At 36.1% G+C, this 72,089-nt stretch overlaps 2 protein-coding genes and 1 long non-coding RNA gene across 10 annotated transcripts; 1 reads left to right on the top strand and 2 right to left on the bottom strand.

The window, feature by feature from the left end:
* Nucleotides 1–16,524: 16,524 nt before the first annotated feature.
* Nucleotides 16,525–18,636, bottom strand: LOC113317137. 4 transcript variants are annotated; one of them, XR_003343274.1, is made up of 6 exons: nucleotides 18,076–18,636; nucleotides 17,914–17,975; nucleotides 17,772–17,829; nucleotides 17,600–17,659; nucleotides 16,967–17,445; nucleotides 16,525–16,740 (listed from the first exon to the last, which is right to left on the bottom strand). It is a non-coding gene; the product is annotated as an uncharacterized LOC113317137 (long non-coding RNA). The 4 variants fall into 4 exon arrangements; XR_003343275.1 differs by having other exon boundaries at nucleotides 16,967–17,196; nucleotides 17,284–17,445; nucleotides 17,914–18,635; XR_003343273.1 differs by having other exon boundaries at nucleotides 16,967–17,196; nucleotides 17,300–17,445; nucleotides 17,914–18,632.
* A 1,302-nt stretch (nucleotides 18,637–19,938) lies between these two features.
* Nucleotides 19,939–23,950, top strand: LOC113317135 (tyrosine decarboxylase 1-like). 5 transcript variants are annotated; one of them, XR_003343271.1, is made up of 13 exons: nucleotides 19,943–20,237; nucleotides 20,370–20,532; nucleotides 20,628–20,700; nucleotides 20,841–21,071; nucleotides 21,385–21,548; nucleotides 21,874–22,014; nucleotides 22,146–22,205; nucleotides 22,377–22,541; nucleotides 22,637–22,693; nucleotides 22,792–22,809; nucleotides 23,033–23,156; nucleotides 23,320–23,457; nucleotides 23,579–23,949. XR_003343271.1 is itself a non-coding variant. In XM_026565265.1 (13 exons), the coding sequence occupies exons 1-13, from the start codon at nucleotides 20,020–20,022 to the stop codon at nucleotides 23,696–23,698; spliced, it is 1,719 nt and encodes a 572-aa protein (XP_026421050.1). In that variant the 5' UTR covers nucleotides 19,966–20,019; the 3' UTR covers nucleotides 23,699–23,950. The 5 variants fall into 5 exon arrangements, 3 of the variants coding, with proteins under 3 accessions (XP_026421052.1, XP_026421051.1, XP_026421050.1); XR_003343269.1 differs by having other exon boundaries at nucleotides 19,950–20,237; nucleotides 22,792–22,856; nucleotides 23,384–23,457; XM_026565265.1 differs by having other exon boundaries at nucleotides 19,966–20,237; nucleotides 22,792–22,856; nucleotides 23,579–23,950.
* A 230-nt stretch (nucleotides 23,951–24,180) lies between these two features.
* On the bottom strand, nucleotides 24,181–25,858 carry LOC113317136 (myb-related protein 305-like). The gene is made up of 3 exons (XM_026565268.1): nucleotides 25,603–25,858; nucleotides 24,914–25,043; nucleotides 24,181–24,801 (listed from the first exon to the last, which is right to left on the bottom strand). The coding sequence occupies exons 1-3, from the start codon at nucleotides 25,766–25,768 to the stop codon at nucleotides 24,363–24,365; spliced, it is 735 nt and encodes a 244-aa protein (XP_026421053.1). The 5' UTR covers nucleotides 25,769–25,858; the 3' UTR covers nucleotides 24,181–24,362.
* Between the last annotated feature and the right edge of the window lie 46,231 nt (nucleotides 25,859–72,089).

Raw genomic sequence — 72,089 nt, 5'->3', positions numbered from 1 at the left:
TGCACTATTTTAAATTGATTCATGATTTTTCTTAATTGATTGTGATTTTGTTTGATGACGTATTCTTGGTCTTAGTATTTTTGATACGTCATGCTTGTGATTTACAGTCAATCTTTTATAAAATCTACCTTGGAAAAGAATAAAGAGTTAATATTTATTATGTTATGAGCTATAATTGTCTGGAATTGATAGTTGAACCAGATGAATATGAGAATCGGTGGAATCTTAAGTCTCAGTACCTCTCGATATCGTGACAATCGCGTATATATATATTTTTTTGTTTTTATTTTTAAGTCTTATCAAGTCCGAGTTGAACGAATCTTATTTACCACTTCTACAATCACATCACCAAACATGTTTAACTACTCCCACACACTTAAACTCAACATTGTCCTCAATGTTCCAAACCGAAAATTCTGATTTATGACATAACAGCCCTGAAAAACTCGAAAACTGTACAAATGGGCAGGGAACTAGGAAAGGCATCCTAAACTAAAGTTTTTCTCCAAAGTCTTTTCTATAAGGTATCAAAAGGGCACAATATTTCGATAAACGGTCTGACTTTTATGGCCTCCGGACTGACTAACATGCAATTTGAAAAAGTTCTGGAAAAATACCAAAACTCAAATGGAAAGGCCTATCGCTCCTACTTAACAGACTACGAATTCAGATTTTCTTTTTGGAAAATAAAGGTATGTCTGTCCTATTTAAAAGATGGGGTCAACCATTCAAATCGGACTCCGTATGAAGTCTCGAGAGCTATTTTCGTAACAAGTGTGCAGTCAGAATTTTCTGACGAGAATTCGTCAAACTTTCATTATAGATATAGGACTTGTAAAATCTAAGATGGGAATGAAAGATATGAAAAACTAAGAAAATAAAAACATAAGGGATAGAGATACAAAACCGATGGGTTGCCTCCCATGAAGCGCTTGGTTTAACGTCGTCAGCCCGACGTTATTGTTATCGTCCGTATACCAACAATCTGAAAATTTGATAATCCTTCCAGACAACAATCTGCAATTCAAATAATAGATTCACAAAATCATTAGCACAAAATATAAATATAGAAGCTATCACTTTATTGAAGTTTCCCCCACACTTAGTCCTTTCTACACTCGGAAGTGGATAGCGAACATAAAATTCAGGAACTTCAATGGTTTCTTCTTTGCAAACTTGCATAGTATGAGAATCAAGTATTTCTAAAGGCGGAAGTACTCATGTTAAAAGAGTTCATCACAATAATAAATAGAAGTTTCATGTTTCTAAACCCTAGAACAAAAGTAGTAGAAGAGATCCCCCGATTGATTATCCTAATACCTTTTTATAGGTTTACATTGCTTGGCCTTCACGTACTTAGTTTGATTTAGGAACTCGACCCAAAAATATGATCTAACGACTCCAAAGTGTAAATACACGTTTCCAACTACCTAAGTTTGCGAACCCAGTCCGCAAACTTCAAATTCCAGCAGAAATTTTCGGAATTAAGTCTGCGAACCCGGTATGCGAACCCAGTTCGCGGACTTCACTGTCTTCGGTATTTGATAAAAATTGTTTTGGTCACAACTTCTTCATCCGAACTCGGAATGACCTCATTATTTTTGAATTCTTTTTATCTTTCAATTATCTTAAAAATGATGATGATAAATCCTTAATTTGAATGAGATAATATCAATCTTTGGCCTGTATCTTGATTATGAGTGTTTTGCTCCTTTTCGTCGCACTTCTTCCACTTCTCTTGGACTTTGGCACTTGGATACTTGGAATACTTCTCTTTTTATCTCTTTTCAACACTTTATAGCTCCTTTTTGGATGATTCATCTAATTGAGACAAATAAGAGAAAACCAAAGTGATAATACGAAAATATGCAAGAATAATAGCTAAAGCAAGTATGGAATGGATACTAAAATCATATGAATTATGCACTTATCAAATTTCCCCACACTTAGATTTTGCTAGTCCTCGAGCAAACTAAATAAAACTAATCCTAAATATAACAACTCCATCTCGTCGAGAATACGGTTACTCTTAGCATGAATAACAGGCCTTTAAACCCCTAGGTGTCCCTAGTGGACGAGTTATAGTCTCGGGAAGGCTTACAAGAGGTATACCCACAAAACCTACTCCAATTTATTGCCTTGGAGGAACCACTAAGGATAGACAAAAAGAAAAAAGCCAAATAATTAGCTTGCATATGGTCTTTAGCTACAAACATCCCACATACATTCCAATCATCACACATAAGAAATTACTTACATGTGACATTCAACCTGATTGCAAAACTCTAATAAGATAGTCATCGTACTTGTTGCAACATTTATCACAACACTCGCATACTGAAATCACATGGATAGATAAGAAAATGGAAATGGAAAAGTGAAGTGTGCAAATGTTGACTTAAGTGAAAGATGTTACCCACAATACTTGTATGAATGTCGTCAAAGGATATATATTTATAGCACAATAGTTGAGAGAAGCACCCATTTAACTCGACCACATGATTAGATACTATAAGCGTATGTTCCTTGTCAACAAGTATGTGATAGTTGCCTTGGATCCTGCACTCCACGCTTGCTTAGGCGACGGAGATAGGGACAACGTTTCACACATACTGCTATCAAAGTGTCAAGAATCTCATCAATAGTCTCTTTGACTTGCTATATAATGATGATATGGTTTTTGTTTTCATCGACTATGATTATCGCGATTCCGGACCTATCATTTATTAGTGTCGATAAATGAAGATGAGCTTTATTTATATATAATTTTTTTTTCCGGCTCACTCTTTACTCTTTACGAGTGTAAGACAATTGCCTTATGGGGCTTTTATATAAACTCAACCAATGATTACCTTGCTACAACATCCATGGCAGTATCAGGATCCCACCAAATCACTTTAGAGAAACATATAACTGCAAAAATAAAAATAAAGTGATTCAGTAATGATTAATTGCGAGGATGACTCCTTCAAACGACTACCATAACTTAGTTTCGTATTCAATTATGAACGTATATGTTTAAGGATTGAAATAAATGGAACTTAATTTATAGCCGTAAGAACTGTTTCAACCTTAAAAGGTTTAGAGTGTCATCCTAATTAGCTCATAATTAACTCCAAAAGATGAAGTCTCAAGAATGCAAGAAATCAAAGAGTATGATTTATTTTATTTTTTTTATGCAAGCCAAATGATAGACACATTTTTGTGTCTGATATAATCTCAGTTGTATATATTGTTAGTGCTCGATTTTGTATTTATTATGGCTTTTAATGTCTTTGCAGGTGTTTTTGGAAAAATAAGCTTTTGCGGCGAAATTGGCTCGAAAGGTGGTTTTTGCGCTCGCGGGAGAAAAGCACTAAAAGGACCCCTCATTTGGATAAGGGGCATCTCAATTACTAAGGGGCGGCCACTTGCTATTCGCACCTCGGGAATGGATAAGGGGCAGTCATCTTCAAGAATTCAAAATATGCTTTTTGGCGGGAAAACAAGTTCACTCACCGGCATAATTTAGGTTCCGATTTTTGACGTGTTCTAAGGAGATTCAATGGCAGGATTGTGTTGGGATGGACTCGTATGAACTAAACATGGTTGGTAAATCAGTTTTTATAGACTAGAATGGGCTGGATTGTTAGTTCTCGACAAAACAGGGGATGGAAGTTTCCCGGGATATCGTGGCTTAAACTTGGCAGTTACGTGGGAAGATGGAGAAGAAATATTACCTTACGTTTCGACTCTTATCTACTTTAGGAAGTTTCAAAAAAACAGAAGCCGCGTAAAGATAAAAAAGGAAGGGAGAAGAGGTCGTGACTTACAGAGAAGAATACGGGAAGATAATTGAAATATTTCTCGAAATATCTTCTTTTGTGGATATATATATGAGCTGTATGAGTTCCAGGAGGGTATCGAGAGTCGGGGGGTAGTTGCGGAGTAAAAACGAGAGCTGCAGAGACGATTTCCATCAACAACAGTCGAGAGGTAGAAGAAGAACAGAACCGTCACCTTTTCTTTCGAACTGTAACAGTTTTGCAACAATTATTTATGTTAGGGTCTTCTCTGTAACACTCTTCTCCATAACAGTGGATCCTGTAACAATTATACATGTTACAAACCCGCTGCTTCATACCTCTTCTTCAATAAAACACCTTTTTGAGCTATGAATTATTATTTTGAGCGTGTTTTCACCATGAAGAGCTAAAACCCAAAACTGGGATGACGGAGGAAGCCATTCTATATGCCTGTGGTAAATTTATTTAATTCATGTATGACTTTTGCACTATTTTAAATTGATTCATGATTTTTCTTAATTGATTGTGATTTTGTTTGATGACGTATTCTTGGTCTTAGTATTTTTGATACGTCATGCTTGTGATTTACAGTCAATCTTTTATAAAATCTACCTTGGAAAAGAATAAAGAGTTAATATTTATTATGTTATGAGCTATAATTGTCTGGAATTGATAGTTGAACCAGATGAATATGAGAATCGGTGGAATCTTAAGTCTCAGTACCTCTCGATATCGTGACAATCGCGTATATATATATTTTTTTGTTTTTATTTTTAAGTCTTATCAAGTCCGAGTTGAACGAATCTTATTTACCACTTCTACAATCACATCACCAAACATGTTTAACTACTCCCACACACTTAAACTCAACATTGTCCTCAATGTTCCAAACCGAAAATTCTGATTTATGACATAACAGCCCTGAAAAACTCGAAAACTGTACAAATGGGCAGGGAACTAGGAAAGGCATCCTAAACTAAAGTTTTTCTTCAAAGTCTTTTCTATAAGGTGTCAAAAGGGCACAATATTTCGATAAACGGTCTGACTTTTATGGCCTCCGAACTGACTAACATGCAATTTGAAAAAGTTCTGGAAAAATACCAAAACTCAAATGGAAAGGCCTATCGCTTCTACTTAACAGACTACGAATTCAGATTTTCTTTTTGGAAAATAAAGGTATGTCTGTCCTATTTAAAAGATGGGGTCAACCATTCAAATCGGACTCCGTATGAAGTCTCGAGAGCTATTTTCGTAACAAGTGTGCAGTCAGAATTTTCTGACGAGAATTCGTCAAACTTTCATTATAGATATAGGACTTGTAAAATCTAAGATGGGAATGAAAGATATGAAAAACTAAGAAAATAAAAACATAAGGGATAGAGATACAAAACCGATGGGTTGCCTCCCATGAAGCGCTTGGTTTAACGTCGTCAGCCCGACGTTATTGTTATCGTCCGTATACCAACAATCTGAAAATTTGATAATCCTTCCAGACAACAATCTGCAATTCAAATAATAGATTCACAAAATCATTAGCACAAAATATAAATATAGAAGCTATCACTTTATTGAAGTTTCCCCCACACTTAGTCCTTTCTACACTCGGAAGTGGATAGCGAACATAAAATTCAGGAACTTCAATGGTTTCTTCTTTGCAAACTTGCATAGTATGAGAATCAAGTATTTCTAAAGGCGGAAATCGAGATACAAAGTCATTCAACAATATTCTCGAAGCACACACATTCAAATCAATAAGAGGTAAATGAGAAGAATCAATATACAAAGGGTTAGACAAACCTATCACAATCTCTTGGATTACGGAATCCTCTTCATCCTTGAAAAACTCAAGTAAATTACTTACCTCTTGTATATCATGGTCCTCTATCAAACTTTGCAACCATTCTTCGTTCGTTTCTGCCTTAACCAAGGTCTCGACATTAACATCATCATTACAATCATATGCAAGCTCAATTGGGTCTTCCACAATATCGGTCTTAACGGTCACATTCTCAACATATTCCTCCTAGTTGTAAGGCACATACTCCACCGCGGGTCCAAATTTCACTATAAGGAACTTTTTGAGAACACTCAAAAATGCATCATCCTCAAGCTCCACCCTTTGAATAGGCTCTTGATAATTATTAAGATCAATGCTTGAATTATCTACAGAAGTGTCATCATATTCCTCTTCGTCTTCATCTTGATCCCAAAAAGATTCCATTGTACACTCCTCTTTGTTGTCACCATGAGTTGGTTCAAGCAATGTATCATAATCACCGTCACTCATAGTTAACATAAGATTGGTCCTCGCTGAATTTAGTGTTAATAATCTCGATATCATCCTTTTGAATAGGTGAATGATCATTATTAAGATCAAGAATTGAGTTAGCTACACAATTATCAACGAAAGTTCCCAAGGATTGGCCTTTTTCAACATTAGCATCAATCAAATATTCAACACAAACCATACGCACATTAGAATTATCCATATCTTCCTTACATTAATCAATGCCTCTCCGCAAGATAGCCATACCTTCACGAAGTTCTTGGAGTTTCTCTTCGGTAGTCTCTTTATATTTTTGAAACTCTTGTTGTACAAAGTTGGAAAATTTGTCCAAAAAGTTAGAGACTGAACTCTTCACGAGCATAAGAATACTCCCATCCATGTGGTTATTCACACACATACCTGCCATAAGGTTGTTGGTACGTATGAGGACCACAGGGTTCCATGGAATATTGGCCATAACCAATGAATTGGTTTTAATTATATCCCTGTAATTGGTAGTTGTCATATTGTTGAGGTTCTTGAAAACGATATCCATCCATGTAGTACGCTCCTTCCATGAGAAACAAGTATCTGAAATAAGATTCTCAAACCAAGGTTAAAAACAAGAAAATAAAAACAAAACTAAAAACAAAAATAAGAAACTAAAAACAAATAACAACCCGCTGCCTCCCCGGCAGCGGCGCAAAATTTGATCGCTGTCGTATGCGTCAAAAATAAATTACACTTTCTCACTACTCAAAATATATAATATAGCAAGGGTAAGAAAGGATCGTTCCCACAGAGAGGTCTAGGTTGTCGCTTGTTTCGATTTCTTATATAAACGATGGTAACAAGGGGGGTTTTCTGATTTTTATAAACCAAGTTATACTAAAAACAAATAAAGTAAAGCAAACACGCAAATCAAGATATAACGATATTGGTTAAGGATATTGTTTTCATTCACTAACATGTTCTTGTCTTAATAATTAGAATTGATATTTAATCTCTCATTATCAAAGGGCCTAGGATACCTTGATCGCAAGAATATCCCGCAAATCTCCTCTTATCATCAACAAACACATTAAAGGATGCGAATATGAATTCAATCTAAGAGAACAACCTAACGTGTAAAAGCACTAATCAAGTTTAATTCCCTAGATGCACTAAGTTCTATGAAATCAGGCCAATCAAAGCAATCGAATGTGTAAAAGCACTAATCCGATTTGACAAAGGTTATGGTTCACATATGATTACAAGGATGCATCACTACAAGCTATAACCATATTTATGCTACTTGTAATCAGGAATTTATCACTTTTGCGTATAACAAATCCTAATCTAGCAACATAGATGAAAACAAACTCAACCGATTCGCGACTCGATCAAACAAGCATTCAAATCATGTAACAAGATAAATAGTGAATCATAAACGATAATATTGAGACAAAACTAATATAACAAACAAGGATTCATGTTATGTGAAATCCAACTAATCCATAACCAATGGTAAAATTAAGTACTCATGTTAAAAGAGTTCATCACAAGAATAAATTAAATTTTCATGTTTCTAAACCCTAGAACAAAAGTAGTAGAAGAGATCCCCCGATTGATTATCCTAATACCTTTTTATAGGTTTACATTGCTTTGCCTTCACGTACTTAGTTTGGTTTAGGAACCCGACCCAAAAATATGACCTAACGACTCCATACGTGCCCTTAGGCATTCCAAAGTGAAAATACACGGTTCCTACTACCTAAGTTTGCGAACCCAGTCCGCAAACTTCAAATTCCAGCAGAAATTTTCGGAATTAAGTTTGCGAACCCGGTATGCGAACCCAGTTCGCGGACTTCACTGTCTTCGGTATTTGATAAAAACTGTTTTGGTCACAACTTCTTCATACGAACTCGGGATGACCTCATTCTTTTTGAATTATTTTTATATTTCAATTATCTTCGAAATGATGATGATAAATACTTAATTTGAATGAGTTAATATCGATCTTTGGCCTGTGTCTTGATTATGAGCGTTTTGCTCCTTTTCGTCACACTTCTTCCAATTCTCTTGGACTTGGGCACTTGGATATTTGGAATAATTCTCTTTTTAGATATTTTCAGTACTTTATAGCTCCTTTTTGGATGATTCACCTAATTGAGACAAATAAGAGAAAACCAAAGTAATAATATGAAAATATGCAAGAATAATAGCTTAAGCAAGTATGGAATGGATACTAAAATCATATGAATTATACACTTATCAAATTCCCCCACACTTAGCTTTTGCTAGTCCTCGAGAAAACTAAATAAAACTAATCCTAAATAAAACAACTCCATCTCGTCGATAATACATTTACTCTTAGCATGAATAACAGGCCTTTAAACCCCTAGGTGTCCCTAGTGGACGAGTTATAGTCTCGTGAGGGATTAAAAGAGGTATACCCACAAAACCTACTCCAATTTCTCGCCTTGGAGGAACCACTAAGCATAGACACAAAGCAAAAAGCAAAATAATTAGCTTGCATATGTTCTTTATCTACAAACATCTCACATACATTCCAATCATCACACATAAGCAATTACTTACATGTGACATTCAACCTGATTGCAAAACTCTACTAAGATAATCATCGTACTTGTTGCAACGTTTATCACAACACTCGCATACTGAAATCACATGGATAGATAAGAAAATGGAAATGGAAAAGTGAAGTGTGCAAATGTTGACTTAAGTGAAAGATGTTACCCACAATACTTGTATGAATGTCGTCAAAGGATATATATTTATAGCGCAATAGTTGAGAGAAACACCCATTTAACTCGACCACATGATTAGATACTATAAGCGCATGTTCCTTGTCAACAAGTATGTGATAGTTGCCTTGAATCCTGCACTCCACGCTTGTTTAGGCGACGGAGACAGGGACAACGTTTCACACATACTGCTATCAAAGTGTCAAGAACCTCATCAGTAGTCTCTTTGACTTGCTATATAATGATGATATGGTTTTTGTTTTCATCGACTATGATTATCCGCAATTCCGGACCTATCATTTATTAGTATCGATAAATGAAGAGGAGATTTATTTATATATAATTTTTTTTTCTTTCCCGGATCTCTCTTTACTCTTTATGAGTGTAAGACAATTGTCTTAGGGGGCTTTTATATAAACTCAACTATGATTACCTTGCTACAACATCCATGGCAGTATCAGGATCCCACCAAATCACTTTAGAGAAACACATAACTGCAAAAATAAAAAGAAAGTGATTTAGTAATGATTAATTGCGAGGATGACTCTTTCAAACGACTACCATATCTTAGTTTCGTATTCAATTATGAACGTATATATTTAAGGATTGAAATAAATGGAACTTAATCTATAGCCGTAAGAACTGTTTCAACCTTAAAAGGTTTAGAGTGTCATCCTAATTAGCTCATAATTAACTCCAAAAGATGAAGTCTCAAGAATGCAAGAAATCAAAGAGTATGATTTATTTTATTATTTTTTATGCAAGCCAAACATGCTTAACTACTCCCCCACACTTAAACTCAACATTGTCCTCAATGTTCAAAACCGAAAATTCTGATTTATGACATAACACCCCTGAAAAACTCGAAAACTGTACAAATGGGTAGGAAACTAGGAAAGGCATCCTAAACGAAAGTTGTTCGCCTACGTCTTTTCTATACGACGTGAAAACGGAACAGTGTTTCAATAAACGGTCTGACTTTTATGGCCTCCGGACTGACTAACATGCAATCTTAAAAAGTTCTGGAAAAAGACCAAAACTCAAATGTCCAGGCCTATCACTCCAACTTAACAGACTCCGAATTCAGATTTTCTTTTTGGAAAAATATGTATTTCTGTCCTCTTTAAAAGTTGTGGTCAACCACTCAAATCGGACTTCGTATGAATTCTCAAGAGCTATTTTCGTAACAAGTGTGCAGTCAGAATTTTCTGACGAGAATTCGTCAAACTTTCATTATAGATATAATACTTGTAAAATCTAAGATGGGAATGCAAGATATTAAAAACTAATAAAATAAAAACATAAGGGATAGAGATACAAAACCGATGGGTTGCCTCCCATGAAGCGTTTGGTTTAACGTCGTCAGCCCGACGTTATTGTTATCGTCCGTATACCAACAATCTAAAAATTTGGTAATCCTTCCAGAAAACAATCTGCAATTCAAATAATAGCTTCACAAAATCATTAACACAAAATATAAATATAGAAGCTATCACTTTATTGAAGTTTCCCCCACGCTTAGTCCTTTCTACACTCGGAAGTGGATAGAGAACATAAAATTCGGGAACTTCAATGGTTTCTTCTTTGCAAACTTGCATAGTATGAGAATTAAGTATTTCTAAAGGCAGAAATCGAGAAACAAAGTCATTCAACAATACTCTCGAAGCACATACATTCAAACCAATAAGAGGTAAAGGAGAAGAATCAATATGTAAAGGGTTAGACAAACCTATCACAATCTCTTGGATTACAGAATCCTCTTCATCCTTGAAAAACTCAAGTGAATTACTTACCTCTTGTATATCATGGTCCTCTATCAAACTTTGCAACCATTTTTCGTCCGTTTCTGCCTTAACCAAAGCCTCGACATTAACATCATCATTACAATCATATGCAAGCTTAATTGGGTCTTCCACAATATCGGTCTTAACGGTCACATTCTCAACACATTCCTCCTTGTTGTAAGGCACATACTCCACTGGGGTCCAAATTTCACTATAAGGAACTTTTTGAGAACACTCAAAAATGCATCATCCTCAAGCTCCAACCTTTGAATAGACTCTTGATCATTATTAAGATCAATGCTTGAGTTATCTACAGAAGTGTCATCATATTCCTCTTCGTCTTCATCTTGATCCCAAAAAGATTCCATTGTACACTCCTCTTTGTTGTCACCATGAGTTGGTTCAAGCAATGTATCATAATCACCGTCACTTTCATAGTTAACATAAGATTGGTCCTCGCTGAATTTAGTGTTGATAATCTCGATCTCATCCTTTTGAATAGGTGAATGATCATTATTAAGATCAAGAATTGAGTTAGCTACACAATTATCAACGAAAGTGCCCAATGATTGGCCTTTTTCAACATTAGCATCAATCAAATATTCAACACAAACCATACGCACATTAGAATTATCCATATCTTCCTTACATTAATGAATGCCTCTCCGCAAGATAGCCATACCTTCACGAAGTTCTTGGAGTTTCTCTTCGGTAGTCTCTTTATATTTTTGAAACTCTTGTTGTACAAAGTTGGAAAATTTGTCCAAAAAGTTAGAGACTTGTTGTTCACGAGCATAAGAATCCTCCCTTCCCTGTGGTTGTTCAAACACATACCTGCCATAAGGTTGTTGGTACGTATGAGGACCACAGGGTTCCATGGAATATTGGCCATAACCAATGAATTGGTTTTGATTATATCCCTGGAATTGATAGTTGTCATATTGTTGAGGTTGTTGAAAACCGTATCCATCCATGTAGTACGCTCCTTCCATGAGAAACAAGTACCTGAAATAAGATTCTCAAACCAAGGTTAAAAACCAGAAAATAAAAACAAAACTAAAAACAAAAATAAGAAACCAAAAACAAATAACAACTCGCTGCCTCCCCGGCAGCTGCGCCAAAATTTGATCGATGTCGTATGCGTCAAAAATAAATTACACTTTCTCACTACTCAAAATATATAATATAGTAAGGGTAAGAAATGATCGTTCCCACAGAGAGGTCTAGGTTGTCGCTTGTTTCGATTTCTTATATAAACAAAGGTAACAAGGGGGGTTTTCTGATTTTTATAAACTAAGTTATACTAAAAACAAATAAAGTAAAGAAAACACGCAAATCAATATATAAAGATATTGGTTAAGGATATTGTTTTCATTCACTAACATGTTCTTGTCTTAATAACTAGAATTGATATTTAATCTCTCATTATCAAAGGCCCTTGGATATCTTGATCACAAGAATATCCCGCAAATCTCCTCTTATCATTAACAAACACATTAAAGGATGCGAATATGAATTCTATCTAAGAGAACAAACCTAACGTGTAAAAGCACTAATCAAGTTTAATTCCCTAGATGCACTAAGTTCTATGAAATCAGGCCAATCAAAGCAATCGAATGTGTAACAGCACTAATCCGATTTAACAAAGGTTATGGTATACATATGATTACAAGGATGCATCACTACAAGCTATAACCATATTTATGCTACTTGTAATCAGGAATTTATCACTTTTGCGTATAACAAATCCTAATCTAGCAATAGAGATGAAAACAAACTCAACCGATTCGCGACTCGATCAAACAAGCATTCAAATCATGTAACAATATAAATAGTAAATCATAAATGATAATATTGAGACAAAACTAATATATCAAACAAGGATTCATGTTATGTGAAATCCAACTAATCCATAACCAATGATAAAATTAAGTACTCATGTTAAAAGAGTTCATCACAAGAATAAATAGAAGTTTCATGTTTCTAAACCCTAGAACAAAAGTAGTAGAAGAGATCCCCCAATTGATTATCCTAATACCTTTTTATAGGTTTAGATTGCTTGGCCTTCACGTACTTACTTTGGTTTAGGAACCCGACCCAAAAATATAACCTAACGAATCCAAACGTGCCCTTAGGCCTTCCAAAGTGAAAATACACGGTTCCTACTACCTAAGTTTGCGAACCCAATCCCCAAACTTCAAATTCCAGCATAAAGTTTCGGAATTAAGTCTGCGAACCCGGTATGCGAACCCAGTTCGCGGACTTCACTGTCTTCGGTATTTGATAAAAACTGTTTTGGTCACAACTTCTTCATACGAACTCGGAATTACCTCATTCTTTTTGCATTCTTTTCGCATTCTTTTTATATTACAATTCGCTTCAAAATGATGATGAGAAATCCTTAATTTGAATTAGTTAAGATCGGTCTTTGGCATGTGTCTTGATTATGAGCGTTTTGCTCCTTTTCGTCACACTTTTTCCACTTCTCTTGGACTTGGGCACTTGGATATTTGGAATACTTCTCTTTTTAGCTCTTTTCAGCACATTATAGCTCCTTTTTGGATGATTCACTTAATTGAGACAAATAAGAGAAAACTAAAGTAATAATATGAAAATATGCAAGAATAATAGCTAAAGCAAGTATGGAATGGATACTAAAATCATATGAATTATGCACTTATCAAATTCCCCCACACTTAGCTTTTGCTAGTCCTCGAGCAAACTAAATAAAACTAATCCTAAATACACCAACTCCATCTCGTCGAGAATACGGTTACTCTTAGCATGAATAACAGGCCTTTAAACCCCTAGGTGTCCCTAGTGGACGAGTTATAGTCTCGTGAGGGCTTACAAGAGTTATACCCACAAAACCTACTCCAATTTCTCGCCTTGGAGGAACCACTAAGGATAGACATAAAGCAAAAATCCAAATAATTAGCTTGCATATGTTCTTTAGCTACAAACATCCCACATACATTCCAATCATCACACATAAGCAATTACTTACATGTGACATTCAACCTGATTGCAAAATTCTACTAAGATAGTCATCGTACTTGTTGCAACATTTATCACGACACTCGCATACTGAAATCACATGGATAGATAAGAAAATGGAAATGAAAAAGTGAAGTGTGCAAATGTTGACTTAAGTGGAAGATGTTACCCACAATACTTGTATGAATGTCGTCAAATGATATATATTTATAGCACAATAGTTGAGAGAATCACCCATTTAACTCGACCACATGATTAGATACTATAAGCGCATGTTCCTTGTCAACAAGTATGTGATAGTTGCCTTGAATCCTACACTCCACTCTTGCTTAGGCGACGCATACAGGGACAACGTTTCACACTTACTGCTATCAAAGTTTCAAGAACCTCATCAATAGTCTCTTTGACTTGCTATATAATGATGATATGGTTTTTGTTTTCATCGACTATGATTATCCGCGATTCCGGACCTATCATTTATTAGTGTCGATAAATGAAGAGGAACTTTATTTATATATAATTTTATTTTTTTTCCCCGGCTCACTCTTTACTCTTTACGAGTGTAAGACAATTGTCTTAGGGGGCTTTTATATAAACTCAACCAATGATTACCTTGCTACAACATCCATGGCAGTATCAGGATCCCACCAAATCACTTTAGAGAAACATATAACTGCAAAAATAAAAAGAAAGTGATTCAGTAATGATTAATTGCGAGGATGACTCTTTCAAACGACTACCATAGCTTTGTTTATTATGAACGTATATATTTAAGGATTGAAATAAATGGAACTTAATCTATAGCCCTAAGAACTGTTTCAACCTTAAAAGGTTTAGAGTGTCATCCTAATTAACTCATAATTAACTCCAAAATATGAAGTCTCAAGAATGCAAGAAATCAAAGAGTATGATTTATTTTATTATTTTTTATGCAAGCCAAACATGTTTAACTACTCCCCCACACTTAAACTCAACATTGTCCTCAATGTTCAAAACCGAAAATTCTGATTTATGACATAACACCCCTGAAAAACTCGAAAACTGTACAAATGGGTAGGAAACTAGCAAAGGCATCCTAAACAAAAGTTGTTCGCCTACGTCTTTTCTATAAGGTGTCAAAAGGGAACAGTGTTTCGATAAACGGTCTGACTTTTATGTCCTCCGGACTGACTAACATGCAATTTGAAAAAGTTCTGGAAAAATACCAAAACTCAAATGTCCAGGCCTATCGCTCCAACTTAACAGACTCCGAATTCATATTTTCTTTTTGGAAAAGAAAGGTATCTGTCCTTTTTAAAAGTTGGGGTCAACCACTCAAATTGGACTCCGTATGAAGTCTCGAGAGCTATTTTTGTAACAAGTATGCAGTCAGAATTTTCTGAAGAGAATTCGTCAAACTTTCATTATAGATATAGGACTTGTAAAATCTAAGATGGGAATGCAAGATATGAAAAACTAAGAAAATAAAAACATAAGGGATAGAGATACAAAACCGATGGGTTGCCTCCCATGAAGCGTTTGGTTTAACGTTGTCAGCCCGACGTTATTGTTATCGTCCGTATACCAACAATCTGAAAATTTGGTAATCCTTCCAAACAACAATATGCAATTCAAATAATAGCTTCACAAAATCATTAACACAAAATATAAATATAGAAGCTATCACTTTATTGAAGTTTCCCCCATACTTAGTCCTTCTACACTCGGAAGTGGATAGAGAATATAGAAATCGAGAACTTTAATGGTTTCTTCTTTGCAAACTTGCATAGTATGAGAAACAAAGTCATTCAACAATATTCTCTAAGCACATACATTCAAACCAATAAGAGGTAAAGGAGAAGAATCAATATGCAAAGGGTTAGACAAACCTATCACAATCTCTTGGATTACAGAATCCTCTCCATCCTTGAAAAACGCAAGTGAATGACTTACCTCTTGTATATCATGGTCCTCTATCAAACTTTGCAACCATTCTTCGTTCGTTTCTGCCTTAACCAAAGTCTCGACATAAACATCATCATTACAATCATATGCAAGCTCAATTGGGTCTTCCACAATATCGGTCTTAACGGTCACATTCTCTACATATTCCTCCTTGTTGTAAGGCACATTTAAAGGATGTGAACATGAATTCTATCTAAGAGAACAACCTAACGTGTAAAAGCACTAATCAATTTTAATTCCCTAGATGCACTAAGTTCTATGAAATCAGGCCAATCAAAGCAATCGAATGTGTAAAAGCACTAATACGATTTAACAAATGTTATGGTTCACATATGATTACAATGATGCATCACTAAGATCTATAACCATATTTATGCTACTTGTAATCAGGAATTTATCACTTTTGCGTATAACAAATCCTAATCTAGCAATAAAGATGAAAACAAACTCAACCGATTCGTGACTCGATCAAACAAGCATTCAAATCATGTAACAAGATAGATAGTGAATCATAAACGATAATATTGAGACAAAAATAATATATCAAACAAGGATTCATGTTATGTGAAATCCAACTAATCCATAACCAATGATAAAATTAAGTACTCATGTTAAAAGAGTTCATCACAAGAATAAATAGAAGTTTCATGTTTCTAAACGCTAGAACAAAAGTAGTAGAAGATATCCCCTGATTGATTATCCTAATACCTTTTTATAGGTTTACATTGCTTGGCCTTCACGTACTTAGTTTGGTTTAGGAACCTGACCCAAAAATATGACCTAACGACTCCAAACGTACCCCTAGGCCTTCCAAAGTGTAAATACACGGTTCCTACTACCTAAGTTTGCGAACCCAGACCGCAAACTTCAAATTCCAGCAGAAATTTTCGGAATTAAGTCTGCGAACCCAGATCACGGACTTCACTGTCTTCGGTATTTGATAAAAACTGTTTTGATCACAACTTCTTCATCCGAACTCGGAATGACCTTATTCTTTTTGCATTCTTTTTATATTTCAATTCTATTCAAAATGAGGATGAGAAATACTTAATTTGAATGAGTTAAGATCGGTATTTGGCCCGTGTCTTGCTTATGAGCGTTTTGCTCCTTTTCGTCACATTTCTTCCACTTCTCTTGGACTTGGGCACTTGTATATTTGGAATACTTCTCTTTTTAGCTCTTTTCATCACTTTATAACTCCTTTTTGGATGATTCACCTAATTGATACAAATAAGAGAAAACCAAAGTAATAATATGAAAATATGCAAGAATAATAGCTAAAGCAAGTATGGAATGGATACTAAAATCATATGAATTATGCACTTATCAAGCAGAACAGAAGGTAAAGTAACTGCTCCTAGTAGTATCCTAGAAGCCTAAACAACACCAACAAAAACCAAATTAATGCAAAATTTGAAACACAAAATGAAGAAATCAGCTCACCGGAAGAAAAAAAACCCATCATTCATTTCCTTCTTCATCTAAATCTCAATCAATAGTAACACAAACTCCCTTATTGTCTCCATTAACAACAAAACTGAACGACACAACTCATCTTTCTGCCAAATCCAGAATTGAACTCAAACCCAATCTTTTATATTATGACTTAATCAAATACCCTGCATCTTCTCACAGACATCCATCTAACAATCGGTGTCTAATTAGCTACAACTCTGTAATTCCATGGATGAAGCTTAAAACAAGAAACATGCATTTACTGGTTGCAGCTTAAAACAAAAAATGGATGGAAAAGGTTGTACCAATTTAGAGAGCAACCTGTAGGGAAGGCAATATACACAGACTTTGGCTTCATAGGATGAGACACAACAGGAAGGTCAGTAAAAGTGGCTTTGCAATAGATCGGATCTCCTCGTGTTCAAGTCCATACCTAGAAAGTACAATACCAGGAACTATGTATTTTCCTGAAATGCTCAGTGCAATATACATTCTCAAATTAGAATGAACCCAAGACTCAGAACAAATAATCATATTGTAATTTTAAAAATAATATAAGCATATACAAAAGTACTTCCTTAGAAACAAAACAAGAAAATAATATCTAAAATTTGAACTCACTTTGGAAAATGAAATGGATAGCCAACATATGATATTAGGAATAGATACAATCATCAATGACTGCATATCAATTCATATCAAGTTAGTTTAACTCAGCTCATCTCATTTCAATAAAATACCCATGATTCTCATAATAAAGAAACAGAATTAAACAAAAAGTAGTCATAGCTACCCCTTTTCTGCCAATGTACTCGGCAATCTGATCCATATCACCCACATTTGATGAATAACTAAAAACAACACCTTGTCAAAACTTCGTTTTCAACTAATCAAAGTGAAATGAAAAAAACTTGTTAAATTCAAACACTTGTTACCTCTGAAATTATAAGTCCAAGATCTCGAATAATGTAATCTTGTATAGGAGAAGAATATCCTCCTAGTTTAATACAAATACAAATTGGCCAATAAATCAACAACAATTGAGCTTATATAATTACAATATAAGATTGATCAAATTAGGGTTTACTATATCTTACCGTGAAACCCAACAGTCTTATTATTCAAGTTCAGTAAACAATATATCAAACAATTTTAAATCCTACATACCCATTTCGTCTACTAAAAATTGAAAAAACCATAAATGCAATAAAACGATTCAGTAATCAAAAGATAGATAGAAAAGTGAAAGAAGGTAGATCTGTTTGTTGATTTCAACACCAAACAGACCTCCAACTCATAATCCGCGTTCCTTGAAGAACATATCTAAAGGCTCTTTCAAGGATAGGTAAGAAAACAGTATCAACCGTCGTTTTTTCATCATAATCATCAACATGAAAAGGATATTACCGATCTAAACTGAAATCCAAAAGATGAATCATATTAGATGATGAAAGACTGAAACCTTAAAATCTGATTAACAAATTTAACCCTAAAATTGATTAACAAACTTAAACAAGAACCCATAACACAGATGATAATAAAAAATATATGAAATCGAAATCCAACTGAGCACATATGATGATCTGTGAATCTTCATTAAAGAAAAAAAGAGGGAGAGAGGCAGGAGCAGAAAAGAGAGAAAGAAAATGAGAAATGAGAAATGAAATTCGTCGATACTAAGGCATGGGATGAAGAGAGGTGCACATGTGAATGGCACACGCAGGGGGGGAATATCCTCTAGTATTACTCATCTTGAGTGGAAAACAAAAGCACGCATCTGAATGGCACACACACAAATTTCAGGTGTTACGACCAAGCGTTTGACTGGCACGCCTATAAAAAAAATTCGTAACGGCTGGACTCTGTTACGAATTATAAAAATATTCGTAACGGCTTCTGCCTGTTACAAAATATTTTGCAACGGCCAGTAAGCTGTTACAAATTTTATTTACTAATCTCAGAATTTGGTGTAGTGATCGTTCCGCGTGAAATTCTTTTTCACTTTTCGCTGAATGAAACAACGCTTGACCAGTCAAAGTGATTTATGAGTAATAACTTAAAGTAATAATTTCAGTTATTTAGAAGTTCATTTTTAAGTTTTAATTAGAAGTTATTTTAGAAGTAGAATTTCAATGTACTTTTTTAATTTTTAGAAGTAGAATTTCAATTTCTATGTACTTTTTTAATTTCTTCGAAAAACATTGTAACCTTGTTTTGCCATGTAATGAAAGAATTTCTTAATTTGGTAAATTTTCAAATTTTGAAACAAACAACAGTTGGAACAAATTGTCAAACATTTCAAAATTCAAAATTTGAAAACATAGTCGTTGGTGGTATAAATTAGGTGTAGGAAAAAAAAGGTCAAACTCGGTTTGCGCTGTATGGTTCAGCGCTGAGGAGTTGCGCGTTTCCATTCAGCGCAGACAACCAACGCTGAACCATTCAACGGAGATACCCTGGAATATGATTTTGACTGTGTTGAACCTTTCAGCGAAACTATCTCGCTGCTACCTCACATGCGAGATATATGTAGAGAGAGAAATAGTGTTAAACAATAGACAACACCTTTTTCTATTCTGCAACGCTTTTCGGCTAGTCTAGCAGCCAAATCTAGCCCATAGGACTTAGTCTACCTAGTAATTCCTAGTTTCTAAATAGACTGTTGTAGTGTGATCGTAACTATTTGACTGACGGCTTTTAGGGTGTACAGATGGCGGTACTTTATTTGCAAATTTATTTGGGAAACTTGGGTATATGCCCCAAAATCGGGATTATGCCCAGCCGTCCAAAATCCCATCCAAAACCGCTAAATAGTCAACATTCACACACACTTGGAATTACATATGCGAATTAGAAAACATATATACTATATACTAACACGTTTACAAGGTTCAGAAACATATTCAGACAAAAAAACCTCGAAGAAATTAGAGAAAAGTTCAGACATATTTGCGATAAATTGACTATTTAACGATTCCTTGACGGAAACCGTTATTTTGGGGTATATTCCCGAAAACTGCAATCCCGAGCATTTACAGAAGATGACAGTCGATTTTGGGGCATATCCCCAAGTTCCCAATTTATTTCCATCTCCTCTCCTGAATTTCCCCTTTTCTCTTTGTTGTCTTGTGCTGTGGGTAGCGCCATGTTTGAATCTTGAGTCTAGTGGGATACAATCAGTCTGTCTCTTATCCTATTGGTATTCTAGGATTTTGAGCAGCGGCAGAGCAATCTCTCCCTCTCTACTTCTCGTTAAAATGTAAGTGCACTGTTTTATGATTCATCTATTTCAGTAGTGGAAATTGAAGTTAGTTTTATTTTTTATTTTTTCTAGGTTTAATGGGTTATGATTTTTATGTATCATTTTGAATTGGATATTTGTATTGATTAGGGAGAATGGTTTTGAGTCCATGGAATCAAAACAAGATGGAGAGATTAATTGTTTGAAACCTATGGATGCTGAACAACTCAGAGAGAATGCTCACAAAATGGTGGATTTCATTGCTGATTATTATAAAAACCTTGAGACGTTTCCTGTTTTAAGTCAAGTTGAGGTATTAATTAGGATATCACTATCAATTTATACTCTTATCCGTTTGTTATTAGTCTTCCAGGTGTTTGATCATATTTTCCATGTCTTACTCTGCAGCCTGGTTACCTAGGCAAGCTTTTACCAGATTATGCCCCGAATCATCCCGAGTCACTGGAAAATGTACTCGCTGGTAATTTCCTCTACATGGTTAACCCCTTTAATAAATGTTTCAATAGGTTTCATAATCGATTTTTGTTTGTAAAGACCGTATGTTTGTTTATCTAAAACACCCATGATTTGCTTAAATTTTTTGTGGTTAACTACGCACAGATGTTCAATCAAAGATTATACCTGGTGTAACACATTGGCAAAGCCCCGGTTATTTTGCATATTTTCCTTCTAATTCTAGCATTGCTGGGTTCTTAGGAGAAATGCTTAGTGCTGGTTTTAACATTATTGGGTTCAGCTGGGTTACTTCTCCTGCTGCAACAGAACTCGAAGTCATTGTACTGGATTGGCTTGCGAAAATGCTGCAATTACCTGAACATTTACTTTCTCCAGGTAAGAACTCCCAATAGGGATTTCATTATGATAAAACTCATATGCCTCATAGCCCAAAGGATACTGCGTTTAAGTTCATGACATAAGTGCTATTATGAGAACTCACTTTACTGTTACATTTGGTGTCCTAAGGCCATATGCAAGTAAAAATATCATTACATGGTTCTTTTAAAATCATAAGTCACTACTTTAGAGTCTCTAATGAATTCAACAAATACAAGTTTCAGTTTGAATATATCATCAGTATTGTACGTTTTCTCTCATTAGCAACTATAAACCACATTTGGTTATCCTTCTTACAATCACGTCGCAGGGCAAGGTGGTGGGGTGATTCAGGGTACAGCAAGTGAAGCAATTCTAGTAGCATTACATGCTGCACGTGACAAGGTGTTGAAGAAGGTTGGAAAAACCTCTCTTCCTCAACTTGTTGCACATGCATCCGATCAAGCACATGCATCCATGCAAAAGGCGTGCCAGGTATATCGAGAGTATTTTTGAGTGTACTTTTATATTTGTATGTACCTTTTATAACTTTTTCTTTGTGAATCTAGTTTTAGTAACATATGAAGGCTACAGCTAGTTACATGAAGTTATCTTTCTTTTATGCTACCTTAGCATTTGTATAAATAGGATTTTGATAGAAAAAGGATAATATACGGTTTGGAATGGTGTCAATGGAGGACAGTCCTGTATTTAGACTAAACTACTGTATTACTTTCTTCTTCGCAATTTGTGTTAGGTTGCAAACTCCTAAAAAAGAGGGAGGTAACTGTTCTGAGATATTTCTTTCATGGTGACATAGATTGCTGGGGTTCATCCAGAGAATTGTAGACTGGTGAAAACAGATTCTTCTACTAATCATGCACTATCCCCTGACGTACTTCGTGAAGAAATCTCCAAGGACATTGCAGCTGGTCTAATACCCTTTTTCCTATCTAGCACAGTAAGAGGAATAAAACCTTAAGAGTCTTGGCAAGATTGTCCTGTGGTTAAGGATGTTATAGTACTGCGTACGGCGTATTGGTGTTTTGTTTCTTACTCATTGATGAAAAACTGGAATATGTCAATTGTCAGGTTGGTACAACTTCCTCAACAGCAGTGGATCCCTTGTCTTCTTTGGGGAAAATAGCCAAGGTAACATTTTTAACACAATGTATTGATCTCAGAAAACCAAGCAGTGATATGCTCAAAAGAAATATAATCAAGACTGCAAGTGGATGCACCTTCTTGATTCTAAATCTTCTATCAACTTTTGGGATTTAGCTAATATTTTTAAGTATGTGCTTTTTGATATATTCTCGATAGGATAATGAGCTGTGGTTCCACATTGATGCTGCATATGCTGGAAGCGCTTGTATATGTCCAGAATACCGCCAATATTTGGATGGTGTGGAGGAAGCGGACTCATTTAACATGAATACACACAAATGGTTTCTTACAAATTTTGATTGTTCACTTCTTTGGGTCAAGGTATGCCTTGTCATCTATGTTTTTTATTCAAATGTATGTACAGTTATAGATTCGTGATACAGTGGTGGCATCTTATGCCGTGGCATGGTTAATAGGACCGCAGTGCTTTGATTCAATCCCTTTCTACAAAACCAGAGTATTTGAAGAATAAGGTAAGTTTTTTTTTATCTACTATAAACCCTCATAATATTTATGTTTGCACTTCCCAAGGATGGTATAATCTTAAGAAGTTGCTGATATTACTCTGTAGGCTTCAGAAGTAAACATGGTATTGGATTTTAAAGACTGGCAAATTCCTCTTGGACGGCGATTTCGGTTAAAATTCTTTCTTTGACAATTTCATGCTAATTTAACCTGCGCATCATGTCATTGCTCATTTAAGTAGTAATCTTATGTATGTTGTTTGCAATTTAATTTGAGATTATATCATAATAGCGTACAATTTAAAAGTCAGAAATACAGTGATCACCTAATGTGGAGCTATCTTATAGGTCACTAAAACTATGGATGGTGTTGCGATTATATGGTTTGGAGAACCTACAATGTTACATAAGAAATCATATTAAACTGGCCAAACATTTTGAAGATCTTGTTGCTGCTGATTCGAGATTTGAGGTAATCCAACTCTTACAATTTGGTCATAGTAGTGTCATGATTCTTCTTCTCCCGGATTCTGCCACTATTATCAGGCCCTTAATATATGGATCCTTAAATTTCGTTAAAGAGATTTTATTTCTGGTTTTGAACAATCATTTGTGTTTTCCTGTCATTTTTATAGATTGTCGTCCCTTGTGTATTTGCACTTGTTTGTTTTCGCCTTCTTCCTGCCCATGATGATCAGGATTGTGGCAATAAACTAAACCAGGACTTATTAGATTCTGTAAACTCAACGGGAAAAATCTTCATATCACATACCGTAAGCTCTATAAACCCTGAATCTTACTTCCAGGGTTTCTTTTTGGTATATGATACAAGGTTCAGTACTCGGTAAGTTCATTATACCAAAAACTTACCGTTTTCCACTTGATTTCAAACAGGTTTTATCTGGGAAGCACATTCTTCGATTCGTGGTTGGAGCCCCGTTGACGGAAGAAAACCATATAATTTCGGCATGGAAGATATTTCAAGATCAGACTACCTTGTTAAAATCCAATTAATGTTAGCCGGTTTCATCATGGAATAACGGAATAGTAATAATAGGTCGAGTTTACTGGATTTTCAATTACAGTGCAAAAGAAACCAAATACACCATCCTGATCTTTGTTAAATGCTATTTTGAGGCTGGCACTGATCGAAAGCCAAACTCTCGTTCATATGCGGTCTCCAGAAGATTCCTCTATACATTTCTCTATTAGTGCTTTCTTAATTTACTAAATGAAGTTGCTTGGATGTGATCCTGCTTTGAATTTCTCTGGTCTTGCGATAAACTGCTTGAAGCCTCGAAGAGGGGCTTGTTTGGGTAGTCTTTGTAAAATGACCTGAGCACAATTATGATGTGATCTTGTTCTCATGAACTCTATGGTCGACCCAATAAAGAAAACTATATGCATAGACTATCAATAACAACTAGTCAAAGGACAAACTTTACTAGTTCAACCATGTAAAAAAAATAGAAACTTTACTAATCTAATCATTAATGAAAGTTCAGTTATTAATGTTTTGAGTATTCATATTTGCTAAAAGCTACAAGTGAAAAAATCATAATGACACCACAAATTAGGGATACACAATGGACTCGGCAATTAAAATAAAACTCTTGAATATTACTATATCGATAATCTCGAAACTTCTCGAGTAATGAACAAGTAAACGATTCCCTATTCAATAAGGAGTGCTGCTCGCACATAAGGCATCCAAGCTGGCATGGAGATCATCCAAATTCCATAATCCGCTCCAGGTATTATCACCCGTGGACCCCCCCGGTACATCCACCTGGACAGCATTCGCTGAACTATTGTCCGATAACACATATTGATCAGCAAAGTTATTAATGTTGTTATAATTAGGGTACGTAGCAAGATTACATGACACTGTATTATCATTGTCTTCAAGTACTGACATGATTCTTTTCAAGTCCATATGGTTCTTTTGTTGTAGTTGCTGCTGCTCATACTGGAACTGTTGTTTTCTTAAAAGCCGTTTTTTCGACTTTTCAGGATTTTCAGAGGACTTTTTCCCCTTTGTTTTGAAATGAGTCCTCCAGTAATTCTTTATCTCATTATCAGTTCTGCCCGGTAAACTCTGGGCAATTGTCGACCACCTAATAATATGACACGAAAATTATCGTCAGCGATAAATATCATGTACCTGATGATTAATTTAATTAACACAATATGCTGCTAGCAAGGTTTCTCAAGTAATAATAATCTTACCTGTTTCCCCACCTTGCATGGAGTTCTATAATGATGTTCTCTTCTTGTGGGGTAATTCTACCTCTCTTGAGATCAGGTCTCAAATAATTCACCCATCTCAACCTACAACTCTTCCCATTTCTCCTCAATCCTAAAACCAAAACAACAGTCGTACTGTTGGAACATATGTGTAGCATGATAATTTTCTAAACAAAATATTGCTATTCATACTGAAAGTCCAATTGAAATTCCTAACCAGACAGGCAACTCATCCGTTACCACGACAATTTTGTGAAGTCCGCTCAACGAAATCATCTAGACTCGTTCAATAGAATATGGTATCGATAAATGTCATCAAATACTAGTCTTAAAACTCAAATGATGCCTCGTTGTGACGCTCTCCCCAAAGGACAACGCAGGGCTGGGAAGCAGCGGAAGGTGAGCCCCACCTACCGCATACCCACTCTGGCTTGCCCTTTGGTGATGAACAAGGGAGGAATAAGGTGCACAGCCAGGGCACTTGCATATGCATTACTATCTATACCAATTTAGTAAAACTGTAAAAGCAAAGTTCAATGACCAAAGCATAAGAGTTGGTTCACAACCATCTTCGAAAACCGGATAATCAAATCCAGTTAACTTAGTTTAGTTATTGAACCATGGCATGGGATTACAGATAGTAGTAGTAGCAGCAGCAATTAATAGTTTACCTGCAAATTTAGCAACAGAGTTCCATCTTCCTTCACCATGCAAACTAACATACTCAATAAGTAACTTATCTTCTTCAGCAGTCCAAGGACCTCTTCTCCATTCTTCTTCTTGATTGCAAATACCAGTAGTACCCCAACTACTCATCATGAGGTTTTCTTCATCCATGACTACAACTCCCCTGTAGCTATCTCAGATATGGAAACCTAAGCTTTCTTTGTTTCTAATTCTGATCACTAAAACTAGTTTGATCGGGAAATTTTGTTGGATATGTTTCTAAAAATACTCTCAACTCTTATTTATATATGTATTTTTAGTAACTCTACTACCCTACCTAATTTGAATAAACTGTCCTCATCTAATCATCCTATTAATTAATTAATTAATTAATTACTATCCTCCTAAAATATCCTTCACCTTTTATTGACAAAGATACCCCTTGCTCAAGGTGTTGTGAATGGAGTAATATTTATTTCAGTTTGTGTTCCAAGCATCGTTTTTTCTGCAGGATGGACCACTACAACCATATGAACTATGAACCAAGCATCGGTCTAAACGAGTATTATCATGTACAGAGTGTACGACAGTAATGTTGCATTCTCTTATTCATCTGATGACAAATTTTGAACCCACAACTTAATAAGAACGTGAAATTGGGTGATATAGATTATTTCCTCCAACTCATGGTGTGTGTTAAGCGGTGATTTTTACGTATGAAAATACTAAAATACTCTTTGTTTAAAATAAAAATCAAAAAATAAAATCATATCCCCATCACTCCCTTTCAAATTAGAATTTTCCCAATTTCCTTTCAAACTCTAAATTTTCCCCACTCCCTTTCAAATTCTCTTCCCTTTTAAATTTCCCAATTTCCCCACTCCCTTGAAAACGATTTTTTTTTATCATTCGGAAGAGATGAAGACCATGCCAGGTGATGAATACCATGCCGATATTGATGAAGACCATGCCGGAAGTGATGAAGACATGCTGGAAGTGATGAAGACCAATGCCGACATAGATGAAGACCATGCCGATGGTGATGAAGATCATGCCGTCATAAATGAAGAGCATGCCTGTAGTGATGAAGACCATGTCGGAAATAAAAATAATTTACATCGCCGGAAGTGATGAATATGACGGAATTGATGAAGACCATGCCGGAAAATGGTGCCGGCATACTTGGTAACTAACATTCAATGCCGGAACCAAGTGCCGGCATGCTCGATAGAAATCTATCAATGCCGGCAGTCAAGTGAAAAAAATTTGAAGTTTCCTGGATACTTTTCATCATGTGCCGGCATAGAAATTTAAGCAACATACTATGCCGACATAGATACCGGCATGCTCGAGAATTAACTGACTGAGCCGAAAGTGGACTGATTAAAACCAAAAAATTTACGCCCCCCCGGATAGTGGCAAACATTTATGAAAATTTCCAACAAATGCCGGCATGGTTTTTTCGGTTGAATACAATGCCGGCACCGAGCTATTTCAGCTGCAACAATGGTGGATTCAAAGAAAAAAAATTAAATTTTCAACCTCTTAGCAACAATTCTCTCTTCACAATCGTCCTCCACTTTCACCAAAAAAAATTCCCTCTCAATTTGTTTTCCATCTTTGTACTCTCATCTCATTCACCCAAATACAAATACACACTAATCATTTAACAAATACTTCAAATTTTTACTAATTATTATTAATCACTAAACCTAATTAGCAAGGAGTAGATTAGGATTTAGAAAAAATACTTAGATAAGGGATGATCCTGATTTGATATTTAGATTCAATTTTTGCCTTTTTTTCTCTATTCCCGATTAGTTTTTTATCTCCAATTTCGCGTTCCTTAATAACATATACGGTATTACGTACCTAAGACGGTCAAGTACCTCAATGGCTCAAACAGGTAACTCATCTAGATTTTCACAAAACTACCGAAAGCATTGATTTCCTTCCAGTAGGTTACTTTTGTTAACTCAGCTACTTCTGCTTTGCATGAAAAATGTACTTATATATATGTCCACGTAGATGTCCTTGCATAGCTCCACGTCGTGAATATCTGTAGCTCATAATTATATTAGGGGCTCATCCGATCGAATCATTCCATTGATAGGTCGTATAGGGATTTTGAGGAAACCCTAAAGTTGCCAACACATGGGATGACGTGTTGTAATAAGTGTTAATTTAACTCGATTTATATAGTAATATATGGTTAGTTGTTTAGTGGGGCAAATTTTTTTACAAAAGAAACGCTACCAGCAGTCGACACGTACTAACTTGGGACAAATATTTTAAACCCTAGATTATTACTCTTTTTACGCAAAACTCCATAAACTTAAGACCAAAGCTAGCATTCCACACTTAGATTAAACAAAAGTATTAAGTGGGTTGTTGATGATGCATCAAAGAAAACTACGGCAACACCAATCAGTATGTACCATCTGTTGTCTGATTCTCACTTGATTCACTTGTATATGTCTGTTATACTTAGGAGTTAGGACCATTCGTAGTTTCATTAATTAATTAATCAATGTCTCTTTTAGTGACGCGAGAAGCTTTGTGATTATTCCACTGATTTGATTCGATACAAGCACGTTTGTACGTATTTCTTCCATGGAGTGATGCCAAAAAAAAAAACAACTTTGATGCTCATGGATGGTAAACTAAAATAGGGATTTCCAGAGGAAAATTATTTTGCCAAACCAATTAATGAAAAATCGGAAATGCTTGTCTCCATTCCATTAATTTAATAACCTTTAAAATAAATAATAATAATAATAATAATAAAAGAAGATGGTTCCATTGAATATGAAGCATTGTGGAGGTGCAATTGTGAGAAAAATGTAAGTTGGGTAAGAAACATCCCCAATTGTGTACAATCGTTTTAATTTGAGATTGATATCTGTATTATACATTCTTAGGAAGGAACCATGGAAGGAATAATATATAATGATTTTTTGGGCACTACTCAAAAATGAAGGAGGGTTACTCTTCATTTTTTGGGTGGATATTTGAAGTAATTTTGAGTCACTCCTTATCTAATTTTTTTTAATACCAAATTTTCCCTTGATAATAAAATTAGTTAATGTATTGATTAGTGAGTTAATTAATGAATAGTGAGATTAAATTAATAATTTGATTTTTTTTCAAAAGAAGAATTATTGAGAGGGAGAAGAAGAAGATGAAGGTGATAACGAAGATGAGGGTTTTGGGAGAAAAAAAGTTAGATCTTTTTCTTTAAGAGCCACAACAAGAGTATGATGTTTTGGGTACTCACGGATACTTCAAATTTAGTTAATGGTGCTTGAATTGGCCAAAACATTCTTAAAAATGAACAATTTACAAATTGATTTCGGTTTGGTTAACAAAGTTCGGCTACGACATTTGAAGAACAGGTAGCCGAACTCATCTGCAAGTGTAGTTCGGCTAATGTTTCTAAAAACACAGCTAGCCGAACTCAGCTTTAATGGAGTTTTTTCTTTCAGAGAAAAGTTCGGTTAGGAGAAAAAAATTGCGAGGTAACCGAACTCAATATATAGGTTTTCAGAGAAAAGTTCGGTTAGGAGAAAAAATTGCGACGTAACCGAACTAAAAGTTCGGCTAGGAAAAAAAAATTGCGACGTAACCGAACTTTTCTCTGAAAGAAAAACCTCCATTAAAGTTGAGTTCGGCTAGTTCGACAAAGTTTTTCAGATAATTCCTAGCCGAACTTCTCTCTGCAACTTCCATTTTCAACTCATTTTGATGATTACTTCTCATTTTTTCAACCAAAAACGAATGACAATTAATGGGTTTGTTATAATTTTGATTTTGATTTTGCTTTTTAATGATTTAAATTAAGTTATATATAGATGTGGTTGTGGTGGTGGTTCGAGGTGGTCGGTGGTGGTGAGCGGCGGTGGTGATGGCAGGAGGTGGTTATATATAGGTGGTGGTGATGGGAGGAGGCGGTTAAATATATATAGGTTAAGGGTAGGTTAGTCATTTCCACACTTTAGAACACCCCTTATAACTATAGGGTAGATATTTTATCACTTAGTAGTCCCACACCATTTTTGAGTAGTGCCCAAAAAATCGTTCATAAGATATGGGAAATCAGGCTAAGGCCCAACCCATGGATAACCCATAATATGAGGCCCTTAATTAAAAGAAGTTTAAATCTAAGCCCCGAGTTATTAAAAGACATTCATGCCTTTTTATATATTGTCAAGCCCCAAATTAAATAAAAATTAAATTTAAGCCCAAAATTATTAAATCTAGGCCCAAAATTATTAAAGTATAGTGTGAATGTGTAAACAGAAATTACACATGCATATGCCATGTGTATCCAAAAGTTACACATCCTTATGACATGTGTAATGCAAAGTTACATATCAAAAAATAGACATAAAAAAGAACGCATAAAGAAAGTACATGTATTACTTTAATATTCATTTATAATAATTTCTTAGCATGTGTAACTAGGAGTTACACACGCATCTGTCTAGTGTAATTGAGAGTTACATATGCATCTATCTAGTGTAATTGAGAGTTACACATGCGCCTGACTTGTGTGTTCAACATCAACTCTAGTTCCAGCGAGACCTAAAATATAACGACAAGCAATTAGTTTTTATAAGATTAAATGAAAAATAATGTATATTCAATTTCACATACATCTGAGTAGTGAAACTAGCAGTTACCTGTGCAACTGACTAGTGTAACTAGGAGTTACACATCCATATTGGATTTCAGCACACGAACCAAATAAAGGCAAGAACATAAGCATGATTACCAAGTGTATAATGTTCAAACCACTGATTTCTGCGGTAAAGCTATGAGTTAAAGGTTCAACATTTCCGGGAAAACGAATAATAGGAAACAAAATATAAACTGAAACATGCTGGACTAACCTTGCAGTAGTATCAAGCGCAATTTCAGTGCTGGCATTCACCAATCCACCATTCTTTTCCACTCGATAAGTAAGTTCAGCTCCATCTAGACTTGCATCAATATACACGGTAGAGTTCTCGTCAATCTCCTCTGTTAGAAGCATCTTTGACAACTCTGTCACCACCTTCTTCTCTAGCCACCTCCTAATTAGCCTAGCGCCATATACCTGTAAAATCGACAAAGAAGATTTTACAACTTCTGTAAGCAACAGCAGGAACATAAGAATAACCTCGTAGAAAACTTTATAATCCTAATTAATTTCGTTATTCAGGACGAAAGAGAACATTGCTGAGTAGATCACATACCGGATCTTAGCTTTCAGTCAGTACAATGTCCAATGCATCATCTGACACAGCTAGTGCAATTGCCCTCTCAGCCAAACGAGATGCCACATCCTTCATCAGAAATCTAGTTACTTTCCTCAGTTGGATATTTTCATGAAATAAATGTAAAAGAACATTTTGAATGCTACAACAGTTAAAAGAAGTAAAAACAGTTAAAAAAACCTAGAAAAATTTCATACACAAGCAAACTGTTCTACATGTAATCGGCAATTACACATGCATATATCATGTGTAAGTCGCAGTTACATATGTCATAGGCATGTGTAATAGGAAGTTACACATGCATATGACATGTGTAAGACGCATTTACACATCAGTATTATTGCTTGTATACTTGGCACGTATATTATGTTAGTTATAGAAATCGAAATGAAACAACTACAACAGCCCCTACAATAACTTTCCAATTTGGAAAAGTAGATATCCTCAAACCAAGATTTCAAGGATGTCATGATTCATGAACAATTACATCCTTAACTTATATTACACCCACTCATATATTTCTAAGCGGAAAACTTACAAAGACAAATAAGAATACTGGAATTGAAGAAGTCAAATCATTAAGCAAAGACAGAAATTAAATATATTATTCACAGAAATAAATGCTTAGTAATCTATATCAAACAGCAGGCACACACACCACAAAATCTATCATATTCTTAGCTAATAAACGCGATATCACAATATAAAGTTCTAGTTTAAGCAACACAAATATTGGATTAAACCTACTAATAATCTGAACTGAGAATCATTTCCAAAGAAATTCCTCTAATCATTGTACAAGAAAATAATTTCCTTGTATCCTATTCAATTCAATTGGCATGTGTATCTATAAGTTACACATCTAATTAGCATGTGTAACTAGTAGCTACACATCTAATTAGCATGTGTACCTAAAAATTACACATCTAATTAACACATGTAACTAGTAGCTACAAGTCCATTTATCTTGCCAAGTTATAACACTCTACAAATATGATCAAATCATGAATTGTACAATAAACGTACAATGTATGTTGATGTATATAAGAAATCACAGACCTGCTCCGCAGAATGATACATGGCATGACTATGCATTAAGATCCAGATATACCTGATTGGCCTCTAGCAATAAGCACCCAGTTCTTTACAGGAACTCCAGCATACTCTACCCCAGCATGAAATGTAATTACCATCTTTCCAGAGCTGAACGAAAACTCAATAGTATTATATTCCAAAAATCTCGAAAATTATAATACAAGCAAACGGTATTTTAGCAGCACAAACCTCATCTAAATGTTGTTTCCCAGCAAACCAACATCCAAAGCCCCATCATTCAAATTATCTCGCAAACTTACATAATCATTACTAACAATTCCACATTCAATCTCATCATTTCCAGAATCACTAGCTCCACTGCTACTCCCTACTACTAGGACTTGATGTTTTTTCCTCAATTTCATAAATATAACCACCATAACAGATAGAAGTTTCATATTAGGTTACATATGTATATCCCATCAAATTAGCATGTGTAACTATAAGTTGCACATACTAATTTCCATGTGTAACTAGTAGATACACATTCATTTAGCTTGTGTACCTAGAAGTTACACATTTAATTAGCATGTGTAACTACTAGTTACACATCCATATTCTGCCAATGCTAGTTAAACGTGCAAACTTTCATGCATATGGCCTGTGTAATGTGAAATTAAACAGATGTAATGTGTAGTTAAACAAATGTATGAGTTAAGCGAAACCATTCCAGACCTATATCCATATATATACATATACTACCTTTCAAGAAAAGAAGTAGCTAGTGGTAAGTAATCAAGAAGGCCTAGTTGATAATTAGAGAACTGATATTGGTATTCAGGCGTCATAAGAATATCTATATGGAGAAAAAGCAGTAAGTTTATCACGAATAATCAATGTCCCATCTACGAGAACTATCTCGATGCATAATTCAACAGTATAAACCAATCATTCACAGGGGATGTAAACGTAGTAAATTTATCAGAACAGGTTAACCTTGATCACAACAAAAATATAAACATTTAAAAAAGAAGAGAACCTTGTGAAATCAGCTAATTACATGTGACCACTAGCACCAGCAGTAGAAACTTAAAATAGTTCATCTTCTATCATCTCATCATCTCCTTCAGTTCATCAATTAAAACACCACCACTGACTTCAAAATCCTCCTTCAAACCTGCTCCAATACCACCACCTCTACCACCACAGCCTCTTCATACTCCTCCAAAACCTGCATCTCCATCACCAACACCACCATAGATTCGTTAATCAAACTCAACATGTGTAGTCAAGATAAGCAAGATAAAAACACCAACAAGAGTCCACAACTGGATCCACTAGAATTATGAGAGATCATCGTTTTTATTGAATGGAGAATATCTTCTTAGATGATTGAATTCAACTAGTAACTAGTATTATCAACAAATCGAACTTAAACAACAACATCAACAGAAACAATAATAAACCTAAACATACCTAGATTCCAAACCTGTTGATTCAATAAAAATCATGTTCTTCTCCGATCTGAATAAGGTCAACGAAAACAAAAATCAGAACCTAATCAAACTAAGAAAATAAAACTACTAAATGGGGAAAACCTATTGAATCAAATCGAAAACCTTACCTGAAGTAGCTTCGAAACAACAAATTAGAGTCAATTGATTGATTCGAACTTGTAGATTGATGATCAGTTGTTAAACCTGTTTGAATCAAATTGATTTAAAACTAGAATAATTCAATCAATACATGAGATATCTTCGAATCAACTGAAAAATACAGAGATTCGATTGTAACTGATAGGGAAGAAAGAAAACCCTAAAAGAATCGTTGAAGCTCTGATTTGAGATTCAATCTAAAACCAAAAATGAATGATTACTTTCGTTCTTCTGTAATACGTAAACGTCATCAACGAAGATCGATGGAACGAGAATCGTTTTCTTGCTCTCTGCAATTGTTTTCTTCGGTTTGATGAAAGAACCCTAATTTTCTTCAGAGCAAAGACGAGAGAGAAGTGAGAGAAAGTGAAAATGAATCTGGAAATGAAACCTATAGCCTATTTCATTAGGTATATATAGTAAAGGGAATTTTTGGTATTACGAATTTCTCCAAAACCCTAAACTTTATTACCAAGCCCCGAAATCTAAAGTTCTGGGCCCACAAATATTAAAAAGTGAAAGTATGGAGTTGATAGGGGAGGATCCATTTAGTGGGGTTTCTATATATTGAACCCATATAGTAAGGGGTTCTTGTATTTTTCACATAAGATATGGGATATATCTAGCTGATAGGAACTTACACCGTTTATTGTCTAAGTAAGTTCGCGAATTATATGAATCGGTCTGTATCAACAAAACCCGTACGTATCGGCCGTATAACTAGAAGTCCGATTTAGATTCGCGAATTTTCAGAGTAAAATTGAATTATACACGCATTTACGAATTACCGAATCATACGGTCCGCATAATACTTTGCCACATCATAACTAAATCATCATTCTTTATTATATATTTTGACTTTTAAAATTTTACATACACTAAACTGATTCCAATACCGCCAACATACATGTTATCTGTTGATTGTAGTTAGGGCTGTCAATGGGCCCGGGTCCTCCCGGGTATACATAGCAATTAAGGTTTATCAAATCACTTTAACGCCCCAGCATTTTGTCAAACACATAATTGACAGTACAACGAAATACGTGGAAACTCATAAGTGACCGTATCAATATATGCAAATCAATAACGCAACCATTGATCAACATACCTGATTGATCGTAAAATACATGAATACGAACATAATCGTCAGCAAATACCACCCCACCACCAACAACAACCATTACCTTCACCACCAACATCACTGCCACCATCAACCACCAGCAGCAACACCACCAACAACCACCAGCAGCAGTAGCAGCACCACCAACACCACCATCAGTCCCTTCCTTCAGAGTTCAGGCTATAATCCACCCTTGTTTCAAAACCATGTTCCGACTGTAACACAATTTAAACTAGGGCAAATTTGACATTTTACTGTAATTCCCTTCGATTACCCCGGAAACCAATTCTTTTCCACTCTCGGACTGATGCAATGGAAAATAGATTTATGGGGGAATTGGATTTCATGGGAATCCGATTCTGAATTCCAAAGTCGTGTTCGGTTTAGGGAATTAAACGGATTACCTCGGAATTGAATTCTCGGGCCTTTGATTCTCCGAAACGAACGCGCTTTAAGTTTAAAAAAGGATAATATAGTCAGTCATGCTAAAATTTGTTGGGTGAAATATCCATAACGGGTATTAGGAAAGTATATTAAAAAATCTTGATATTTAAACAATATCCAACTTTGTTTGTCTTTTCGACGCAGGAATTCCAATTCAAGGATTAATTAACCAATTTTGTGGTTTCTATTTTGGGCTGTGGGTGTAAGCAAACTAAGTAAGTGACATCTTTGCTGTAGGACAAAAGGAGACAGCTGGTCCATGAATCGAGAGTTAACAATTCTTGGATTAGTTTGTTTCTTTATCAACAAAACTCTAATGACTCACCAATCTTTTTTATTGCCTAATCTTTTGTACTTTTATTTATCAAATTAAACGAAAGTGAAATTCAATCTTTGTACGGATAAGAGCCTTAAGAAAAAAAAAACTCTCGTGAAGACATTATAATTGCTTCCAGCTAATTACATTTGATCTTCTGGGGCCATGTTGGGTTAACCAGAAGATCAAATGAGGAATTTACTGTTTAGTCCAGACAACCCGACCCGGATTACTGGCTAGTCCAACGCCAAAAAATATTTACTTCCTAGTCCAAAAAAGTTTTGAAAAGAATAAAATTACTCTACTAACCCTAGTATATAACATTACGTATAATAATACATATGTTACTACATATTACATATGTAGTATACTAGTAGTAATTAGTAATAACTAGTATGTAGTATGTAATATACTAGTAGTAACTAGTATGTAGTATGTAGTAATAACATATGTAGTATGTAGTACTAGTAGTAACTAGTATACTAGTAGTAATATGTTATGTGTTGATACTACATATTGATATGCAGTATGTTATGTATTGATACTACATTGACATGTAGTATGTTATATATTGATATGTAGTATGTTATATATTGATACTACATATTGATATGTAGTATGTTATATATTGATATGTAGTATGTTATGTATTGATACACATATTGATATGTAGTATGTTATATATTGATATGTAGTATGTTATGTATTGATACTACATATCAAAAAAAATTGTTATGTATTGATACTACATATTTTACTACTACTACTAGTTACTACTATTTTACCAGTATACTAGTATACTAGTTTACTAGTATACTATACAATAGTAGTATACTAGTTTACTATAGTAAAGTAGTTACATAATTTATTAGTAACAATAAGATATTTTTGTTACTACTAGTACAATACATATTAATATGTAGTATCACCGTATTGATACTACTAGTATGTAGTAACATACTACTAGTAACATTTACATGTGTTGATACTAATTAGACCTGGAAGGGTGTTTTAGGAATTTATAAAATACACTTTATAGTCTCCACGAAGTTTTTGGACTAGAGTATAAATAATCTAGTCCAAAAACATGTTTTTGGACTAGAGAGTAAATCTTTTCCACGGGTGGACTAGCCATTAATTGGGTCAGGTAGAACTGGACTAGCCAGTAATTCCTACTTTTCAATAAATTTCTTTACAAGGTGGACAATCTATGCTTTTTGTCGATGATTTACTCAGTCGACTGGGATAAGAAGTCAAATAAGTATGCATTAGAGAAAATTAGAGAAAATTACAAAACTACAAGCAGAATTAGGAGAGTGGTACAAAATTAAAAATGACTATTACCACCAAATTTCTAGAGATAAAATCTTCAAGGAATACGACCAAAACACCGAATATTTCCACGTCACTGCTTCAAATAGGAAAAGAATAAATGCAATTCATTCTCTTCGAGAACCTTCAGGCCTCTGAATTTCAGAAAGAGATCAAATTAATTCCCTTATGATTAACCATTTCTCTCAGATAAGCACTTCACAAATCCCAAATTACTTAGAAGATTTATCCAATATAATAGATCCTTGTATTTCTGAAGAGGAAAATCTTTCTCTAACCATTATCCCTTCAAAACAAGAGATTTGGAACACAATATCTAATATGGATCAATGGGGGGCTCCTGGTACAGATGGTTTTCATCCGGGCATCTTTAAAGCCAATTGGGATATATTGGGCCCAGATATAATTCAATCTGTACAAGATTTCTTTAAATCCGGAACCTTAGACCCTAATTTAAACTACTCTTTCGTAACTCTTATCCCAAAAATAGAACGATTTTTTGGGCACTACTCAAAAATGGTGGGGGACTACTAAGTGATAAAATATCTACCCTATAATTATAAGGGGTGTCCTAAAGTGTGGAAATGACTAACCTACCCTTAACCTATATATATTTAACCACCTCCTCCCATCACCACCACCTATATATCTAACCACCTCCTCCCATCACCACCACCGCTCACCACCGACCACCTCGAACCACCACCACATCCACCTCTATATATAACTTAATTTAAATCATTAACAAAACAAAATCAAAATTATAACAAACTCATTAATTGTCATTTGTTTTTGGTTGAAAAAATGAGAAGTAATCATCAAAATGAGTTGAAAATGGAAGTTACAGAGAGAAGTTCGGCTAGGAATTATCTGAAAAACATTGTCGAACTAGCTGAACTCAACTTTAATGGAGGTTGTTCTTTCAGAGAAAAGTTCGTTTACATCGTAAATTTTTTTCCTAGACGAAATTTTAGTTCAGTTACGTCGTAATTTTTTTCTCCTAACCGAAATTTTCTCTGAAAAGCTATATATTGAGTTCGGTTACGTCGCAAAATTTTTCATTTTATTTTCCCGGCCGAACTTTTAGTTCGGTTACGTCGCAATTTTTTCTCATAACCGAACTTTTCTCTGAAAGAAAAAACTCCATTAAAGCTGAGTTCGGCTACCTGTGTTTTTAGAAACATTAGCCGAACTACACTTGCAGATGAGTTCGGCTACATGTTCTTCAAATGTCGTAGCCGAACTTTGTTAACCAAACCGAAATCAATTTGTAAATTGTTCATTCTTAGGAATGTTTTGGCCAATTCAAGCACCATTAACTAAATTTGAAGTATCCGTGAGTACCCAAAACATCTTACTCTTGTTGTGGCTCTTAAAGAAAAAGATCTAACTTTTTTTCTTCCAAAACCCTCATCTTCATTATCATCTTCATCTTATTTTTCTCCCTCTCAATAATTCTTCTTTTGAAAAAATCAAATTATTAATTTAATCTCGCTAATCATTAATTAACTCACTAATCAATATGTAGGATTAGAATCTCGCAACAATTATGTCTCAGCGAAATTATCAATGGTACAACACAATAGTGTCGCAGAACAAATTCAGAAATGACGTCATCAAGGATCATGAGAAAAATGTGATAGTTCTGCGAAAATTAGAGAGCTTGCGAAATTAAAATTTGTAAGGTTGCGAGAATGTCGCAAACTATATCCGAAAATAAAGGACAGATTAGCTGTCATCCACTATGTATTTCCTTATAAATAGTCATTCGAGTTGTAAAGAAAGGATAGAGATCTTTTTTGAGTAAGAAACAAGCAAATAGGAGAGAGAAAGTCCAGAGCAGATACCATTCTTGATTTCTTTATCTTTCTTGTAAGAACATCCAAATATTTATCAATAAAATTAAGAGTGTAAACCTAAAAATGAGTTGATCAACAATGAAATCATATGAGGGGTGTAGTGTAGGATTTCCTGCAACTACATAATGGCGCTAGAAACAGGGAAAAATTGAAGATTACTCTAGAAAAAGCTAAGATTGATATTGAGATTTGAGAAAATTTAAAGTGATTGATTAAGAATTTTTCATAATTTCTTGCAATACTATTAGTATTGAAGAAATGGCTAGAAGAAGAAATACATCCGAACTACCGACTACTATTAGAAGAAGTAAAATAATTTTTGGAAGAGAAAGAAGTGAAATGGGAGAATCTACTATAATGAGAAATAATAGAGAAAATCTAATTCAATCGCCAATTCAACAAACACTAGTTTTAGAGAGGAATACAAATTATGACAGAGTGAGCGTACACACTTGGCGATAAAATTCAGCAGAAGAAATAGAAGAAGAGCAACAAAATAGAAATTACAGATAGGAAGAGAGAAATCAAGAAGTAGATGAAGGAATAATTCATGGAGATGAGGAAATTGGAGCGTTAGAAACATTGAGGCGAAGAATACATGAAGAAAGAAGAGCTAAGGAAGAAGAACGTGTGAATTTAACAAGACAAAATCACGAATTAAGGATGGAGAATATAAGACTGCAGAATAGAAGATCGAGAAGTATCACAAAATCATATTCAAGATCGACTAGAAGAGAAACGAAGCGAAATTCACCCACAATCAATGCTGGAAATAATATTCAAGAAGAAACATCAAATCCTAATGAAGAATATCGCGAAAATAGAGAATAAACTGATAATCGTTACATTCCACAAAATGAAACTTTTGATGATGGGAAAATTGGGGGAAATCAAGAGAACGGGCAAAATCAGAGGCAAAATAACCAAGATGGCGAAGGAAATCAAGAGGAAGGAAGAAGAATTTTACATGTGAGGGAAACTCAAAGAAATCAACAGACAATTGAAGAAGAAATTGAAAGACATAATGCTGAACAAGTACGTTTAGTCTGCGAACGTGAAATATTGAGAGCGGATATGGAAGAACATGAGCTTCAGGAGACAATTCGCCAGAACAATCATGATAATCGAGAAAGAAGGCGTACACAAAACCGGAATAACGATAATCTCAATGAAGAGTATGATAGAGTAAAGAGAATGGTTGGAAGACAGCGAATTGAATTGATAAGAAATGAACAAAATTATGGAGGGGAAAATGATCGACATCATCATTTGCGAATTCAAGATAGAGATGAGGAAGAGAATCGCAGGAGAAGACGAGATGAGAATAATGAAGAAGAGATACAAAATTTCGCAAGAGAAGATAGACGTGAACGCAGACGAAGAGAAGCAAAATTAAAGAGACCAATGGGTCAAGATTCAGGTGTAAATAAACAAATCTTGAAAGAATTAGAAGAAATGAGAGGAATGCTAAATAACAGAGGAGAAGTAGGTAGAAGGCAATTGGATGAAGCAATAGAAGAAGCTGCGAAAACTCCATTTACAAGGGAAGTACAATTAGGAGGAATGCCACCAAAATGCAATTTACCTGCATTAACCAGCATTTTCGATGGAACAACTTGTGCAATTCAGCACATTAAAGCTTATGTGAGGTGCATGTTACAATGGGAAAATCATGATGCGGTATTGTGCAAATATTTCGCATCCATCTTAACAGGAGAAGCGTTAAAATGGTTTGAAGGTTTACCAAATAATACAATAACCTCCTTCAATCATTTGCAGACCACATTCTTGGGAGCATATATAAGTAATAATTCCTCACGACATGGTATAGAAGATGTGTTTGGATTAAAACAAAGGATTGGCAAAAGTTTGAAACACTTGACTAAAATATGGAGAACTATGTGTAGCGAAATGGATGGCCGTGTGGATGATAGATATCTCATATTATCATTTATCAATGCTATGTTTGCAACAAACTTGTTGTACGTCCAAATTTTCAGAGTCAAGAATACGATTACAATGACTGAATTGCAAGAACTTCAAGAAGAATACATTGCTTTAGAGGAAAGACAAAATGAAATGGAATCATATCCAGTTGTGAACACTAGCTCACAAACAGCGAATGCAAGCTTGTTACCCAAGCTAAAAAATACAGTGGCGAATACTTCACAAGTACAACAAAAAAAGATGACAAGTAACAATCAGCGGAAGTTGGTAGATATGGGGAGCCGAGATCAAGAAGAGTATGAAAGGGAAAGAAATTTCTACAATCGTGGAGGAAATAACAAGATTCAAAGACTCGATCAACCGCAAGAAACTTATGGAGGTCAAAGACCAAACTTTAATAGAGGACAAGGAGGTCACAAGGTAATATGGGAAGAAATCAAGATGCCACCTCTAAATGAAAGTGTGGAGAAGATATGGGAAGCTATACTTTTGATGGAGAATATACCAACACCATGGAACATGGGAACGGAACCACCCCCAAACCACAGAAGTCATGAATTTTGTTCTTATCATCATTTTCATGGACGTACCACAAACGATTGCAGAAATGTAAAGAGAATTATTTTGAGAATGATAGATCAAGGAAAACTAAACGACTTTCTGGTAGGGCATCCGCAATCTCAACCATTACCACCACCGCCAGAACATCACAAGAGAAAGAGGCGAACCTTTATGACGTACACCCTAGTTCGCGAATAAAATTTCGCAAGAGGAAAATGTAATACCTAAAGTACGTCATATAAGGGGGTACCTATTGCATGATTCAGGGAAAGGCTACACCGCCACCGGAACCTGAATCATGGAGATTTGGGGTCAATAAAGCCCATCCGGGAGAGGCACCTTGGATTCTCAACTTAAGCATATGACTTAGGTTGGGCGACTAAGGTAATAAGGACTCTCCCAAGGAGTGCAGAATCTGATCAAGGCGCCGAGGTACACGGTTGAGTCAAGAGTGCCGGGGCGTTTGAAGCGTCCTTGCCATTCTTGACAAGTCTTGGATCATACTGCACTCATCCTGAAGAAAACCCCCCTCAGGGTGCAGTCTCGTAACCATAAGCTCTATAGGCAAAAGGGATAAGAGGCTGCGAAAACAACTGGTTGTTGTTAAGACTGGATGGGAGGATCTAACCTTGTATGGTAGAAGTACGCCTCCTTGAAGGGGCAACCAGGGGGAGATAAGGGCGGCACCCTCCATTAGGGAGCTGATAAGTGTCCTAAGATGCAAATGTCATGAGGCTTTTTATTCGCAAGGATATTAAGGCTTGTCATATTTGTGCAATAATCCTGAAGAGGCAATAATACAAAAGAAAAGGATAAGACGAGATCAATGGGTTTTCGCATGCAAGTGCGAAGACGTCCTGTGATTTCGTCGCAAGACGACAATGTCATGGGGCTTTATTTTCGCAAGAATATTTAGGCCTGTCATATTGTCGCAACATTCCTGAAGAGGCCATAATATAGAAGAAAACTTTAAGACAAGATCAATGGGTTTTTGTATGAAAATGCAAGTACGTCCTGCGATTTTATCGCAATGACAAGAGGTGGCATAATAAGACCTTTAATTAGGAAGGCAAAATAAAACCACACATGAATGAGATTTTGAAAAGAAACAAAATTCACTTCGCAAAAAGTTGTGAAATTATACAATAAGAATTTTTTTATGAAATCTCTCATTTGGATTCAAATAACAGAGGCAAGTATGGGAATGTATGAAATTAGAAAATGTTATTTATCTCCATATGAGAGATTTACTCAAAAATTCAAGAGTTAATAATTATATTGATTAATTGTATTGCAAAGAAGAATTATTTTCATTTACGCATGTCAAAATGAAAGAAACACAAATATACAGAAAGAAGAAATAAGTGTACAAGTATTACAAAGAATCAAAGAAAGAAGTAAAGACTATTTCTTGGTTAATCCTCATTATCTTCATCAGACTTGTTTCCTTCTTCAACTGCGTCAGAATCTTCATCACCATCAGAACTTCCATCACTATCAGACTCTCCATCGTCAGCTTCGCTATCAGATATAATCAAACTGGGAGTATTTTGTGGGATTTCTTCTAAAAGACAAGGATAATCAGAATGTGGGATATTATGATCATCACAAACAATTTGGATGGTTTGATTGCGAAAATGCATAGCGTCATTCTGAAAATTCGCAACGGTGATCTTGATTTGATTCTTCAATCTAAAATACTTGTCGTTGCGAGAAGAAAGATTCTTTGCGAGTTCCTCCTTTTCATCTTCAAGTTCTTCAATATTCTCACGATATTTATTTTCAGAATCTGTGAACAAAAGACAATTAATTATTAACTTGATGAAAATTCATAAGAAGCAAAAGATTAGTAATGAAGAGCAATTAGCAACCTTCTCTGTCAGAAATCATGTCTCTAATCAAGGTTGTATGTTCAACTTGGAGACTAACATTTACGCCTAAATTTTTTCTAGCATCATCTAAAATTTTCGCAGCCCAGACAAATTCATCCTCACTACTTATGAGAAGACGAGAACGAATTTTATTTTCCCTTTCGCAGAGTTCAATATTCTTGCGGTTAGCTTCATCTCGCTCAAGTTGAACTTCAAGGAGAGCCTCTTGGAGTTTCTCCAAAGCCTTGGCACCTTGATCAGAGATACGATCCTTATCATCTATGAGACCGCTAATCTTGGTTCTTAACTCATTGGTTTTCTCTTTGGAATCAATAAGGAGACGTTTAAATCTTTTGGCTAAGCCTAAACTGGATCTATGATCAATTTCTAAGAGGCAAAATTTCGATCTAAGTTCATTTAGAGAAAGAGATGAAATTCTATTATTTGAGAAGCTATTTAAGGAATTGTTAAGACGTTTAAGAAGGGTATCATTATCCAAGGCATCAGGAAATGAGCGAAGAAGGGTAGCTTCATCAGAAAGACCATAAATGTCTGCAAAAAGGATCATTTAAATAAGATAAAACAACAGGATAAATGAATAAAGAGAAAAGAGAAAAGTAACATACTGTAAAGCTGATTATTAGATTGTTGAAGACTAGAAATTTTGCTCTTATACGAGGAAGAGTCAATTTCTAATTGTCTATTTTTCTCGCGAAGACTTTTAACTTCAGCTTCCAATTCTTCATTCTTTTTGCGAAGTTGAAGATTCTTCTTTTCAAGATTTTCGCGTCTTCTCTCTAGATCTGAGGCAACAACAAAAGAAGCTTTTCCAGCCTGCGAAAAGAAATAAAAAATATTAATATAGAAAGAGATTTTGAGTTATAACAATGAAGAAGTAAAAAGATAAAAGTATACCAGACTATTGAGAGAATGCAAGAAGTCGTGAGTCACTGATCTAGAAACTCCATGAAGAGAGCTATCACCATCCAGTAAAGGGACATCACAAAGGGTAGCGAGAGCTTTGCAGGTGTCTGCGAATTGGCTATCTCCCACTCCTTGTAGAGAATCAAAAAAGAGGCCAGAAAGCTTAGCCATAGAAGATTCAGGTGGAGAATCTTCAGTTGCAGCAAGATCATCGTTATCTTCATCACCCTTGTCACTTTCAGAATTTTCGTTAGGAAGAACATTTGAAGGAGAAGAAGAACGAATTTTTCTTTTCTTTGGAGGAGGACCAGTTGATTTTTCCTTACGAAGAGTACCTTTACCTTTATCACCAATCTTCGCAGCATCAACAGATTCTTCTACTTCAGCAATAATCTTCACACACAGATAGAAATAAGAAATGGAAGCATGGAAGTAACAGTACTATTTAAAGTCATAAGAGAAAATTTCTTACCTCATCTGTGTATGAGCGAAGAGCCAACAGAGTACTAGATTTCTCAGTCCTGTTATAACTATCCTTTAGTTTTCGGATCTGCGGAATGTCGCAAGAGTTAGCGAACAGAATAGTAAAAATCAATAAACAAATATAAAATGAGTTAAAGGGGAGAAACATACCTCTTTCTCCTTCTCGGGCCAAGAGAAAACCGAAGGTTGATATGCAGCGAGATTCGCATGAAGAACGTTTGATCCATCAATGTAGGGTCCCTTTAGCATTAAAGGAAAAACACACCATTTATCATCTTTGGATTGGCGAGGAGTTGTGTTTTTACCAGAATTCTAGTCAATATCTTGCATAAGAATTTTGGCTTCATCAATGTTATCTTTCCTTCTTAATCGAATACCCTAGCGAGTATTCTCTTTCTTCATGGAGATAAGTTCGTAGTTTTCAAAGAAATTCGCTATTGTATACTTCTCAGCAACAATTTCTAGGTTTGCGAATTTTGAATCCCTAAGTTCTTTGGAGTAAAGAGATCCTCTACCAGCACCACGATTAGAGAACTCTAGCATCAGACGGATGCAGTCCCCACTTAGTTGGAAGATGGCTCGCGAAAATCTCGGATGAGCGAGAATTTCATAAAATAAAGGAAGATCTAGGTTATAAAGAGGAATAGGGAGACCTGCGAGAATCTGACCTAGCGAAATTATGATTGATTGATCATCATAATTTTGATTAGAGAAAAGCTTGACAGAAAGAATTGATTTGGCATTCTCACCAGGAATGGTGGAGAGTGAAAAACCTTTATCAGCAAGATCTTTTTGGACATCTTGTAAATTCTTCTCATATCTATGACCACTTGGAGCCATGTTTGAATATAGAGTATGGGAATGTATATAAAGTAAAAGGATTGAAGGAAGAAAAAATTACAGCAGCAGAATTTGCAGAAGAATAACAGAGTTGCATAGATGAGAGAATAAAAATAGAAGAGAAAGTAAAAAGAAAAGTGGAAAGAGGGGGGAGAAGAGTATATAAAGAAAATTTTTTACTCGAAGAAATAAGCACCATTAAGACGAAGAGACGTGAGCGGTTGAAAAGTAGCGGTTACAGAAGACGTGTCAAGAAATAAATGGAAGAGAGAGTACGTGTGATAAATGTGGAATATGAAAAGATAAGCAGTTGCGGCATTTCTCACATCATTCTCTACTTTGCATAGAAGATATGAGAAGAAGCAAGATGTAGGATCAGAATCTCGCAACAACTATGTCTCAGCGAAATTATCAATGGTACGACACAATAGTGTCGCAGAACAAATTCAGAAACGACGTCAGCAAGGATCATGAGAAAGATGTGATAGTTCTGCGAAAATTAGAGAGCTTGCGAAATTAACATTTGTAAGGTTGCGAGAATGTCGCAAATTGTATCCAAAAATAAAGGACAGATTAGTTGTTATCCACTATGTATTTCCTTATAAATAGTCATTCGAGTTGAGAAAGGAGAGAGATCTTTTTTGAGTAAGAAACAAGCAAATAGGAGAGAGAGTCCATAGCAGAGACCATTCTTGATTTCTTTATCTTTCTTGTAAGAACATCCAAAGATTTATCAATAAAATTAAGAGTGTAAACCTAAAAATGAGTTGATCAACAATGAAATCATATGAGGGGTGTAGTGTAGGATTTTATGCAACTACACAATACACTAACTAATTTTATTACCAAGGGCAAGTTTGGTATTAAAAAATAGATAAGGGGTGACTCAAAATTACTTCAAATATCCACCCAAAAAATGAAGAGTAGTCCCCCTCCATTTTTGAGTAGTGCCCAAAAAATCATTCCAAAAATATCCACTCCTCAAACCCCAGCTGACTTTAGACCCATTAGCCTGAGTAATACGATATACAAAATCATATCAAAAATTCTATCCAATCGTCTTAAACCAATTTTTAATAAGATAATTTCTACTAACCAATCAACCTTTCTACCCAGTAGACAAATCACGGATAATATCATCATTTCCCATGAGTTTATTCACACAATGAAAACATCGAAAGCCAGAAAAGGTCACTTTTCTCTAAAATTAGATCTTTCTAAAGCGTTTGACAGAGTGGAATGGAATTTTATTAAATCCGCTCTTACAACGCTAGGTTTTAGCAATTCCTGGGTTAATCTCATAATGCAATGTATTTCTACCACCTCCTTCTCCATCCTTCTAAACGGTTCTCCGGGTCCTACATTCAAAACTTCTAGAGGGTTAAGACTGTGTGATCCCCTCTCCCCTTATCTTTTCCTAATCTGCATGGAGATTCTTTCTAGGCTTCTAGAAAAGGTGGTTTCTGAAAGGAAATATCTGGTCTAAAAATAAACAAAAATGCCCCCAACATTTCCCATCTGTTCTTTGCAGATGATTGCTTTTTATTCACAAAAGCCGACTTAGGGGAAGCAAAAAACCTACTAGATATCTTATCCAGGTTTGGCGAAATTACAGGTCAAATGATAAACCTTCAAAAATCCGGAATATACTTCAGCCGTAGAATTCATTCGAAACATGGAAAAATCATCGCTAAAATTCTAAGAGTTCCTTCGATGACAAAAAAATGATAAATACTTAGGAACTCCCCTATTTTTTGATAAAAAAAGAAAGGAAAATTTTGAACCCCTTCTACAAAAATATTATGCCACTCTGCAAGGTTGGAAATCAAAATTACTCTCTCAAGCTGGAAGAACAGTGCTGATAAAATCCGTGCTACAAGGTTACCCAACTTACCAGATGCAAATCCTTGATCTTCCTAAGGAAACTCTAGATCAAATGGATAAAATCCAAAGGGACTTCTGGTGGAGTAAAGATAAACCCAAAAAAAGAGGAGGTTATTTTAAAGCTTGGGTCAGCATATGCAAACCAATTTCACAAGGAGGTCTTAGAATTAAAAACCCACATCAATTCAACATTTCTCTCCTTACGAAGATGGCCAGCAGACTTATCTCAGAACACGATCAACTTTGGGCTCGATTACTGAAAGCCAAATATTTTCCTAATAACCACCCTTTAGAAGCTTCTAGGATATCAAATTTATCTTGGATTTGGACAAGCATACAAAAAGGTCTAAGCCTTATTAAAGGTAATTTCGTTTGGCAAGTCAAAAATGGAGCGTCAGTAAAAATTTGGGAAGATAAATGGGTTCCTAATGAAAACATACTTCAAAAACCCATGGTTACTCCAGAGCCTGTTCCACAAAGGGTAAGTGAACTGATTACGCAAGAAGAAAGTTGGGATCAAGATAAACTCGATAATCTCTTCACCCCTGATATAAAAGAAAAAATCCTAGCCATTTCTCCAAATAGTCAAGAACAAGATAAGGTTAGATGGAAACACCACTCCTCATGGAATTTTCTCAGCGAAGAATGTCTATAATTTCCTTTAAAACCAAGACCAAGAAAACAACAACTCAGGTGAATTTCCTTGGCAAAAAATCTGGAAAATTAATGTGATTCCAAGGATCAAATTATTTATTTGGAAATTAGCTCAGAAGGCACTCCCAACCAATGCAAGACTAGGAGCGCATAACAAAGAATTTAATACGGATTTCCCAATGTATAACGCCCAAGTCTAAGAAACGGAGCAACACCTAATTAAATCTTGTCAATTTGCTAGAGCTGTTTGGTTTGGTCTTTCTTTGGAAGCAGTTAACTCAAGAATTAATACAGATTCTATAGTAAACTGGATTAAAGAGTGGATTACGGGACCATATTTCATTAACTACTCAGATAAGATTGCAACAATCTCCTGGTTCATCTGGAAGTATAGATGCTCAGTAGTTTTTAACAAAATAAAGCCAAACCCGAATTCTCTTATAGAGCAAATCAAAAAATCCATACAACAATATTCTCAAGAGAATATTCAAAAGAGTAAGAGGGTTCAGCAAAATAAGGATTTTAAGGAAAAATGGTCAAACTTAACATCAGAATGGATACTGTTCATAGATGCGGCTTTTAAAAAGGAAAATTCCACCATGGGTTATGCTTTTATCCTATATTCAACGGACAACGAAACTTTTATGCACATTGCGGCTGGATCAGATAGAGCTTCTTTGGATTTCCATGCAGAATCAAAAGCTTTATTAAAACCTTCTTCTTGGCCTAGTGAGAATATCTTATCAAGTGTCACCTTAGTCACGTATTGCAAAATGTTAGCAGAGACCATCAATAAGAAATGCAAGATCCCAGCTTGGAGTGCAGAAAAAACCATAAATACGACTCAAACAATTCTGCAAAAACTCCCTCAAGCTCAGGTGCAGTATATTAATAGAAGATATAACTCCGCAACGGACCACATAGCAGAGGAAGCTCGTGTAAAGTATCTTCGGCACTTCTCAGCCCAAACTCAGCAATGGATATCTCAATCTAATGTGATGTCCAATATTTTTGAAAAAAAAAAATTGTAAATCTTATGTACTTTATTGCTTAATTAATATATTACTTTTTCCATCAAAAAAAAAGAAAGATAAGTATGCATTTTAGAAATAGTACCAAAATATCTTCACATCGGGAAGGTGGCAGGGTATTGTTCTAAAATCATGGTCAGTCAAACCATTAGGTCTAGCTGGTAGTAGACCTTGTATTATATATTTATAACTGACCAAGAAATAATTACCCTAGCTAGCATTTCAGGGGATACAAGGAGAAGTTCGGGATGGAAAATGTATGAATTCACACAATCCGCGTTCGGCCAAAAAGCCGATCAACGGTTCGTAATTCAGCAGTAATTCGTAACGGTAAACGTACATGTATAATTCGTTTTTGAAATATGAATCCTGCATACTAGTGTATTGATTTTTTATTTTGAAGCAGTGTACTGATTTTGAAAGGTAGGTGGCGTTCAGTTGAAATGCGAAGTGCACAACAGGTTCTGACAATTTACATGCAGATTTAACATGTCAACATGATCACAATATGTGCGGTTTTTTATTTTGATCATAAGATGCAGGTGTCCACACCTCGGATCGGGATTCACGGTAATTGTGACATTAGAAGTCGGATCTGAATCTTACGGACTTGATAAAAGCAGAAGAAGAGTTTGCTTATAATAAGCACACGAAATGTTTCTTATTCCACAATGGCCCTTTATATTAACAAAAAAAAAACATGTACATACCCCAAAATTGAAAAGAATAAACGTTAAGCAATGTTGGTAGTAGCAGGGGTGGAGCCAGAATTTCAAGAGAGGGGAGGCAAAAATAAAAAAAATCTACTGCACATGAAAGATTGTATTATAGTCACCTAATAATGTCCAGTGGCAACAAATTATACAACACAAAAAATATGTTAGCTTGTTAATTCTTCGATCATGCATGTATCGGTCTCCAATTCGGTGATTGTATACATAATGTGGAATATTTTAAGTATCCATAAAAAATAATCAGATTACGAAAGTTAATTGTGTATTTTCAGAAGGAATTATTATGGATTAGGAGTGTTCAAAAAAGAAGGTTTATCACTTGTGAATTTATACATGGTTATTTGAAACAAATAACAAGATTACCCAAGGATTATGGGTATTTGTGAATAATTTAGTTGTATTACTTATCAGGAAGAGAGTTCATGAAAGTATATCATACTTGGTAAGTTTTCTTTGAAAGGTTAGGCAGAACTTTTTTTTCCCCTTCGTTTCAGCTTAAGTTTATAATAATAGTGGGTAAATGAATCATCCAAGGGTAGGTGCCTACCCTTTCCTTGGGCTGCCTATGCACCTAAGCAACGACACTAGGCTCATAATGCTTCTCGTGAAGCAAAACAGTAACATATGGTTTATGGAGTTCCTTTAGATATACATGAAGCACAAGCAATTATCCAGTAAAAACTATTTTGTCAAGCAGTCATTTGAGTTGAAATAGGGTGTAATATTCTGAAAGAAGAAGAAGCGTAATCACAACTGTTAGAGCACTGTTCGGTCGAACTCGCAAGCGTTGCTATCTCAAGCTTGTTTGTCAAGTTTAGGTGATCAAAACTATAAGTCTTGATTTCTAGTCTACTTATAGTTATGTCTCGGATTAGGATAGAATGTGTAGTTGAGCTTTATACTTCACGGCGTTCATTGATTGAAGACGAAGATCTACTGAGGAGAGCTTGGAGGAACTTCATCAACAAAAGTTATGTGGAGACTAAAACTTATCTATCACTCAGAAGTCTATTCTATTCTATCTCCTAATTAGACTTAGTCGTATAGCTATATAACTTTTACATTATACACATTTGATATTTCGAACTGAGTTTAATCGCTTATATTTTTCTCGAAATATGTGTTGGAAGCTTTTTTCTTTAGCTACATTCATCATTATTCTTGACGAGTTTAGTTGAAAAAATTTTATTTGTTGGAAACTAAATAATAAGTCAAAAGATGATCATGTGAAAATTGTCTTGAAACATCTTAAATGATTTGTGTGAGACAGTCATTTGATGTAGACTCGGAATAGTTCGTATTGATCATTCGATCGTTTGAAAATTACTTATAAGATAATAGTTTGTGTGAGACAGATATTGTCGTCTTCTAAGGATGTATCAATGATTAAAATGGGAGTTTAAAACAATTAACTGTTGTCTGAATTTAACATAGTATGCATACCAGTACGCAAACTGTTGTGGTATGATTCAGGTCCGGGAACCAAGTTTGCATACCAGTATGCGAACGGTTTTAACTTTTAAAGTCCGGGAACCAAGTTTGCATATTATTATGCGAACGGTTTCATCTGAGTTAGGTCCGGGTCGGCAGTATGCATACCGGTTTGTGAACTGTCGGACAAGACCGAAGTCCGGAACTTAAGTTTGCGTACCCGTTTGCAAACTGAGTTGGTTTAAGTTCTAAAATCGGTTAAGTATGATTTCATACTCATGAACAAATACATTTATAAATTAAGGAATGCAATCTTTGCAGACCGTGGCTAAATGTTCATGAATTGATTCTCTTGAATCAAATCCGATTTTGTTCAATTGTGTCTTGTATACTTCTATGAGAATATAAACAATTGAACAACTCTATGAGTAACACAATTAGATTCATTTGATTATCATTTGATCTAAAAGTGTTAGATGAATGTGGTTAATACAAAAGTGTTCGTATGGCTAACTTCGATTAATTATTGTTGAGCCAACTCAATATACACGTTTAGGTACGATTACCCATATCTAAATGAAGGTATATTTCATTTGTGTGTAACAAGCTAAGACCATATAAAGGTGGAGAGATATTGCTTTGCTTTTAAGCAAACTTAGCTTGAATCTTAAATCAGGTTTTTATCTAACGGTGAATATTGATTGCTTTGTTTCAAAGCTATCAAACCCTGATTTGAAGACTATATAAGGGAAAACTCTAGCAACTGGAAAACCTAATCCCCACACCTTATGTGTGATACTAGTTGCGTACTATAGTGGATTCTCCTTTAACCTAGGTTTTTCCTAAAACCATTATAGGTCAACGACTTAACGACTTCATTGGGATTATGAAGCCATACCTAGCTATTTTCTATGTAGTTGCATGTTCTGATCTTACTTGTTCTATCGTATTGAGTATTATCTTTCTCTAAGATTGTCTCGAGATTTATCTCCGATAGGTAAGATATAAAAAGTAATCACAAAGCTCTTCGTCTCATTCTTTGTGATTGCACAATAACTTGTTCTACTACCATATAGTTAATCTATTATGAGGTGATTGATATTTCTAGGATGTTCTTCGGGAATATAAGACCGGATTACCAATTGGTTCTTGTTCACCTTGATTTATGAAAAGACGACACAAAAATTCATAGGTATTTCTTTGTGGAGACAGATTTATCTATCAGAATAGACTTTTCTGTGGGAGACAGATTTGTTTACAAAGTCTTCGACTTTGGGTCGTACCAACTCTTAGTTGTGGGTGAGATCAACTAAGGGAATCAAGTGCGTAGAGTCATGTTGGGATTCAGAGGCGTAAGGAACGCGACCGTACCTTAATCGGTTTGAGACTTGGTTAGGGCTCAACTACATTCCAGTACAAAGTTAACTTGTAGTAGGCTAGTGTCTATAGCGTCTTAATACAGTGTGGTGTGCAAATCTGGACTAGGTCCCGTGGTTTTTCTACATTTGTGGTTTCCTCGTTAACAAAACTTCTGGCGTCTGTGTTATTTCTTTTCTGCATTATATTTGTTTATATAATTGAAAAATCACAGATGCGTAGTTCAATCAATTGGTAAATCCAACCTTTGGTTGTTGATTGAAATTGATTGACACTTGAACATTGGTCTTTGGTACCGTTCAAGTTATTTCTCATATCAATCAGGGTCACATATTTCTATCTGTTCGATTGCATATTATATTGAGAAATTGAGATATAACTCTTGGATGTTTTACCTGATTGAGTCTGAATGTCTAATTGATTTTCTTGGAATTATATTGGAGTTAGTCCATACAGATTGTCGGACGAATTATTGGGTGTGGTTGTTAGACCACCGGTTTTTCAACAACGAAATACGAGTCTAACAATGAAATTTGGGTTTGAGAAGCAAAAAATAGGAAACACGATTTCAAACTAATTTTAATTTATGATTCTCGCAGTTTTACTCACTTTTTAATCTTTTTGATTGTTCAGTCATTCGTTTTCAAATAAACTAATTTTGATTTTTGAAGATTTTATCTTGTTATCTTTCTGCTGGTGCTTAATCTTGATTATTTGTTGAAGTTTTTGAGATTGGCCCAGTTTTAATCTTTACATTTTTGCAATTGTTTGTTATGAATTTCTTTTCTTTGGATTTATTAAGATGGGATTCTAATTTTTTTTGCAGATTCCTTATTGATCCGGATTGTGGTTACGTGTAAATTCAGTATTTTGATCTTGGGTTTTGGTTGCAGTTGTGCATTTCGCTACAATTATGTTAAAGCCTATTTCTCTCAATTATAAGTTGAGTTAAAGTGGTCCGAGTCTGCTCATGAACTATTTTTATTAAAATTTGATCATCTGGAAATTTCCCAAGCAATGATATTTATTATCTATGGCTATTTGAAATGTTTCAAATCGTTTAAAGAGAGTTTTCAGAACAGTCTGAATTCCGCGAATAAGATTGATACGCATACCTGATATGCATACCATGTTGATCTAAGTTCCAAAATGAGAAGAGGTACGCATACCCAATATACGTACCCCTTAGATATGAGTTTGCAAACTGGACAAGATATGCATACCCGATACACGTACCCTTAGAGCCTAAGTTCGTAGATTGTCGATAGGTTTGCATACCTACCCCATTCTGATTAAAGCAGAAGCTCGCGAATTGTTTTACAAATATGTACGTCTTTGCTACAACTCTCTTAAACACTTCGAAGACAAGTTCTTTCACAAAATATATTGATCTTGTGGATCATGGTTTACGTCTTGAGCGTTATTGAACACCACTTACGCTTGGAAGTTCAATAAGCATACTTGCCAACATGAACCATCATTGTGCCGGTTCCAGAACCCTAGACCATAATGCATATTCTTCTGTGTAATTTCAAGGCGGACTTCTCACATGATTACATTATTTCCTAATAATAATTTCATCTAAATTGAGATAGTGCTTGCTTGGATATCAAGTTATCTTATCTTGAATTCGAAGTTACCTATAGCTTTGAAAATCTATAAATAGAGAGACTTTTGCAACATGATTTCTTAATCCTTGGAACTCTTGTGTCCTATTCGCTAAGCGATATTCGCCCTTTATAACCTAGGTTCTTCGTGAAATGTATTCTAGGTTACGACTTTGAAGACTTGATTTAGAGATTCGTGAAGCCCAGTCAGACTATCTTTTACCTGATAGTTCTTATATCCGGATCATGAACGAGATAGATTGAAATCAAAAAGTTCTCTTCGTCTCATACTTCTTGATTTCTCAAGATAGAGGTTCACTTAGAGGATGTCTTCCCATCCTAGTTATCATTTCAAAAATAAAATTACAAAAATTGAGCGTATATCTACTAATAAATGAATGACACATAAATATATCCAAGTTACAAAATCTTGTGGGTGGAGATTAAATTTTTATAAACCCTATGTTTAGGAATTTATTCCCTAATATAGTAAATAATTATCAAGAAAATTTCTTTAAGGTGGTGCCATATATGCAACAACCACATTGACCATTGGAGAAGCTCTTAGGTTAAGGTCGTTGTGTAATACCCTGTATTTTTAGCTACTGTTTCGGGTCAGATTATACTGGATTAGTTAACCTTGTGTCTTAAGTTGTTATTCCTTAGCCTTAGCCTAGGTGGGTGGATTGAACTATAAAGGCTACAAGTTAGGGTGGAAATAGAATAATCAATAATAAATAAAATTAATGGAAAATGAAAAGATAAATAAAATAGTTTAGAAAAGAAATTTTATAAGTTAGAAAACATAAGGCTAGGAGAAGAAGAAAGAGATGGAGCTAGAGATTTTTAGAGAAGAAGGTTAAAGAAAAATCAAGAGGAGTTTGTAGAAATTTAGAGGTAGAATGTTTAATCCCTTTCTCTTGGTGTTTCTTTGTTATACTTTGATTTTTATTTTGTTTAATCTTATATCATTAGGGTACCGAAATTTATCAGTATAATTAGATACATTCGATTGATGATCAGCCTCTGATTATTGGTAAAGAACATAATTGGGTATCAGTGGTTAAATTTCGAGAATAATCCACCTTAAATTCACCGTTGAATATTTGTTTGAATTTGGGTAATAGTTGCTGAAATTCTAGACAGTTCCGTTTTGTTGTGTTTTTGACATTCTTAGGAAGTCTTAATGATGTTAAAATGATTTGATTCCTTAACAAAAGTTGTAGCTTTGTGATTTATATATCAATGTGCTTTGGATTGGGTTAATTTCAGATTATTATGAATTTACCATGAATTGTTTTCTAATAATATGTAATCTGTCAAGATTTTAAATTGATAGTATAAAATCATTATCTGTAGATTGAGCCGTTAGTTTACTGTGAAATTTTGATATGTGTTTTTTTATTGAACTATGTATGTTTACCTAAAATTTCAATAAGATCAGATAAAGAAATAATCCTGAGATGTATGATGTAAAATGGATGCAGTTAGCTTGTTTGCATAAATGCCCAAAAGAAACTCTTGTTGTTTGTCATATGTTGTATGCTATGGCTGCTTGTTTGTACAAAAACTGATTTTAAAAAAGGAAATGATTTCATGTTTTTCTGTTCGATGGAATTGTAGATGGGGAAAAACGATTTTCTGGTTTTTATGGAATTAAGGAGACGTCCGTGTGTAGACTCCTTGAACCGAGCGAAATGTTGAACCTCATACAGATGCACTGCAAGAAGGGAGTGCTTTTAAGTTAGAGAGATCAATCTGTAGGAATCCAGCCAAAACCAAGAACAATGGCCGTTCCAGAGTCAATTCGGTCACAAGAAAGGATGGGTTGATCTGTAGGAGGGAAGCTGAGAAATGTGTGAAATCGATGGTGATCTGAGATTTTAGGTGTGTTGTGAATTCAGCGTGAGAACGCTCTGAATGATTGAATTTTACTCAATTGAGAGTCATTGCTCAGACGATGAGTTCGTTTAGACGAAAGATTGTTTGTATGAACTTGCCGAGAAAAGCCTTGTTTAGACGAATTTTCGAGTATTCGAATCTTTTGCTTTCAATCATGATTCAGAGGTCTTTTTATATTATTAAATTAAAAACACCATGACCCCATGAAGTGTGACAGTTGCTAGAATCAGAGAGTGGGGAAGTGGGAAATCGTGTTAAAACCAGTTGCTCATCGTGCGGAGACTTGGTTAATTTTCCACCCACTACTTTGCTGACTCTTCCAACTGATTGCACGACTTGCTCACATTCTCATCGTGGGTGAACACACGTGTCGTCGACCGCCATACCAAAACCCTAGTTAATATCCCCCCATGTGACACGATTGATATCTCGTGATTGTGGAGTCAGTTGCTGACTTTATGGGACGATGAGTCCATGTATTGCTGAGTTGAACATGATTTGCAAATGTTCTGAGACTCGTGAATTAAATATGTCTGCTGAGAGGAGGTATTATTATGTTGACTACCTAAGACGAGCAAGCTGTGTTGCTGAGTTATTGAATATTGATAGTTGAACCAATATTCTTGAATCTGAGCAAATATTGTTAATTCGAGCAAATATTGCCGGTTTGAGCAAATGCCGCTCATTTGATGAATTGTAGGTAGCAGGACCAAATAAAATATTAGTTTAAGATACTGACTGCTGGGTCGAGTAAAATAAATAAAAATTTTGATCATAGAATTAACATAAAATTATCAGAGTATTTGAATCTGCTCAGAATCATGTTTCTGCGGAGCTTTGATTTCAAAACCCTAATTTTACTGAAATGATGATTTATTGCAAATCAACCGCAGAGTGACGCAGGGACCGGCTACATGGGATGATGAGTTCACCATGTAACGCCCAGATGCTCGAATGAGTAATATACCAAAGTCTCTTGAGGACCAGTTGGTGAAAGAATGATTAAATGCTGGTTTAATCATTTATTAAAATAATGCTCGTGTGAGCGACAGATAATAATAAAACCTAGCCGTGAAAAGATGAGAGACCGGCCAAGAGGTCATGGGATCGACTTTTGGTGGCCGTGGGACCAATAGATGGTCGTTTTAGCAAACTCTCGATTGTTCGAAAAGAGTTTGAACCTAATATGAGCAGTTGAGCAAATTAGGTTAAAAATAGTTAAAACATGTGGGACCGACCACTTGCAAGCCTCAGGGACATCCTTGGTCGGTCAAGGGGATGCGCCCGTGTCACCATGTTGTTCGTGTCTAAGTCCTGAGAGTTTTGATATTTTCCGGTGCGCGTTTGAGCAACATTTTGAGAAAATATGCAGAATCCAGGATTTTGCTGAAACTAGGAAAAATACATGAGATGATGAAAAATAATAAATAAAACAGGGAATTGCAAGGTGTGGGACCGGCCATGGCTAGGACACGGCCGGACAGCTAGCAAGCGGTCCCATAATATTTTCCCAGTTTTATGTAATTTTATGTATTTTCTCTGAATTGAGGGAAATCCCATGAAACTGGAGAGTTTTATGAAATTAGGGAACTTCCATGAGATGAGGGAAATAAAATAATAATAAAATAAGGAATGATGGAGTGTGGGACCGGCAATGGCCAAGGAATGGTCGGCCAGCCAAGGGGCACGGTCCCAACACTCTTCTCAATTTTATGTAATTTTTTTATGATTTTAGGGAATCTTCATAAAATCAAAGAGATTTGTTTAAACCAAGATATTTTGTTGAAATCAGGGAGTTTTCATGGAATGAAGAAAACGAAACAAATAACAATAATAAAATAAGAAGCGTGTGGGACCGGCTAGGGCATGGCCGGCCGGCTAGATCCCGGTCCCACGGATTTTCTTAATCTTAATATTTTCATGGGTTTAGGGAAAATTCATAAGATCGGGGAATTTTCATGGTTTTAGGGAAAATTCATGAAATCAAGGAATTTTCATGGATTGAGAGAAATAATAAAATAATGGGGACGTGAGGTGTGGGACCGGCCACGGCTGGAGCATGACCGGCCGGCTGGTGCTCGATCACGCGACACCTTTCCCTAATTTGATTATTTTCCTTGACAAAATATCATGAGATTAGAGAATTTCCTTGAAACGAAGGAGATTTGCTCGAACGAGAGAATTTTCATGAGATCAGGGAAAAATAATAAAATATGATAAAATATAAAATTGGGCGCGGGATTGGTCACGGCATGACTAGCCGGATGGTGAGCCCAGTCCCCTGACGCCTTTATTAATATTTTATTATTATTATTTTTTCTTCCTATTTTGCATAGGTTCATCGTTCATTCGTATTTTTGAAATACTCGTTTGCGCATTCAAATACTGGTTTGTGCATTATTGTTAAGTACACTTGCACCATTTTAGTCGGGGATTATTCGATGCTCAGATACCTGTTTCGTTGAATATTTATCACTAACTCGTGGAATTCTGCTGGGAAGAACCACGAATTGAAGTAACGAAATATAACGAAGAATCGTAGAATATTGCTGGATATTCAGGAGATTAGAGATAATTAACTGATGGCTCTATACTAGCAGGCTTCCTATCTAGGAGCATTAATTATCTGAGAGTTGAGCAATATGAACTTGCTGGAGTATCATATTTCTCCTATATAGTCAGGGAAAACCTGGTTGCATCCTGAAGACGTTGTCGCTCTATACTAGCAGGCATGCTGTCTAGGAGCCGTCCAATCTTTCGATTCTATATAGAAATAATTACTGAAATTGCTCAGTATTCATGAGATGTGTCGTGGTCTCAGCTGGGAGACTACACATCTACAGATACTCTGAGACAGCCTTCTCAGTCAGAGGTTTTATGGCATGAGCTTTCATGCTTTATTGAGAGACATGAGTCTCAATACTCATCCGATTGCCGGATCCGGAGTATAAATAATTACTGAAATTGCTCAGTATTCATGAGATGTGTCGTGGCCTCATCTGAGAGACTACACATCTACATATACTCTCTGAGAGACAGCCTTCTCAGTCAGAGGTTTTATGGTATGAGCTTTCATGCGAGACATGAGTCTCAATACTACTCATCTGATTGCCGGGTCCAGAGTATGCATAGTTAGGGATTTACAATTTTACCCTTGTCGAAAATCCACCATCTACATTAAGTCCCCTGCTTAGTGAGGAACAGTCATGTTCCTCAGTCAGCATTGAATGGTGATTTTCCAGGTATAGACGAAAAATAAGTAATTGAACTTAGTCATAGGATAAGACGTTACCGGATTTCGACCGAATGAGCAAACCATGGTTTGAGCGAAAACCCTAGTGGAATAATAGAGTGCCATCCGGTGAGCATAAATTGGTGTAGAACCGTTGATTCGATGGTGGGTCCTTGGTCGGTTTAGGATTCTCGGGTCGGGCCCGAAAAGGAAATCCTTATGGAATTAGGTTTTGGAAATAAAATTTGGTATAAAAGGAATTAATTCTTTCTTTTTTTTATTTATTTTTCTCTCACCTTGGCCGAACACCATATTCCTCAATTCATCATCTCCCTCACGTCAGCGGCAGGAGAAGAAGTTTTTTTCGCCGGAGCCGACCGTCGTCACCCACCGCCGGCCGAATTTCGGCCAACTCCAGCGCCGACCAGGTGCGTCATTTTTTTTTTTTTTGCCTTTTGTTGTTTTTTCATGAGTTGTTCATCACAAAATCTTATACATGTGTATATATGAGTGTGAGTTTTGTTGAAAAACCCCGATTTTATTTAAACGTATGTTCGTTCGATCATTAGTTTAGGAAACTAGCAACAATCCCTAATTTAAGAGAGATTTTTCTTTGGAAATAGACCTGAGTCCAGTGATAAAATTTTGTTTATGAGCTTTCATGGAGACCAAAACATTATCTTTAAAAGGCGTGAGCTTTCACACAACCAAAATAAACCTTCGCTTTATAGAAAAACGCTCGTACGAAGGAAAATAGATTTTTTTTTTATGTATAGACTTGTGTCCCGTGATAAAACTTTGTTTATGAGCTTTCATGGGAACCAAGATTTTACCGTAAAATATGTGAGCTTTCACAAAACTAACATAAACCTTCGTTTTAAAGAAAAATGCTCATACGAAGGAAAATAGATTTTTTTATATGTAGCCGTGACATATTATGCAAAATATGGTGACATATTTTACTCACATGAGTTTGTTCTCATTAGATAAAATTTGAAGATTTTACGTGAGTAATTCACAATAATCATTGTTTTGTAAAATCAAAACGTGGGTTTTGAGTAACTTTCGAAATTAGACAACTTATTTATGATGAAATATTGTCCTGGTGTAAATTTCATAGATCAGTTGTGGATGTTTATACTATGAAAATTATGTCCATGATTTTATGAAAAATCAGTCTAAAAAAGTTTCGTTCGTTATTCGCAGGTTTTAAGGAACAAATTAATTTCAGGGTGTTAACTCTTACAGCACAATCACTACTGTTAGTGGAATCGTAAAGAGGTAAGAATTAAGAATTACCATTTTTGTAGATGCCTCCATAAGTATCCATTGTCGAATTATATGATCCCATCATATTGTTGAAGTTTGCATTTGATATGATGATATACTGAAGTAGAATGCTTTGTGCACATTACAGCTACTTCGCAAGGATGTCTGATTCTCAGGAAAATGACTCTTCCAGTGATACGAGTATGGACGAGACTTATATCATTGGTGATGAAGAAGAAGAAGCACCTGTAATAAAAAATGTTCCCAATATAGATGATGCATTCTTCGCAGTTCAGAAAGACACTGAAAGACGTCTCAGAACTCCAGCATTCCGCCTTTTGATAAATCCCAGAACTGTTATTCAAAAGAAGTTGGTGACTCCTCGAGCAGCTATTCGGTTTTTCCTTGAACGAGGACTTTTCCTTGCCTCAATTATAGAATTCAAACTCTCTCGATGACCTTTAGAGAAATTTTCTGGATGGGCAAGACACATGCTGGGTTTTCCTCGTGTTAGAGATATGATGGATAGAGCACAGGTTACCTGGGCTATTCAATCATCCGGATATTTGTATATTTTTCATGATGCACGAGGTATTATGGCCCTTCTAGCTCGCTGGTGCATTCCAACTCATACCTTTATATGCATCTGGGGAGAGTTTACTATTACCTTGGAAGATGTAGTTGCTTTATTGCATCTTCCAATCACAGGTAACTTTCCTGAAGAGCTTTCGTCGGAGGAGAAAGCAATTTCTAACACCTTAACTGTTGAGATGGAGGGAATTAACAAGGCTTCTAGCGAAGGCTGTTATGCTCACTGGTTAACACACTAGTTTCCACGAGATGTCCCTCTCGACGAACCTGACGGTATGTTGTCTATTGTTGCTTTCTTGTGTTTATGGATGTCCAGGGACGTGTTCGAAGACGCAGGAACTTTGCTAAAGCCGTTTGTAATCCCTTTTTCCATTAAGATGGCTCAAGGTGAACAACTTCCCATAGGTATCTTATTATTGGGTTCTTTGTACTCTAACCTGGACTCCTTGGTTATAGACTCTGGTGTTTCGAACAGCTTTATGAAGATTGAATGCTACGCCAATACGATGTCTCTCCAGGCCTTGATGTGGGAACGCTTTGCGAAGTATGCACCTATTCCCCGTAGTATCTTGCAAGGGTTGAATGCTGCTGATTCTCGACGTATTTTCCCCGAGAAGGATAATGCTAGGATTATGCGTTGGTCAACAAAACAGCCTCAATCCAAGACGCGTTTCATTGATGTTGTAGACGATGAGTCTGAGTTTAACTTCCGTCTTTGGGTGCTGATTCCTCCTCATGTTTCCCAATTGACAACTTTCAATGCTGGGGAAAGCATGGCTTTGAAATCTGGTGCTGACTTGAGTGATGGTGAAAGATCCTTCATGTTGAGCTGCATTCCATGTTATTTAATAGCAGCAACATATGGAGACTTTTCGGTGGAGGAATACAACATTGACAGAGCATCCCGTCAGATGGGTATGGATCAGTGCGTTCCAACTTTTTGGAGGAGAAAACAATCGGTGGAACAGATTAATACTTGTTTAGACCGTACAAATGTCGAAGGAAGCTCTTATTGGTTCCCTTGTGTTGACCGAGTTACGTATGTAACTCCAGGTTATATAGATTTCTGGAACCAGCAATTTGAACGCTTACATGATTTCGTAAGGGTTAGTCAACCTTTGGTGAAAGAGCCTCCTTCCGCTGATATGATTGCTTCTCGACCCAGATTGAAACACATCTCTGGCGACGATAAGCGAAAGACATCTCCAGGATGTTCACCAGTATGTATCTTTTGCACATTCTTCATAAAATTGAAATAATTGCCTTTGATTATCACCTCAATTCCTTTTGCAGGACGGTCGTGCTGTGAGACCTCGTCTTGAAGTGAATTTCTCAGAAGCTGAAACAATCATTCATGGTGGAGAAGGTAGGAACAAGAATTGTAAGCTGCTGCCTAACACCATAAAGTCCCGGTTGTTTCTTTGGTGAGTTGTCGACACTTTTTCCGTTGTGACTTCTTCTATCCGTATTACTAGGATCGTAAAATCAATATTTTTTATTTGGTTACAGAATTTTGATCCGTCTAGTATTGATGGTATTCAATTCTCTATTGTCGGGAAGACAATTTCTGATTCGAGCGGTGAAGAAGAAAATGTTGTGAGTACTCTTCCTCGTAGCCAAATATAATGCTTCATATGTAAAATGCTAATTGTTTGAGAATGTGTCCAGGAGGATGTCACCATGGAGGTGGAGAGTGCTGATACTCGGTCATCCTCTGAGAATAGAGATGGAGGAAATTCCAAAGGCTCAGAACCGAATGAAAGCAATGAGCCTCTTGATGTTGACACGGACAACCCCAACTCTTTGAACGCTTCGGAGACTCCCCAAGTAAGCATATATCTTGTAAACTCTTCATAAAAGTATGAAATTGTTTATTTGTGAATGAATGAATGAGAATCCATGTGCATATACGAAAAACTTTGTCGAAATTCGTCGTCAGAAAATTCAGAACCCAGTTTTTAGCAAAAACACCGTAAAACCTTCATCTGGAGTCGGATTTTCATGATCTGCATATGCATCTTTAAGACCGAAAAATTTCCAAGCTTTAACACAGAAGATTTTTAAGTTTTTATCACGTTCAGGGCCTGAAAAAGGCGAAATAATAAACTTCCAGGAGACTTTCAGAACTTTTTCAGACGGTATGTTGCTCAATGTTTTGACTACATCTCCTTGCTCGTTCATCGGATTGTCATGAAATTTTGACATTAGTAGAGGACATCCATACAAAGAGAATGTTATATAACTCACCCTCAGATTCCTTGTATATTGCTCCCAGTTCGTCATCTAGTACAGGGCAGAGTACAGTCTCTTCAAACGAGCTTGCCGCAAAACGTATTTTCATGACTTTCATGCTATTTGCTCGTGCCTTGAGTGTATAATGATGAACCTTGATGATGCTATACTGCTTGTATATTGTATTTTATGATCTCATTTTGTTTCATGTTTATATTGCTCTAACCTCATGTAATCTTCGTATTAGGTGTCAAATACCGAAGTTGAGGATACTGAAACCAATAAGTATAACTCGAGCTTCCCTGGAGTTATTGATGAAGAGACAACCATCCCTGCACTTCAAGACCATGAGAAGGTTGTCACTGAAGTTATGGAAACCCCGATTGTTGCTGGTTCAGTGATAGAAGAAACCGAGCCACCAGTAGAGAATACTAAAGAAACTGTTGTCCTGATTGTAGAAGTTGCCCGAATAACTGAGAACCGTATAGTGGTGCATGAATATCCAAGTGCAGGAGTTGCTTTTGATCCTCCATTTGATGCATCACTCCCGTATCATGAACTAGTTGGTGGGTTCAGCGTTCCCATTGGATATGCAGGCTTGTACGAGAAAATATGGAAGAAATTTGGCCACATAATTGTTGACAGGAATCCTGGACGTACTTATGCTTTAACAATGCAAGTAAGTGTTATCTTACGTGTTGTAAGTGATATATGCACTAGGGCCAGAAATACTGTGACTCCAGATGTACTCTTTGATTGAGAGTTTAACTTGGAGAATTCAGAAAGACTTGGCTTCATAAGCAAATGAACGTTATCAAGGACTCATGTGAGAACAACATACCCTTTCCCAATGATGTCGTGATGGAGAAAGAAGACAAGATTTCCAGGCTGACTGAAGAGCTGAACAAGGAGAAGGCGAATTTGCAGGTCTTGAAGGATGTAGAGGAGCAAAAATCCTTTTTTGTTGATTTTCTTTGATTTCCTTTTCATAATCTCTTGAACTTCTGAACTTCTGAGAGATGTGAGGTTTTTATTTGGGTTTTGATATTGGCTGATTTTGGATCGTAGATGATTGAGGATTTTCTTTTGGATTTGATAGATATTTTATTTTAAGTAATATGAACTGAATTTTGATAAATTGTTGAATTCAAATACTGACTGCAAGTATTGCAAACGTTTTGGAGGAATTGAAATACAATGAAATAAAATCCTAAATGCCAAATCTAGACGTCATGAATGCTCAAACGTCCAGTACCTCAAACGCTCAATAATTTCAGACGAACGCCTTAAGCCAATTCTCATGAATAACTGGCAGGGTTACGCCATCTGTGTTGATAAACTTGTAGTATACTCCGGTTATGGATTTAGCAACCATAAATGGTCCTTCCCAATTGGAGCTCCTTGCAGAATAGAGATCACGTTTAGTTGCCTTGAGAATCAAATCTCCTTCCTCGAATTTGTTCGTCTTAGTAGTTCGCGCCTTGAATATTTTCTGTTGATTCCATGGTTGTGGTACATATGGACACTCACCGCAGAGGGGAGTATTCAGCGTACTGTCAGTCATGCTTAGCCATATCTTCAGCAATAAACCTCTTGATAGAATGATCAATTTGGAGAGGCTCTGAGCGTAACCATTTGGTGTAATATTGCTGAGGTGAGACTACCCATTCGTAGATTTTGGTAATCGCAAAGTTAGTAGGGAGAAGTCCCCGAACCAGAGTAGTATATTTCAACATTGGTATTATTGGCGCATAAAGAGGAATAAGACTTGTCTGAGTACAGAATCTCTCGACGAAAGAATGGGCACTCTCTCCAGGTTTCTGTGTGAGTTCTGTCAAGGCATTAACTTCCTCCAGATGCTCGAACGGGGAAGCATCCTCCATTTTTTTCTGAGTCAGATCCCGCTTCAACAGCAGGACGTGTTGAAGGCGTTGGAGCCCTCTTTCCATCGTGAATCCAAGCTCGTCCAAGGATCATGTCATATCCTGGGTCTTCTCGGATTATGTAAAACTTGGTCTCAGTACAGACTAAATTTTCTTTGACTTTGAGGATGATATAGCCATGCGCGTCTCTGGAAACCCCTTCGTGATCTCTGATTGCCATGGGATCATGAGTATCCTCTTGTCGGGTAATGCTAGCGGCTCTGAGAGTTTTCAAAGGAATGATGTTGATGGCAGTGCCGACATCAACAAATGCTCTCTCGAATTTGTTTCCTTAAATATGCACTGTGGTGAGCAGTCCCCAGTCATACATTTCTTTGTCAGTGGATGAAGGTTCAGGAGGTACTTCTGAAATCAACATGCGTTTTCCAGATACTATGTAGTTCAAAGCTGTGAACATGTCTCCCCTTTGCGCCTTTGACAGATAGAGTAATTCGCAGACATGCTCTATCAATGACTGGACTGCTTCCTTGACTGGTTCTTCATAGATGGAGAAAATTCTGACTGGGAGGGGATCTCTGTGTACCCCTTCAGCCCCCAGATTAGGTTCTCCTGACTCAACCTTTTCCCTGAATATGTGTTTCAAAACTTTGCAGCTACTTATGGGGTGATTGACGAACCTGTGGAAGCGACAGTAACGAGGATTTTCCATGTCCTCCTCAGTTGGTTCTCTCCTGATATATGACAATTTAATTGCACCATCTTGGATCCAGGCATCCAGTAGTTCGAGCACTTCTCCAATGGGGAGAGGAAAGTCAGGTGCCTCTTGATCAGGAGTCTTTGTACGTTGGCCAGGGGCCTGTGCCTCTGGTTTGTCCTTCTTTTGTGTCTTTGGAGGAGCTGAGGTATGCTTACTTGGAGGTTCGGCCTTGCGTTTGCTCCTTTCTGCAATAGCGTTTGTGGAGGGTTGCAGGTTGTACTGCTTTTTGATCAAATGTCTGCTTCCTCGAGTGTCTCGTGATTCTTCAGTCTTTGTAGGTTTTGCTCTTTCCAACAGAGCAGGTGAAATATTCGTTGATCTCTTCGCACCTTCGTGAAGCTCTGAGAAAGTATGAAAACGAATATTTTCCAGTAAAGCTCTGTAGACTGGGATCATGCCATTGATGCATAAATCTACCAGCTGCTGCTCTATGACATTTGGATCATGGAAATCCAGGGCCTGGACTCTGAATCTTTTCACGTAGTCATTGGGATTTTCACTAACCCTCTGAAACATTCTCCCAATATCAGAGAGAGTGACTTGTTCTGACACAAAGAAGTACTTCCTGTAGAAGGCGTTAATCATTTCTCCCCAATTGTTGATAGTCCCTGGTGCGATGTTGTTGTACCAGGTGTATGCCGTGCCTTTCAAAGATTCTGAAAACTCCTTGAGGAGAACAACATGGTTGTGTTCATGTTCTCCCAAGGCTTCCAAGAAACGAGAGACATGTTCTCGAGCATTGCCAGTTCCATCATACAGAGTGAAAGTCAGAGAAGTGTAACCTTTCGGAAGAGGGATCCTTTGCGTAGCAGCAGGATATGGAGGCTGGTGACGATGGACATGTGATTTCTTATCCTTTCCACGATTCTCCAAAAGGCGCTCCAAATCTTCCCGAGTAATGAAATTTGATGGCTCCTTTGCGGATGGATGTCTGCGGCTTTGCGGACTTCATCGTCATCCACCGTATGAATTGGAATCACCTTAGGATCAGCATTTGAGGCTTTCTCCTTTTCCTTTCCTTTTTCTTGAGTTTTCTCTGATATCTTGTCAGTGAGAGTCTTCAGATAATTAAACAACTCTTTCTGTGTAGTAGCCATATCGGTTGATTGTTTGCAAGAGTATCTTGCACTTTGATGAGATCAACAATGGTAGGTGGTGGGTTTCCTCTGACTTCCTCAGGGTCTCGGCCGAACATAGAATGACCTTCCGTGTTAGGATGAGGAGGAGTAACATCATCACCGCCAGTGTTAGAGTTTGGAATTGTTTCCGGGATATCCTCATTGTTGTTGTTGCTAGTGCTAGCGTCGTTTGCGTTGGAACCTGTAAGTAACCCAAACCTAAGACCATCCATCTTGTGAAATTGTGATATTTCAACCGAGAGATTAATCTCCCACTGTGGTCGCCAATCTGTAGATGGGGAAAAATGATTTGCTGGTTTTTACGGAATTGAGGAGACGTCCGTGTGGAGACTCCTTGAACCGACCGAAATGTTGAACCTCACACAGATGCGCTGCAAGAAGGGATTGCTTTTAAGTTCGAGAGATCAATCTGTAGGACTCCATCCTAAACCAAGAACAATGGCCGTTCCAGAGTCAATTCGGTCACAAGAGAGGATGGGTTGATCTGTAAGAGGGAAGCTGAGAAATGTGTGAAATCAATGGTGATCTGAGATTGTAGGTGTGTTGTGAATTCAGCGTGAGAACGCTCTGAATGATTGAATTTTACTCAATTGAGAGTGATTGCTCAGACGATGAGTTCGTATAGACGAAAGATTGTCTGTATGAACTTGCCGAGAAAATGCCTTGTTTAGTCCTTTCAATCATGATTCAGAGGTCTTTTTATATTATTAAATTAAAAACACCATGATCCCATGAAGTGTGACAGTTGCTGGAATCAGAAAGTGGGGAAGTGGGAAATCGTGTTAAAACCAGTTGTTCATCGTGCGGAGACTTGGTTAATTTTCCACCCACTACTTTGTTGACTCTTCCAACTGATTGCATGACTTGCTCACATTTTCGTCGTGGGTGAATACACGTGTCGTAGATCGCCAGACCAAAACCCTAATTAATATCCCCCCATGTGACACGATTGATATCTCGTGATTGTAGAGTCAGTTGCTGACTTTATGGGACGATGAGTCCATGTATTGCGGAGTTGAACATGATTTGCAAATGTTCTGAGACTCGTGAATTAAATATGTCTGCTGAGACGAGGTATTATTATGTTGACTACCTAAGACGAGCAAGCTGTGTTGCTGAGTTATTGAATATTGATAGTTGAACCAATATTCTTGAATCTGAGCAAATATTGCTGGTTCGAGCAAATATTGCTAATTCGAGCAAATATTGCCGGTTTGAGCAAATGCCGCTCATTTGATGAATTGTTGGTAGCAGGACCAAATAAAATATTAATTTAAGATACTGACTGCTGGGTCGAGTAAAATAAATGAAAATGTTGATCATAGAATTAACATAAAATTATCAGAGTATTTGAATCTGCTCAGAATCATGTTTCTGCGGAGCTCTGAATTCAAAACCCTAATTTTACTGAAATGATGATTTATTGCAAATCAACCGAAGAGTGACGCAGGGACCGGCTACATGGGATGATGAATTCACCATGTAACGACCAGATGCTCGAATGAGCAAAATACCAAAGTGTCTTGAGGACCATTTGGTGAAAGAATGATTAAATGCTGGTTTAATCATTTATTAAAATAATGCTCGTGTGAGCGACAGATAATGATAAAACCTAGCCGTGAAAAGATGACGGACCGTCCAAGAGGTCATGGGACCGGATCTTGGTGGCCGTGGGACCAATAGATGGTCATTTTAGCAAACTCTCGATTGTTCGGAAAGAGTTTGAACCTAATATGAGCAGTTGAGCAAATTAGGTTAAAAATAGTTAAAACATGTGGGACCGGCCACTTGCAAGCCTCAGGGCCATCCTTGGTAGGTCAAGGGGATGCGCCCGTGTCACCATGTTGTTCGTGTCTCATTCCTGAGAGTTTTGATATTTTCCGGTGCGCGTTTGAGCAACATTTTGAGAAAATATGCAAAATCTGGGATTTTGCTGAAACTAGAAAAATACATGAGATGATGAAAATAATAAATAAAACAGGGAATTGCAAGGTGTGGGACCGGCCAGGGCTAGGATATGGTCGGCCGGCTAGCAAGCGGTCCCGCAATATTTTCCCAGTTTTCTGTAATTTTTGTATTTTCTCTGAATTGAGGGAATCCCATGAAACTGGAGAGTTTTATGAAATTAGGGAACTTCCATGAGATGAAGGAAATAAAATAATAATAAAATAGGGAATGATGGAGTGTGGGACCGGCAATGGCCAAGGCATGGCCGACCGATTAAGGGGCACGATCCCATCACTCTTCCCAATTTTATGTAATTTTTTTATGATTTTAGGGAATCTTCATAAAATCAAAGAGATTCGTTGAAACCAAGGTATTTTGTTGAAATCAGGGAGTTTTCATGGAATGAGGAAAACAAAACAAATAAAATTAATAAAATAAGAAGCGTGTGGGACCGGCTAGAGCCCGGTCCCATGGATTTTCTTAATTTTATAATATTTTCATGGGTTTAGAAAAAATTCATAAGATCAGGGAATGTTCATGGTTTTAGGGAAAATTCATGAAATCAAGGAATTTTCATGGATTGAGAGAAATAATAAAATAATGGGGACGTGAGGTGTGGGACCGGCCACAGCTGGAGTATGAACGACCGGCTGGTGCCCGGTCCCGTGACACCTTTCCCTAATTTTATTATTTTCCTTGACAAAATATCATGAGATTAGAGAATTTTCTTGAAATGAAGGAGATTTGCTCGAACGAGAGAATTTTCATGAGATCAGGGAAAAATATTAAAATATGATAAAATATAAAATTGAGCGCGGAATTGTCACGGCATGACTGGCCGGCTGGTGAGCCCAGTCCCCTGACGGCTTTGCTAATTTTTTATTATTATTATTTTTCCTTCCTATTTTGCATAGGTTCATTGTTCATTCGTATTTTTGAAATGCTCGTTTGCGCATTCAAATACCTGTATGTGCATTATTGCTAAGTACACTTGCACCATTTTAGTCAGGGCTTATTCGATGCTCAGATACCTGTTTCGTTGAATATTTATCACTAACTCGTGGAATTCTGCTGGGAAGAACCACGAATTGAAGTAACGAAATATAACGAAGAATCGTAGAATATTGCTGGATATTTAGGCGATTAGAGATAATTAACTGATGGCTCTACACTAGCAAGGCTTCCTATCTAGGAGCATTAATTATCTGAGAGTTGAGCAATATGAACTTGCTGGAGTATCATATTTCTCCTATATAGTCAGGGAAAACCTGGTTGCATCCTGAAGACGTTGTCGCTCTATACTAGCAGGAATGCTGTCTAGGAGCCGTCCAATCTTTCGATTCTATATAGAAATAATTATTGAAATTGCTCAGTATTCATGAGATGTGTCGTGGTCTCAGCTGGGAGATTACACATTTACAGATACTCTGAGAGACGGCCTTCTCAGTCAGAGGTTTTATGGTATGAGCTTTCATGCTTTATTGAGATACATGAGTCTCAATACTCATCCGATTACCGGATCCGGAGTATAAATAATTACTGAAATTGCTCAGTATTCATGAGATGTGTCGTGGCCTCTGCTGGGAGACTACACATCTACATATACTCTCTGAGAGACAGCCTTCTCAGTCAGAGGTTTTATGGTATGAGCTTTCATGCGAGACATGAGTCTCAATACTCATCCGATTGTCGGGTCCAGAGTATGCATACTTAGGGTTTTATAATTTTACCCTTGTCGAAAATCCACCATCTACAGGAATATGGTTTCATGCTAACGGCGGGTAATGATCCCCTAGAATTAAATGGGTAATGATCCCCATGGGAACTTGTGTTTCCCGACCATCGATGGCGGCTGTCCGTGCCGATAAACGATAGGTGGTGTAAGAACCAAGGTTTTCGTACTGTGAATGAAACGGGTAATGATCCCCGAGAGCAGATGAGTATGATCCCCATAGGAACTTTGTTCCTGACCATCGATGGAGGCTGTCTGTGCCGATAAACGATAGGTGGATGTACGAACCAAGGTTTTCGTACCGTGAACTCATGGTTACTTGTTGTGATGACAATATTAATTTGTGAATCATGTGTTGAAATATATATTATATGATTTGTTGGAAAACATAATTGGTGTTATGAACTCATGTGCAAAATCTAATTCAATGAATTATTGAACTCAAGTGTGAACTTATATGGATGAATTTGGAATTGATGTGTTAAATCCCAAATGGATGATTAGTTGACAATAATAATGGCATTGTGGACTCATGGTTTGAGGTGACAATATTGTTGTTGTGAATTGATAAGTTGAACGTAAATGGATGATTTGTTGATAATAATATAAATGTTGTTAACTCGTAGACTGAATTCGAGATTGGATAGTTTGTCGAAAACATTGTTGGTATTATGATTGTTGAATATATCATTGATTCGTTAAAGTTGTACTGTGTTTCTTGTTATATGTTTTTCTTTGACAAAATGATTATGTTTGCATATATTTAGAGAATTGGGAATGCATTCTATTGAGTGGTCATCTCACCCCAATTGACATCCTTACAGATTTCTTGGAAGTTGGAAGCGGAAACTAAGAAGATAGTTTGATCATTGTATTGTTTTATTGTATTGCATGAAATGTAATTTGAAATAATATGTTTGTTGAAAATGTAGTTAAAGATGATCAGCGAATTCATATGTTTACACTCATGTTAGAAAGGTTAAATTACGTTTGTTGTAATAAATAAATTAGAAGAGGTATATGCATAAGTCTCTTTCCGACCCGTAACACTTCGAGTTCGGATCTCCATACGGGTTTGACCCTGACCCGGAACTCGGAGTGTTACACGTTGACCCTATTCAACTGAGTCAGACTAGATGACTCGGTCCTGACTCAGTTGACCTTTGACCGTTAGTTTACCATCAAGTTTGACTGGTGACATTTCTCGGGTCACCTGAGTTATGTTCCGGCTGATTGTGGTCGTCTGTACGTCAAAATTAATATTATTTTCTCACTACTAATACTATTATGAAGCAAAGGTAAGAGAGGATCGTTCCCAAAGAGAGGTCCAAGGATGTTATCCAATTTCGATTTCCTATATAAAACAAAGGGGGGTTTTATGATTTTATGTAAACTAAACTAACCTAAAAGCTAACAAGAAAATAAACAAGTAAAAATATTGGTCA

This window comes from Papaver somniferum, chromosome 10, assembly GCF_003573695.1.
Source record: "Papaver somniferum cultivar HN1 chromosome 10, ASM357369v1, whole genome shotgun sequence".
In the NCBI taxonomy this organism is placed as follows: domain Eukaryota; kingdom Viridiplantae; phylum Streptophyta; class Magnoliopsida; order Ranunculales; family Papaveraceae; genus Papaver; species Papaver somniferum.
Note: the sequence above shows the minus strand (reverse complement) of the source record. Positions and strands in the feature narration are given on the sequence as shown.

Bases quoted from the DNA above. Each gene is read 5' to 3' on its own strand.
- LOC113317135 (XM_026565265.1), top strand. From the start codon at position 20,020: ATGACAGTCGATTTTGGGGCATATCCCCAAGTTCCCAATTTATTTCCA. The intron at 23,157-23,319 runs GTAATCCAACTC...TCATTTTTATAG, and splicing joins CTGCTGATTCGAGATTTGAG to ATTGTCGTCCCTTGTGTATT. The intron at 23,458-23,578 runs GTAAGCTCTATA...GATTTCAAACAG, and splicing joins AAATCTTCATATCACATACC to GTTTTATCTGGGAAGCACAT.
- LOC113317136 (XM_026565268.1), bottom strand. From the start codon at position 25,768: ATGGATGAAGAAAACCTCATGATGAGTAGTTGGGGTACTACTGGTATT. The intron at 25,044-25,602 runs GTAAACTATTAA...TTTTGGTTTTAG, and splicing joins CTCTGTTGCTAAATTTGCAG to GATTGAGGAGAAATGGGAAG. The intron at 24,802-24,913 runs GTAAGATTATTA...TCATATTATTAG, and splicing joins CATGCAAGGTGGGGAAACAG to GTGGTCGACAATTGCCCAGA.